This window comes from Aquarana catesbeiana, linkage group LG13 (genome assembly GCF_042186555.1).
Source record: "Aquarana catesbeiana isolate 2022-GZ linkage group LG13, ASM4218655v1, whole genome shotgun sequence".
Lineage (NCBI taxonomy): Eukaryota > Metazoa > Chordata > Amphibia > Anura > Ranidae > Aquarana > Aquarana catesbeiana.
This window is the reverse complement of record NC_133336.1, coordinates 116,117,881-116,189,969: the sequence shown is the minus strand read 5'-3', so window position 1 is coordinate 116,189,969 and position 72,089 is coordinate 116,117,881.

Genomic DNA, 72,089 nt, shown 5'->3' with positions numbered 1-72,089 from the left:
TGCTCTTAAAAAAGTCCTGAAAGCAGCATCTTTTGGAGTGCTTTAGGAGTGGCATATAGACCACTCCTAAAGCGCCCCTGCCCATTGAAATCAATAGGCAACGCCGCCGAATTGCCTGCAAAGTGCTTCGACAGTGGCGCTACATGGGCGCTATTAACCTCTTAATTGGCAGCTAGCGGGGGTTAACAGCGCTCTGCTAGCGGCCCAAAAGAGCCGCTAAAATGACGGTAAAGCGCTGGTAAAAATAGTGTCGCTTTACCGCCAACGCCCCCACCGCCTCAGTGTGAAAAGTGCACACTGAATGCCAGCAAAATTGCAATGCTTTTTTATTTTAATAAAATACTTTTTTGACATTTTGGTGACAAAACATGCCTACACACTGAGCATTGGCAGTGTCACTTAGACCCCTTTCACACTGGGGCTGCCCGTGCATTCGTGGTTAAGGGCTGCTCGTTTTAGTGGTGCTTTACCACAGTTTAAGCAGCGCTTTTTGGACGCTAGCGGGGGACTTTTAACCCCAATAAAGGGGTTAAAAACTCCCAAGTTGCGGCGCTTCTGAAGTGCTGCCCATTCATTGCAATGGGCAGGGGCGTTTTAGTAGCACTGTATACAGCGCTCCCAAACCGCCCCAAAGATGCTGCTTGCCTTTTTCTAACGTCCCACAAGTGCCCCGCCCCCAGTGCGAAAGCACCCATTGCAATGAATGGGAGGCAGTTTTCAGGCGCTTTACAGGCGCTACTTCTAGCGCTAAAACCCCTGAAAACTGCCTCAGTGTGAAAGGGGTCTTACTTTATGGTTTCTGCTGGAAGTGCATGGACAGAGTGACAGTGTAGAAGAACAATTAGGAGGCAGGGACAGAGGGTTGTTGTCCTTTAACGGAAGTAGCTGAACAAGGACTTTCATGGCAGGATCACTAGTTATTAATTTAATAAAAGCCTTGGCTAAAAATAGATTGCAAATGATGTTTGGAATTATATTAACAAAGTAAAGATTATATCAGATTTAAATGATTGGGTTACATACACTTTCCAGTGTGTAATTTAGCTCTGGTTTGGGCTGCAGCGTGGGCATGCTGAAACATTGAATATTTGACAGAAGATGATGTGGGATCATAGCTAAGCAAAGCATGCTTTTGTAAATCAGGACGAGGACCTGAAGGAAGGCCGAGGGTGTGAATCACCTGCACACTGTGAAAGGTAAGCAGCTGATGACAGATTGTTACAGAGATGCTAGTATGGTATTGCCTCTGTATAAGTTGACTTGTAAGGCTTCATCTAAACATGGTATACAGTTTTATATCACATTGTATATCACATTGTAAAAGAATACATGGAGAGGTATCAAAGGCAAGCAACATAATAAAAGCGATCAGAGATCTCACTACTAACTGTTATGGATATGTTGAGTTTATGGCAACCTAAAGTATATATAAAACCAGTCAATAAAATCTCACATACGTTAACATGTAATATCATTTAAAAAATAATTTTTTTGTCTTTTAAAATCTGAAGCTTTAATTAAATAATTTTTTTGTCTTTTAAAATCTGAAGCTTTAATTAAAATAATATTTGATCTTCCCATGAAGGTTGTTAGACAGTCATTTACTGTTGTTATCCAGTGACAATGATCTATTCCTGTCTCCCAGCTCTGCTCTTACATTGTCTCCACATCCCATGCTTTCCCAATAAATACAAAACTTTCATTTTGTGAGAGTTTTTCTTTATTTATTATAAATATTATAAATGAATGTATAAATATAATTAAAGTCATAATATATGAGGAAAAACATAACTTAGAGAATGTAGGTCTGTAGCCTGAAGAATGGTAGGCCTTCTGGGCCTAAGCCCAGGACAACATTCCTTGTGAGAACCTACTGCTGGGGGACCCATGAAGAGTGTTTGGGAAGATGGCTGGGTTTGTGTTTTGGGCACTAAGGTGCTCTGCACTATAATTAAGAGAGAGTAAAGATGTGGAACTTTTGTGCCATTTATTTTCCAATAAAGCATTGAGAATGCATTTTGAGTGGACATTATTTACTCTGGTTGGGAATATCATAGTGCTTTAACCCTCTTGGGCATGGAGATCACCAGAGCTTCACAAGTTGCCACTGGAGTCCTCTTCCACTCCTCCATGACAACATCACGGAGCTGGTGGATGTTAGACACCTTTTGTGCTCCTCCACCTTCTGGGGAGGATACCCCACAGATGCTCAATAGGGTGTAGGTCTGGAGACATGCTTGGCCAGTTCATTACCTTTACCCTCAGCTTCTTAAGCAAGGCAGTGGTCATGTTGGAGGTGTGTTTGAGGTCGTTATCATGTTGGAATACTGCCCTGCAGCCCAGTCTCCGAAGGGAGGGGATCATGCTCTGCTTCAGTATGTCACAGTACATGTTGGCATTCATGGTTCCCTCAATGAACTGTAGCTCCCCAGTGCTGGCAGCACTCATGCAGCCCCAGACCATGACACTCCCACCACCATGCTTGACTATAGGAAAGACACACTTTGTACTCCTCACCTGGTTACTGCCACACACACTTGACAGTATCTGAACCAAATAAGTTTATCTTGGTCTCATCAGACCACAGGACATGGTTCCAGTAATCCATGTCCTTAGTCTGCTTGTCTTCAGCAAACTGTTTGCGGGCTCTCTTGTGCATCGTCTTTAGAAGAGGCTTCCTTTTGGGACCGACGTCAGCCATGCAGACCAATTTGATGCAGCGTGCGGCATATGGTCTGAGCACTGACAGACTGACCCCCCACCCCTTTAACCTCTGCAGCAATGCTGGCAGCACTCATACATCTATTTCCCAAAGACAACCTCTGGATATGACTCTGAGCACATGCACCTAACGTCTTGGTCGACCATGGTGAGGCTTGTGCTGAGTGGAACCTGCCCTGTTAAACCACTGTACGGTCTTGGCCACTGTGCTGCAGCTCAGTTTCAGGGTCTTGGCAAACTTCTTACAGCCTATGCCATCTTTATGTAGAGCAACATTTCTTTTTTTCAAATCTTTAGAGAGTTCTTTGCCATGAGGTGCCATGTTGAACTTCCAGTGACCAGTATGAGAGAGTGAGAGCGATAACACCAAATTTAACACACCTGCTCCCTATTCACACCTGAGACCTTGTAACACTAACAAGTCACATGAAACCCGGGTGGGAAAAGGGATAATTGGTCCCAATATGGACATTTTCACTTAGGGATGTACTCACTTTTGTTGCCAGCGGTTTAGACATTAATGGCTGTGTGTTGAGTTATTTTGAGGGGACAGCAAATTTACACTGTTATACAAGCTGTACACTCACTACTTTACATTGTAGCAAAGTGTAATTTCTTCAGTGTGGTTACATGAAAAGATATAATAAAATATTTCAAAAAATGTGAGGGGTGTACTCGCTTTTGTGAGATGATACTGTGTATATATATATATATATATATATATATATATATATATATAATATATATAATATATATAATATATATATATATATATATATATATATATATATTTTTTATATATAAAAAAATCCCAGTGCTGATCAAATACCACAAACAAAGCTCTATTTGTGTGAAAAAAAAAAAAATTCATTTGGGTATAGTGTTTCATGCAGTGGCGGCTGGTGAAGTTTTAGGATAGGGGGGGGCATTTTCCCACTTGGTGAAAATGGGCGTGGTTTCAGCGAAATAGTGGGCGTGGCTCTAAGGTGGTGTGGTTAGCGTCTGAGATGAACGAGGGATGGAGGGAGAGGGAGAGAGGGACAGCAGGCCCAGATCCTACACAACAATAGAAATATGTGTATTCTAGAAAGTTTAACAATCAGCAGATAAAGATACTCCAAACACCTGGCGTTAGCACTTCAATCATCCCGGCACCATGGTTGTTATGGTGTCAGGATGATTGAAGCGCATTATTTCTATTATTACATTGTAATATAAAATTAAATCATTCAACTCACCATAATGCAGAATCAGTGGGAGCCCCGAGTGTGTCACTAGCCACGTCGCCTACAACCAGATGCCATCAGGCGTCCCCAGCAGTCCGTCCTTACATCAGGTTTCCCCAGCGGAGTCCCTCCTTACATGCAGCCTGTGTCACATCAAATGCAGCCTCTGTCACATAAAATGCAGCCTCTGTCTCCCCCTAAATGCAGCCTCTGTCCCCCCCCAAATGCAGCCTCTGTCCCCCCCCCAAATGCAGCATTCCTGTGTCCCATTAAATGCAGCCTCTGTCCCCCCCCCAAATGCAGCCTCTTTCCCCCCCAAATGCAGCCTCTGTCCCCCCCCAAATGAAGCATGCCTGTGTTCCTCCCCAGATGAATCCTCTGTCCCCCCCATGCAGCCTCTATCCCCCCCATGCAGCCTCTACCCCCCCAAAATGCAGCCTCTGCCCCCCCCAAATGCAGCCTCTGTCCCCCCCAAAATGCAGCCTCTATCCCCTCCCAAAATGCAGCCTCTGTCCCCCCCCAATGCAGCCTCTGCCCCCCCCCAAAATGCAGCCTCTGTCCCCCCCTTAATGCAGTCTCTGTCTCCCCCCCCAAATACAGCCTCTATCCCCCCCAAAATGCTGCCTGTCCCCCCCAATACAGCCTCTGTCCCCCCCCCAAATGTAGCCTCTGTCCCCCCCATTCTCCACACAGCAGTACTTACCTTGGGTCTCCTGCGGTGTCCTCCTCCTCACACTGGCACCAGCATTCTTCCTGTTTCCTCTCTCGGGCGCAATGAGAGAGAGAATCAGGAAGTGACATCTGACTCAGGGCAGATGTCAATCAAATCTGAAGCGCCGAGTAGCTTCCGCCCGGCACCTGTAGTATCTATTACTATGGCCGGGCCGAAGCTACTCGGCGCTTCAGAAAACGCCACAAGGCAGGCTAAACGCCCACAAATGCAGCGCCACGTCTGCAATCTCGTGATTGCATAGACGTGGCGCTTCCCATAAGTGCACTGTGTCCGGCGTCGCACTGTGTCCGGCGTCCGAATACAGTGAACTTAAGGACCTTTTTTTTCCTTTTTTTTTTAAAAGGGGCAGTAATAAAAAATTTTTTTTTCTGCCTGGAGAGGGGGGGGGGGGGGGGGGCAGTGCCCGGGCTCTATCTGCTTTCTGAATGGTTCTACCTATCTGGATAGAAATTGCTCTGACTGATGCCTGCTGCTCCTTCCCTATACCATGAGGGATAATACACATGAAAGACATGCTGTAATTTTGATTTTTTTTAAAGTCTAATGATCAAGACCAGCAGAACAGGGGGCCTTCGCGAAAGGCTCACTTAGAGACTTATGGAAAGGCTACATCACAGTTGAACCTGGATGGAACAAATTTGTGGTAAGGGTCAATGACATGCAATTCACAGGTAAGGGCAGAAAAAAGAATGGAGAACTTTGAGTGAGCAGCAAAATGTATACAAATTCAGCCTTGTGGAGCTGAGGGGGCAGAGCTACAACCCATTTTATGCTGCCATGATGCTCCTGAACAAATAACTTGTCAATTCCCTAGTACAGCCTCCTCCCTGCTTGTATTTCATGGTCCTCTCCTCTTCTGGGAGTGTCTAATTACCCCTAATGCTGGCCTAGATTACATAACCTCTTATTTAGCTGCTAGGTCTGGAGCAAAGTGAAATGTTATAGAGCAGAGGTCTCCAAACTTAGTTTACTGTCCTTCAGATTTTAATGGGGGGGGGGGGGGGGTTACTGTGGTCATTGGAATTAGGAAATGTCCCAGTATCAGTGGGAGTAAAAACTTACTTAGGCTCAGTGGTCAGTGGGAGTAAAAAAAAATACATAGCGCCTGGGAGTCAGTAGGAGGAGAAAAGTGGCCTAGCGTTGGTGTCAGTGGGAGGAATATGGCCCCATTGTTGGTGCCAGTGATAGGAAGATTGCCCCATTATTGGTGGTGTTGGGAGGAATAGTGCTGCATCTTTGGTGTTAATGTGAGTAGTAGCGTTTTGTTGTTTATATTAGTGGGAGGAATAAATGCATCATTGCTGGTGTCAGTAGGAAGTATAGTACCTCTTATCAGTAGGAGAAATATTGCCCTAAGAGCTGGATAAAAACAAAAAGTAAAGAGCCACATTTGGACAGCGGGCCAGTCATATGACGTCCTCCCATGATTGCGCTCTGTGATCGGCATTCCTTAGAACATAGCTACTCACAGATTGGGGTAAAGAGCCAATCACAGTGGCTCTTTACCACGTAATCAGCTGTGTCCAATCACAGCTGATCACGGTGTAACCACAAGCTGGTTATCCGCATTCCTTTCCTTACACTGAGAGTGTGAGGAGAGCCGGTAACCAGATTGTGTGAAAGGGACATGTACACTGATAATCAGGGCACTGTCCTGATTATCAGTGCAGTCCCAACAGTGCCCACTAGTGCTGCCTATCAGTGCCCACCAGTACTGCCAATCAGTGCTCACCAGTGCTGCAAATCAGTGCCCACCAGTGCTGCAAATCAGTGCCCACCAGTGCTGCCTATCGGTGCCCACCAGTGCTGCCAATCAGTGCCCAGGAGTGCCGCCTATCAGTGCCCTTCAGTGCTGCCAATGAGTGTCCATCAGTGCCACCTATCAGTGCCCACCAGTGCTGCCAATCAGTGCCCACCAGTGCCGCCAATCAGTGCCCATCAGTGCGGCCTATCAGCGCCCTTCAGTGCTGCCAATGAGTGTCCATCAGTGCCACCTATCAGTGCCCACCAGTGCTGCTAATTTGTGCCCACTAGTGCCGCCTATCAATGCCGTTCAATCCTGCCAATCAGTGCCCATCAGGGCCCCTTATCAGTGGCACCTATCAGTGCAGCCTCACCAGTGCCCACCAGTGCCGCCTCAACAGTGCCACCTCATCAGTGCCCATCAGTGCAGCCTTTCAATGCCCATTAGTGCAGTCTCATCAGTGCACATCAGTGAAGGACAAAAATTACCAGTTTGAAAAACAAAGTATGAAAAACTTTTTTCAAAATTTTCATTTTTTTGTTTATTTAGCAAAAAATAAAAAACCCAGTGGCGATTAAATACCACCAAGAAAAAAAGAAATCTCTACTTGTGTGAGAAAAAATGATAAAAGTTTCATATGGGTACAGTGTTGCATGACCGTGCAATTGTCATTCAAAGTGTGACAGCGCTGAAAGCTGAAAATGGGCCTGTGCAGGAAAGGGGTAAAAGTGCCCAGTGGCACATTTTTTAAGAACATTTTTTACATATTATAAGAGGATTTACAATAAATGTACAAAGTTAAAACTATACCCGAGACAAAATAATAAAACAGTAGTGGGTATTTAATAAATCATTCTTCTTTTAAAATACTACATAATAATACCTGGGTTGAGAAATACAGCGATATAATGGTTCTGTAAATATGCAAATCATAATAAGAACCAGAGAGTTAATAATGACAGCAGATGCTATTGGCTATAAATGACTAATGCAGAAAATGCTTTATACAGAATGTTAGTAGATATATAGGTAAGAGGATTCAAAGACTCAGGAAAATAAACAGATGGCGAAGAGAGTAAACAGAAGGACACATTCTAAGCTGGGCGCTTGCTGTCTGTTGGTTTGGCGTTTGTTTTTGGGTGTGCAGATTTTGAAGACTGCACACAGGTAAATGGTGCCAGATCCAGAACACATAGCCACACATAAACAGCTGTGCGGTGTTGTCCTGTCCTACTGCTCCCACACTGAACACTTCACACAGTCTGTTATTCAGCAGATGTTCAGTGCTGGATGAAAAGAAGACCACTTGGGATTTCTATCACTCTGCAGGTATGGGAATGGAAGCAGCTGCAGGATATCGCGAATAATAATAAAATAATAACAATAGTAATATCTGTCTAGAAGAAGATCAAATTCATGGCTTCAGTGCTTTTTCTTTTAAAGGACACCTGCCATCCTGTAACTTGTAGAAATATGCTATCACAATATTTGCTATGTATCAGATCATATATAGAAGGGCATATAATGATATGTCTGCTTGCTAAAATGAGACTGACAAAGGATTGAACTATTACTACGCTTAACAGTATAATGTTTTTAGTATTTGCAATTTTTCTCTTATTTGTCTGCATAGCTGTACAGCCTTTTATAGTGTTTTAAATGTTATGCAGAGTCATTTCAATGTTTTAGATAAACAACTAAAGGCTCCTCTTTGACAGTTTATACAAGTCCCAAATCCAGATACTAGTTGATGCACAAATCTTATAAATAACATAGAAAAAAAATCCTTTACCTACTCTGAGCGAAATCCTGTGTCATTTGTGTCTCACTAGGTTGCCCTCGCAGACACTGCAGCTCAAAGTGGGAGGCAGTGCTGTCAATTCAGAAAAACTTGGGCAGGACTAAGTGTGGTCAGGTGCTGATTGGCAAGGTAAAGGCTTGTAAATCATGCTGATAGCCAAGCTCCCTGCAACAATTTTTCATTCTATAGTAGTGAAATCGGGCACAGCCTACAGTACATTAGAGTGGTCACTCTGCTCTGAACTCAGGAGCAGTGCAGCATTGCTGCCACAATATCACAGGAAGAAAAGGTGGACACCACTAATTGGCTCAACAGGTTTTTATGGGACTTTGCAGAAGGACAAAGAGAAACTCTAAGCATGTAAGGGGTTTTACTTTAATGTGCAGTCCCTATCTGTTTGGGCATGTATTTTTCTTTGACTTGCCCCTTTGTTATATAAAGTTGGGAAGTACAGTGCCTTGAAAAAGTATTCATACCCCTTGAAATTTTCCACATTTTGTCATATTACAACCAAAAACGTAAATGTATTTTATTAGGATTTTATTGTGATAGACCAACACAAAGTGGCACCCAATTGTGAAGTGGAAAGAAAATGATAAATGGTTTTCAAAATCTTTTACAAATAAATATGTGAAAAGTGTGGCGTGCATTTGTATTCAGCCCCCCTGAGTCGATACTTTGTAGAACCACCTTTTGCTACAATTACAGCTGCAATTCTTTTTTGGCGATGTCTCTACCAGCTTTGCACATTTAGAGAGTGACATTTTTGCCCATTCTTCTTTGCAAAATAGCTCAAGCTCTGTCAGATTGGATAGAGCATCTGTGAACAGCAATTTTCAAGTTTTGTCACAGATTCTCAATTGAATTTAGGTCTGGACTTTGACTGAGCCATTTTAAGACATGAATACGCTTTGATCTAAGCCATTCCATTGTAGCTCTGGCTGTATGTTTAGGGTCGTTGTCCTGCTGGAAGGTGAACCTCCCCTCCAGTCTCAAGTCTTTTGTAGACTCTAATGCCGCGTACACACAAGCGGACTTTACTGCAGACCTTGCCCGGCGGATGGGATTTCGTCGGACAATTCGATCGCGTGTGGGCTCCAGCGGACTTTGTTTTCTCCAAAGTTGGACGGACTTAGATTTGAAACATGTTTTAAATCAATCCGTCGAAATCGAGTGCGGTTGAAAAGTCCGCTCGTCTGTATGCTAGTTCGACGGACAAAAAGCCACGCTAGGGCAGCTATTGGCTACTGGCTATGAACTTCCTTGTTTTAGTCCGGTCGTACGTCATCACGTACGAATTCGACGGACTTTGGTGGATTGTGTGTAGGCAAGTCCGTTCATTCGGAAAGTCAGTCGAAAAGTCCGCCGGGCAAAGTCTGCCATAAAGTCCGACCGTGTGTACGCAGCATAACAGGTTTTCTTCTAAGATTGTCCTGTATTTGGCTCCATCCATCTTCCCATCAACTCTGACCAGCTTCTCTGTCCCTGCTGAAGAAAAGCATCCCCATAACATGATGCTGACACCACCATATTTCACAGTGGCGATGGTGTGTTCAGGATGATGTGCAGTGTTAGTTCTCCATCACACATAGCGTTTTGCTTTTAGGCCAAAAAGTTCAATTTTGGTCTCATCTGACCAGAGCACCTTCTTCCACATGTTTGCTGTGTCCTCCACATGGCTTCTCGCAAACTGCAAACGGGACTTCTTATGGCTTTCTTTCAACAATGGCTTTCTTCTTGCCACTCTTTCGTAAAGGCCAGATTTGTGGAGAGCACGACTAATAGTTGTCCTGTGGAGAGATTCTCCTACCTGAGCTGTGGATCTCTGCAGCTCCTCCAGAGTTGCCATGGGCCTCTTGGCTGCTTCTCTGATTAATGCTCACTTTGCCAGGCCTGTCAGTTTAGGTGGACGGCCATGTCTTGGTAGGTTTGCAGTTGTGCCATGCGCTTTCTATTTTTGGATGCTGGATTTAATAGTCCTCTGTGAGATGTTCAAAGCTTGGGATATATTTTTATAACTTAACCCTGCCTTAAACTTCTCCATAACTTTATCCCTGACCTGTCTGTTGTGTTCCTTGGCCGTCATGATGCTGTTCACTAAGGCTCTCTAACAAACCTCTGAGGGCCTCACAGAACAGCTGTATTTGTACTGAGATTAAATTTCAAACAGGTGGACTCTATTTACTAATTAGGTGACTTCTGAAGGAAATTGGTTCCACTAGATTTTAGTTAGGGGTATCAGAGTAAAGATGGTTGGTTACAAATGCTCGCCACACTTTTCATTTTTATTTGTAAAAAATGTTGGTCTATCACATAAAATTCCAATAAAATTAATTTACGTTTATGGTTGTAACATGACAAAATGTGGAAAATTTCAAGGGGTATGAATACTTTTTCAAGGCACTGTAGTTGGTGAAAGGTTCCATGTCTGAAATGAGAGCAACTATATAGAAGATGTAGAAGGGAAGCTCACCCCTTTTGAGGAGACATCAAGAGGCCTAAGGGCTGAAGATTCTGCATTTTGTTTGAGTTGTATGTAACCAGGTGAGCAACAGTAATAGCTAATATGTATTCAGCAGGATTATTGGTATGCTATATAATGTATAAAGAAACTGCCATATGTTTTGAACAAATAAACTGCCATATGTTTGGGAATTTTATGTATATTATGCCATGGAATGTTTTGTAAAATAAAGTTTAGCGCAATGTCTTGTTAAAGTTTCCGGAAGTCAAGTATGTTATGATAAGTGACATTACTGTGGGAGTACATCCTTTAGAGGCAAGAAGTACAGCCAAAACTTGAGGAGAGAGTAACTGGCAGCTGGTTTAGGTCAGGAGTGGGTGGTGGTCTGGAGACAACAGACGTGATAGCAGAGTGGTCAGGAAGTTCATTGGTTGCACGCAATAGAATGTTTGGGCTACTGCAATATGGTCCTCATACATGGTGCTCGGATTGTCTAAGGACCAGGCCTGCAGCAATCAGTGGAATTAAGGCCCTGAGAAAAAAGCATATAGCAGTTTTTCTCCTGAGCAGGCCTTGGGGCGACAAGTTTCTGGAACCTGTTTGATTGTATAGAGATGGTGGGGTGGAGGATGACCTGTCCTTCAAGTGCAGTTCACATAAAATTCAGTGCTGCAGTACATTACAAAAAAAAAAAAAGGAGCCTATAGTTTGACTTTAAAGTTTTACAATCATTGCATATATAATATAATTTAAATTATGTATATATTTTAAATATTATGTGTCATTTATTATGTTTTGGAATGAGATACATGAGGGCTTGCATATTTTCTCATTTATATATGCAGGCTCTGTATTTTTTGCTTGGCAGTGTCTGGAAGGAGAGCGGCCATGTAGAAGGTGCCTTGCTGTTCTTTCTAATAATGAAAGTCTACCCCAGCTGACTCATTGGGGTAGAGTTACTAAAGCATTAAAGGCTTTTCACCTAGCAAAGTGGATATTCAATACATCTCAACCAAAGGGAATGGGACTTTTAAGGTCCCAATAAAAAAAAACATGATTTTTACAGTAACATAAAAGAAATACATTTTATTATAAAAATGATACAAAAACAAATAGTACTGGTTTAAAATAAGTGAAATTAATCACTCAAAGTAGTACATATTTCTTGTACACAGGTTCAAGGTGACTTCCCAATGTGTGTATCCTGAAGAAGCAATAAGTGAAATATGTTGAAACCACCATCCAAATTAACACCCTCTTATTATGTTGAAGTCACCTTGAATCTGTGTACTGTACAAGAAAGGTGTACTACTTTAAGAGATTAATTTCACTTATTTTAAACCAGCAGTTTGTTTATTTTTTTATCGATTTTGTATATTAAAACGTATTTCTTTTATATTACTGTAAAAATCATGTTTATTTACTGGCACCTTAAAATTTCCACAAAAACAAAAATAAACTACGCTTGTGATGACAAATTAAAAAATAGCTGCACCACTCTAGTGAGATATTATCACAAATAAGAGTACATGAAAAAAATGTGTTGCACTAATATAATCAGTATAGCATAAACAGTGAGTCCATAGGTCACCAACATGACATAAAGTGAACAAGTGTCTTGATCGTTGAATCACCAACAAAATCCTCCATCTCGTGATAAACCACCACCAATAAAGGATGTGCTCTTACCAAAAACCATTGACCACCTATTACGGGGGGGGGGGGGGGTCAAAGAAGGCTCTTATATCTCAAATGCTCCATCATCATTCACAAGTCAGCATACAGAAGATGGGGGAAGATCATTCCAGGCAGCCAGTAGGGAAGTCACAAATCCTCTTATTCCAAGTGGATGCACCAAATGGCATAACCCAGCAAGAGATAAAACACCACAATAGTGTAACATCTTAACAACAGGGCTTTTTAAGTATTGCACTTACATGCCAGCAGATAAAAACAGTGTGTGTGTATCTGTGTGCTCCCATCCAAACGTGATGACAGGAAACAACACCTCAGCCCAACCAGTTTTGTCACTACAAGAACTTCTTCCGGGGTGTGTTTTTATCTGCTGGCATGTAAGTGCAAAACTTTAAATAAAAAGCCTTGTTGTTAAGATGTTACACTATTGTGGTGTTTATCTCTTGCTGGGTTATGCCATTTGGTGTGTCCACTTGGAATAAGAGGATTTGTGACTTCCCTACTGGCTGCCTGGAATGATCTTTCCCCATCTTCCATAGGCTGACTTGTGAATGGTGATGGAACATTTGAGATATAAGAGTCTTCTTTGACCCCCCCCCATAATAGGTGCTCTCTGGTAAGAGCACATCCTTTAGTGGTGGTGGTTTATTGGAGGATTTTGTTGGTGATTCAATGACCAAGACACTTGTTCACTTTATTACGTCATGTTGGTGACCTATGGACTCACTGTTTATGTTATAGTGAGTATATTAGCGCAACACATTTTTTTCATACAACCTTAAAATTTCCATTCCCTTTTGTTGAGATTTATTGAATGAGCTCATTTTAGAATGTCAAACTGGATACTCAATATGCAGATGGAATGTTGATAAAAACAATGAAGCTGTCAAACTGGGGTAGCACTAACTCCGTAGGGGACGCTGAAAGCTGGTTCCCCTATCCCTGCACAGCCAGGCAGCAAGCATTTTCCACTTTCATCCGGACACAAGAAGACAGTCTCTGAGCTTGGTTTTGTTGTTTTATTAGGGGTAATAACTTGGATGGGGTAAAGAGGTTATGGAGTGCCCACTTTGACTGGAATAATGAATAGGGACAACTTCCTTCCTAGTGTTCCTGCTAATCAGGAACACGGATCAGAGTGTTCATCCAGTGAGCCCTCCCCCCCACACAGTTAGAAACACACTGGGGGAACACAGTTAACCCTTTGCTCGCCCCCAATGTTAACCCCTTCCCTGCCAGTGTCTATAGTAGAATGTTAGTGCATATTTTTAGCACTGATCACAAGTGCCAAAAGTGTCAGTTAGGTGTCCGATCTGTCTGCCACAATGTCACAGTACCGCTAAAAATCGCTGATTACCGCCATTACAAGTAAAAAATAAATAAGAATCCCATAAATATTTCCCCTATTAGACACTATAACTTTTGTGCAAACCAATTAATATACGCTTATTGGGATTTTTTTAACCAAAAATATGTAGCAGAATACATATTGGCCTAAATTGATGGAGAAATTTGATTTTTTACAATTTTTTATTGGATATGTTTTATAGCAGAAAGTAAAAAATAATGTTTTTTTTTCAAAATTGTCGCTCTTTTTTTGTTTATAGCGCAAATATCAAATACCACCAAAAGAAAGCTCTATTTGTGGAAAAAAAGGACATCATTTTTATTTGGGTACAGTGTCGCACGACCACACAATTGTCAGTCAAAATAACGCAGTGCCGTATTGCAAAAAATGGCCTGGTCATGAAGGGGGTAAAACCTTCCAGGGCTGAAGTGGTTTTATCATACAATGCACCTTGTACAACTAGGACCATGATATAAAATGTATGCTGTGTATGCATAATGGAGCACAAGACTAGCTTTGCTCGAAATTGCGTTCATCGTAACCTGGTGCCTCCAGGTCTTACAGACCACAAATAGGCACTGACACTAAGGAATACACTTTAGATCTGAAGTATTTCAGAATGCTTGAGACTCTCACAATTATGATAATTATCAAGTTATTTGTTAAAGGTTTGACATGCTGCTTTGGCTTTTAGTAGTTTTTATATTTGTGAAATCCTGGTGAATACAAATACATTTGTACAATGATAATTAACATGCTGTTCCAATTCTTGGAAAAACCATCTGCAGTGAAAGTATTATGTTTTCCTTTACAGGAACCAGAGTTTCAGAATCTACTGCAGTAACCCTCTTTGCTCTAACAATAATGCACCCGCTGTTTAATTTTATGTTCAGAAGTTAAAGAATAAGTTCACTTTCAGAAAAAGTTCTCTTATTTTTTTGTGCCCCTTTGCCATGATCTACAACATAATCCCATCTTCCTCTTCCACAGATATGTATGTAGCACCCCCTTGTGTGCTAGAAGTGTAAATAGTTTTTTTTTTGTACAGAGTAGGTAAATTGTCAGGCTGGCAACCAAGCCTGTGTTGTTTTCTCTGGGTCAGGGAAGTGACTCAATGAGGCTGGTATGACTCAATGGCAGCGTCTCTAACCCCCCCCCCCCCCTACTTCTAGAAATGAATAGAAGATTCTAGAAGAATGAGAGTGGAGGAGAGGAGGAGATGCCTGAAGTATTCATGAGGGCCCTGACGAATCACCAACAAATGGATTGGCAGGAGGCAGGCCCCCTCAAATACTCAGGGTCAGCCCAGCTGGGGCAGTGGAGTTCGGGCGGAAGATGGAGATGAAGTGTTGTGTGGAGTGGGCTGTCGGTGGCCCTTGAGGGAGCCCCTAGTCTGGAAGGGGGGGTGGTTACCTTAGGCCTGGGCTCGGGTGAGGAAGGGATCCTCTTCATGACGCACAGAGGTGTCCTGACCAGGAGGCACAGGAGCAAGGTTGAGGACAGCAGAAGAACACTGCCGGGAAAATCTCCAGGAAGGAAGACAGCAAGGAGGGCTGCTGAGAGTACAGTGAGGGGACTGAGAGGCATACCTGAGAGGACTGGTTGCAAGCAGTCTGGGAGGACTACAGAGTCTTAACCAGGAGGGCTAGTAAAAAGGGCAGCTGCAGCCGGGTGGGCTGGCAGTGCCTGAAGAGGTGGTGCTGGGATCAGTAGCCACAGGAGTAGGACAGCCGAGCACTGGGACTTCTTTTTGCTACACTACCAAGGGGGCCCGTGGTCCCTACCTGTAAAGGGCAGTTGCTTTGGTCTGATTGTGCTCTTGTCAGACTGTCCTTACAGTGCCAGCTGGTCCTGGGAGTTGTTGTTCTACAAGCAATATTGTGCTGGAGGTAGAAGGAGAAGTGTATATACAGGCTGTATATAGTTTGTGTCCCTAAAGAGTTCTGAGTTTGAACAAGTAGGCATCCTATAATACCTTTTATCCTATCCAAGTTCAATACCCCTAATAAAACACAAAAACAAAGCTGCAAGGACTGATTCTTGTCTCCAACGTGTGGTGATAAATTCTGTGTGCCTGGCTGTACAGGGTGGGAGATACCAACATTCCCCAGTGGCTCCTGCGGGGGTAGCGCTATATATGGTTACAAAGATCCAATGGCTGCAGACTCCATTTGTTTACATCCAGCTGTGAAAAGGCCCCTCTCTTGGATGCACCTGTGCAGTACAGTCCTATGGACTTCTAAGGGACTTCTCTACTTCCTTCCCTGGCCGGGACATGGCCCCAGAGTAGTCTATGGTGCTGTGATGTACAGGAGTGGCCAGAAGAGGGAGCCCTTCACTGTGGCATGTAGACAGACAACGGAAGCAGTTGCTGTTAGATTTTAGTAAGTAAACATTTGAAGAAGGGGAGGGCTGGATTGTTTAGTTTAGTGCAAAGAAGCAAAAAGAATATGTGCACTTTGTCTGAAGTGCACTTATTTAATAAAAAGAAACAACTGAAAAGTATATGTATTAACATGTCTCTCTATAGATTATATTCCATTGTTGATTGTGGGTTCCGCATGTTCTTGAAGTTCTAATACGTACTCCAATTTTCTCTAATTACTCTCTGTTATTTCTTCAGCACCCTGACTCTCTTCTATGTCCTTTCAGTGCATTCTGTCACAGTGCACAGCATTTTTTCCTCTTTATGGCCATTCCTTCAGCAACTTCTGTTATGTTATTTCAACTAGTTAAAGAGCTGGTAATAACCTTTTTCTCAGGAAATCTTTTGGAAAACAGCTAGATCTACAAAAGCAACCTTACACACTCATATTTTGTAGTTCATAAAACACCTTGCTAGTTCCTTCTCTCACTCTACCATTGCCCTGTTAAGCAAAAAATGTAAAGGGGCAAGCAATCCTATTCTGGCAGTGGTACAATAAAATCTAACAAACCCCAGCTCGTATTCTGCAGGAGAATACTAAACCCAATCACTGAAATCTCATGACTTTATGTAATTGAAATTTCAAAAATAAGTTGTAATATGTTTAAATCTGCAGCTTTCAATAAAGGGTTAGATCACCTTTACAACAAAACTGCCTTAGAAGGTAAGGGGTGCCTGTAGATAAAAACGAGCTGTGCAGCTTTGACAAAGTTGAATAATGCCCATGCTATATCTATAAGCCATTTACAAAGCTTCTGAAGCCCAACTAAAAAACACATCCAATGGATGGTGCTCCCTTGTCCTGCCTTGTTTGCTAAGGCACTTCCAGCCATTATTTTTCACCAACACCATCACAGGAATGAGCTCTCAAACCCTCACACATGTGCAGTTCTCTATCTCCTCCATTGCAGCTTTGCTGATCTCAAAACTACTGCAGTGGGGGGCGATAGAGTGCATGCAAGGGGTCTGAATCAGGGAGAGGACTCATGTCTGTTATGGTGGGGGTGAACAGTAATGGCATTATTTAACTTTAGTCAAAACGGCCTCTTTTTGTTTTTATCTACACACGCACCTTATCTGCATAGGCAGTTGTTTTGTAAAGGTGAACTAACCCTTTAATATAATAGCTGTTGATCTCGCCATGTGGGTATCTTGCCCTTTGCCGAGTGTCTCAGGGCGTCTTTGAGTGTCTCCGAGTGTTTCTGAGTGTCTTCAGCGCCCTCCCACCTCTGGCCACATGTAGTACTGCATACACTAGCAGTGACACTGGAGCAAATTATCTGAGTTTTCATTGATTCCTATGGGGAAACTCGCTTAGATATACGACTGCTTTGGATTACAAGCATGCTTCTGGAAAGAATTATGCCCGTAATACAAGGTACTGCTGTATTTAAAAAAATGTTTTTTTTAAATATTTATGATACACAGTGCTTTAGCAAGCGGAATGTCTTTCTTTTAGGGTTTACAATACATCTACTTTAAATGATTCAACAATAAACCTTTAAAAAGAAAAATATTTCTTGCTGTTTCCTTGTTTTTTGGAAAATTTTATAAAACTCAGATTAAATAAAACTAAAAATAAATATACTTTTAAAAAAAAAAACTGTTATAACTTGAAATTCAGACTCCCCACACACTATTTTAACTGTCTGAAAATATATAATAACTTTAAGGACTCTAAAAGTTTTTATTACCTTTGTTATAATTCAATATATATTAATACTTCTTTTTTAATATTGCCAAGGCTGGATATACTTAATAGACCTCTCTGCCTGCAATTACCATTTCCAGATTGCATGCATTGTTCACTGTCACCCTCTCTGATATTATGTGAACTCCTCTGACTATCTTCATCATTTGGAATCAGCTTTACAGAATATCTTCAATTATCTTTTGGGTTTTGTCAAATCACTGAAATTGAAATCTAGTATAAGTACACATGCAAAAACACAAAGTGAGATTTCCGGCCTAGAGTTTATTTATAATAGGAATGCATCAAGGATTCATTCAATGTAATAATGGAGAACTGGACTCATGAACTATGCTCTAGTATTTAAAATAGTTATAGTGGTGTACATGCGGTACCTCTGCCTTTTTACTTCTCTTTAGAAGACTAAAGGGTCTGCCCCTTTCTCAGGCAGATTTACCAACAAGAGAATCCTCCAGTACAATAACAAGAGCCTTCTACTACACTAGGGATTCATTTTTACCCTCTTGTAGTTCACCAATTGTCCAGTCATCACATATGATACTCAAAATTGGAAGCATTGCTTGCTTTTAGCATGCTATCTATGGCTGACCTTGCTCTACAATTTAGCTGCTGGAATAATAATTTGATACAATTACATTATTACGTATCCAAAAGAAAATCTGCTTTGCGGAAAAGAAGTTAATGAAGTAAAAAGATTCAGATTAAAAACAAAACCTAAAAAGTGAGAAATCTTAAAGCTGAACTTCACCTACCCTCACAGTGGGACTTTTCCAGCCCTGCAATAGGTAAATGCTTGTTTTCTAGCTATGGGCACCATTAAAAAGCCCTTTTGGAAGGTATTTGAGCCCCAAAAATGGAAAAATGGTGTCAGCAGAGGTGCTGAATGTAAAGCGGAATCTGGGAAGTGGATTCTTCATAAAGTCAGTATTTATTGCTCACAGAACAGTATAAAAATAGTGTCAACACATTTCATCGCACTACACTAGCCACTTCTTCAGGATGGTGCATAAAACACTAATAAACAAAAAAAATACATACAAAATCTCTCTCTCTCTCTCTCTCTCTCTCTCTCTCTCTCTCTCTCTCTCTCTCTCTCTCTCTCTCTCTCTCTCTCTCTCTCTCTATATATATATATATATATATATATATACACAGTTGTGCTAATCAGTTTACATACCCTGGCAGAATTTGTGATTTCTTGGCCATTTTTCATAAAATATTAATGATAACACAAAAACTTTTCTTTCACTTATGGTTAGTGTTTGGCTGAAGCCAATTATTCTCAATCAACTGTGTTTACTCTTTTTAAATCATAATGGCAACAGAAACTACCCAAATGTACCTGATCAAAAGTTTACATACCCTGGTGATTTTGGCCTGATAACATGCACACAAGTTGACACAAATGGGTTTGAATGGCTATTAAAGGTAACCATCCTCACCTGTGATCTGTTTGCTTATAATTAGTGTGTGTGTATATAAAAGGTCAATGAGTTTCTGCACTCCTGACAGACCCTTGCACCTTTCATCCAGTGCTGCACTGACATTTCTGGATTCTGAGTCATGGGGAAAGCAAAAGGATTGTCAAAGGATCTGTGGGAAAAGATAGTTGAACTGTATAAAACAGGAAAGGGATATAAAAAGATATCCAAGGAACTGAGAATGCCAATCAGCAGTGTTCAAACTTTAATCAAGAAGCGGAAAATGAGGGGTTCTGTTGAAAGCAAACCACGGTCAGGTAGACCAACTAAAATTTCAGCCACAACTGCCAGGAAAATTGTTCGGGATGCAAAGAAAAACCCACAAATAACTTCAGGTGAAATACAGGACTCTCTGAAAAAATGTGGTGTGGCTGTTTCAAGATGCACAATAAGGAGGCACTTGAAGAAAGATGGGCTGCATGGTCGAGTCGCCAGAAGAAAGCCATTACTATGCAAATGCCACAAAGTATCCCGCTTTCAATACGCCAAACAGCACAGAGACAAGGATCAAACCTTCTGGCACAAAGTCATTTGGAGTGATGAGACCAAAATTGAGCTTTTTGGTCACAACCATAAACACTACATTTGGAGAGGAGTCAACAAGGCCTATGATGAAAAGTACACCATTCCTACTGTGAAACACAGAGGTGGTTCGCTGATGTTTTGGGGATGTGTGAGCTACAAAGGCACAGGAAATTTGGTCAAAATTGATGGCAAGATGAATGCAGTATGTTATCAAAAAATGTTGGAGGAACATTTGCATTCATCAGCCAGGAAGCTGCGCATGGGACGTACTTGGACATTCCAAAATGACAATGATCCATAACACTAGGCCAAGTCGACCAGTCGCTGGCTACAGCAGAATAAATTGAAGGTTCTGGAGTGGCCATCTCAGTCTCCTGACCTCAATATCATTGAGCCACTCTAGGGAGATTTCAAACGTGCAGTTCATGCAAGACAGCCCAAGAATTTCCAGGAACTGGAGGCTTTTTGCCAAGAGGAATGGGCAGCTTTACTATCTGAGAAGATAAAGAGCCTCATCCACAAATACCACAAAAGACTTCAAGCTGTCATTGATGTTAAAGGGGGCATTACACGGTATTAAGAACCGGGATATGTAAACTTTTGACCAGGGTTATTTGGGTAGTTTCTGTTGCCATTATGATTTAAAAAGAGTAAACAAAGTTGAGTGATAATAAATGGCTTCAGACAAACACTAACCATGAGTGAAAGAAAAGTTTTTGTGTTATCTCTGAAAAATGGCCAAGAAATCATACATTCTGCCAGGGTATGCAAACCTATGAGCACAACTGTATATGTGTGTATATATATATATATATATATATCCCTTTCATGCCTAATCCTATTTCTGACATTTGTTGCTTACAAGTTAAAATCTGTATTTTTTGCTAGAAAATTACTTAGAACCCCCAAACATTATATATACATATATTTTTAGCAGAGACCCTACAGAATAAAATGGCGATTGTTGCAATACTTTATGTCACACGGTATTTATGCAGCGGTCTTTCAAACGCAATTTTTTGAGAAAAAAAATACACTTTCAGGAATAAAAAAAAACTAAACAGTAAAGTTAGCCCAATTTTTTTTTGTATAATGTGAAAGAAGATGTTACGCCGAGTAGATACTGAACATGTCATGCTTTGAAATTGGGCACACTCGTGGAATGTCGACAAATTTTGGTACCTAAAAATCTCCATAGGTGACGTTTTAAAAAAATGTAACGGTTACCAGGTAATGCCGCGTACACACGAGCGGACTTTATGGCAGACTTTGCCCGGCGGACGGGATTTCGTCGGACAATTCGATCGTGTGCGGGCTCCAGCGGACTTTGTTTTCTCAAAAGTTGGACGGACTTAGATTTGAAACATGTTTCAAATCTATCCGACGGACTTGAGTCCGGTCGAAAAGTCCGCTCGTCTGTATGCTAGTTCGACGGACAAAAAGCCACGCTAGGGCAGCTATTGGATACTGGCTATGAACTTCCTTATTTTAGTCTGGTCGTACGTCATCACGTACGAATTCGACGGACTTTGGTTGATTGTGTGTAGGCAAGTCCGTTCATTCAGAAAGTCCATCGAAAAGTCCGCCCGGCAAAGTCTGCCGTAAAGTCTGCTCGTGTGTACGCAGCATTAGAGTTACAGAGGAGGTCTTTTGCTAGAATTATTGCTCTCACTCTGACGATCATGGCGATATCTCACATGTGTGATTTGAACACCGTTTACATATGCGGGCGCGACTTATGCGACGTATGCATTTTCTTTGCTGCACGAGCACGTGGGGATGGGGGGGGGCGTTTTAACATTTTTACATTTTTTTTCCTTATTTATTTTTATTTTTTTACATTGTTCCTTTAAAAAATAAAATGTAAAAACTTAAAAAGTTCACAATGGTCAGAAGAAATAAACCGCTTTTACTTACTATCCATCGCTCACTGACAGCCAGTGCTCTCCTCTTCTCTCCAATTTTTTGTTATGTAGGAGCTCTCAGCATCCTGCATTGCATGTGATGACTTCAAAGTGTGATCAACAGACGGAGCGCTAAAGAGAAGCAGCTTTGGGGGACCGGTTGCATGAAATGGAGGAACCTGCAGCAATGAATAAGAAGGTAAGTAAAGGTGCTTTTTAATGGTACCCTAGGCAAGAATGAGCATTTAACTCTTGCAGTGTTGGAGGAGCCCCAGAGCAAGGGTAGTATTTTAAATTTCCCAGGGTTCAGCTTTAGGGGAACAAAAAGCATTACAACTTTTATTTTTCTGTCTATTATTGAATGTCTGCAAACTGAAAAACACTTACATTACTCCTAATGAAACAATGTATTTTTTATTTTTTTTGGTTCATTGTATTTTATTATTTAAAGTCTTCAAAACCGATTGTTAATATTTTTCTACTATTTGTATACAATTTAGTGTAAAAAAATAAACACTGAATGCACGACTAAGGCCCCTTTCACACATGCAGAACATTTGTCTGTTTTTCATCTATCTGTTGATGGATAAAAAACGGACTTTAGTACATCTCTATGGAAAAACAGATCTAAATGGATGATCATCCATTTACATCAGCTTCTGTCAACATCTGTTTTTTGGAATGGATCAAAGCCCTATTTTTCTGGACGAACGGTCCCTTTTTGCATGAAAAAATGGCTCCAGGACTCAAGTGGTTAAGGACACTTGCTAATGGATGTAAAAAAATGATGTATAAACGGATTAAAAATGGATGAAAAAACTGATGTAAACTTCATCCATTTTTTTGTTTGAATTTTTTTTGAATTTTTGACTGAACGAACGGTCCGCATGTGTGAACAGGACCTAAGGATTCCCAAGGCACTATGAGTTATCTAAATGAACAACAAAGCAGAAGCAGTCTTTCTAGATCATAACTATAGTCAGAGCATGCCAGGCGAGTGCTATGGGGCCCAGAAGCACATGTGGACAAATAGGGAGGCTAATTCTACCCCAGCAGGCACAGTGGTAGGAGTAAAATAAAACATGGGTCCTAATCCTTTCCTACTCTATTCAAAGCCCCCAAAAAAGTTTTGGTTAAACTAGAAGCTTACTTAAATAAAAAACTTTTTTTGTATTTTATTATATTTTTTTTTTTCCTGACCATAATGAATAAAGAAAAAAATACATGAACAATCACAATACATTCTCTTTAATCCTCATGTATAAATTCAGGTCCTACATATTGAATCCCCCCCCCCCCACTCACTACAGATTATAAAGAATTTCTCTCATTGTTTCACAAAGTGCTTTCGTACAACATGGAAGTTTCCCAATAGGTGTAACCTAGACTGATGCCTGTGTGACAGACAGCTATCACATTAGAGCTAAATGATAACAGATTTAGCAGACTGGAAGGTAGTCTCCTCTTGACTGTGACCGACCTCTGACCTGACTCCTGCAAGCTTGACTAGCACAGGCTAATTGTCCCAAGTGCCAGGAAACAACTCATCTTCCAAGCCTACTTACAAAAGCAAGTAGAACAAGAGGCTTAGAGTGGGTCTTTCCCTCTGTAAGCTCTTCAAGGACACTTGGTTTAAATAGTGGTAAGACAGAATGGAAGGAAATATGTGGACAGACAAACAAAATTAAATTGGGCCCAATCAACTACCAAAGAATTATTGCATTAAAAATTAAAAAAAATACATAAATGATATACTGTAGTCTGTCAATAGCATTAGCACATCACTTCTTGTTTTCTTGATTCCCCGTTGTCCCACCATTTTATTACTTGTTGACCCTGCCAGCTTCTCTTTTTTTTTTCTACTTCTTGTACATGCCAAGCTGTTTTGCAAAAGGGGGTTGCTAAAAACCATATTACAATGGTGGATTTGCTGACAATGGTCAGCTTTTATTTCCTTGGCCTAATTTTTTTTTTCTCCAAGAAAAAAAAAAAAAACTTGAAAAACTCTTGTTGCACCTGCGTAAAAATGTTTGCTGGTGTTCGTTGTTATATTTACTGAAAATCTATTTAAAACTATGCGTCCACTTATGTCAACCCTGTCCACACAATGATAACCCTTCTGCGTGATTTCACTGTAGATTGAGCAGAATTGTCACCCTATTTCAGGACGTGGGAAAATTAGCACATTTACTGGTAGGAGCATGCAATCAAATGACGTTCATACATAGAGTAAAAGAATCTAATATGTTAATGCTAGTGGCAGACTGCATCCTAGAGGTATGTAATTTTTTATTTTGGCTGTAGTTCAACCTTTCAGCTGGCAATGGAGTATTAGTAAATATAAGTAACCCGAACGTTGCTAGCCATGTTTACTGTAGAGTGTAGGCATTAACAACTGTGTATTCATGAGTAATGAAAGTCTTTGGTGTCAGTACACTGTAGTATGTTTTCATAATCAATTCTTTAAGCAACAATTAAATGGAAAATCTCTTGAATCAACACAAACTTGTGAGAAGAGGGACCATTTGAGATCATTGGTCACATCTCAGGAAAGATGTACCCATTTATTGCTATTTTCAGAACATTGATTATAAAGCAAGATCAATTAACTTGGATATTGTTGCATTTTTTTATGAGTAATTTCTTTCTGTAAGCAATAAATATATTTAAAACAAGTTGTAACAAAGCCTGAGCCTTGATTGTTGAAATTGAAGTGATCTTTAGGAATACACTGACAGAATGCAACTATATGAGCCTGATCATCATCTAATCTGGCACAGTTTTGGACAGTTCATGTGACAATGGCTTTGATTGTGGCCATTCAAAGCAAAATTGAACTGTATCTGAGCACCACAAACTGAAAACTCTATTTGATTGTTTTTTAATCTTCAAAGCAAACTCACCCATCCATCCATGTCTCTGATCATTATTTGGCACTTTGGCAAACACCCCCTAGCATTTCAAGCAGTGGCCATCTAGAAAATGGGGAGATGATTTATGTAGATCTTACTTCTTGGACTCCATCTGCCCTTAGCTCTGACATGCAGGCAGAAGAGTGTTTTTAGCACCTCCTTCTCTCCTCCAAATGAAAGAAGAGAAAATGCCCATGAGGACTCCTGGCATGTATGGCTGTCAGGGAAGGTTCCATTCGCTGATGACACTGCCTGATATTTGGCGTGCAGTACTGTGGTCCACCAGCAGGTGTCTCCTGACAGTCTGGAACTGCCAGGGGAGCTTTCCTCTGTTGGTAGTATTATGTGATCTTGGGCTGCAGTACTGGCGACCACCAGCGGGTGGTTCCTGGCAGTGTGGGGCCGACATCATCTCCTGCAATCAGGCATCACCTGAGTCTGATTGAGATGAGTATAAATACCCGGCAAGTGCACACACACCTTGCCCTGGTATTGTCCTTGTGCCCTGACCTGCAGCCTGTTTATCTGTTATCCTGATCCTGAATCTGAACCCTGATTCCTGTATCCTGAATCTGTTTGTATCTGTCCCTGTATCCCTGGATCCTTGCCCTGCAGCCTGATCCCTTCCATCCTGTTCCCTGTCTGTTTACTCCTGGCCCCCCATCTGCTGATCTACTGTTTATGACCCTGGCCTGGCTTGACTACGATTCTGGTACTCCCTTTTGCTATATGTGCTGGTTGATTTATTATCACTGTTTGGTTGTTTGGTTTGTTCACTCTGTTTGTATTGGTGGTGTGTTCACATTTATATGCCATTACTTTAATAAACTTACTTACTTTCACCTATTTATGTCTGGTTCACTCTGTCGCAGTCACATAGTTCTGGTCACATCTGGTTTATGACAATGGCATCATTTTGCCCAAGCCAGAAACCAGAAAGCAACTGAAGAAAGTTAAAAAAAAGGTTTAAAACAAAAAATATGGTATACCTTTGTAGGCAGGGTTAAAGTTTTCTGCTGTGCTGACTCTGTAGCTGTAGATGTTCTGTAGCTATCTGTCCCAATCTGTGCAGTTTCTTCTGTTTCTGCTCATGTCTTTAAATTGACTAAGCCAACCAGGTACACATTGTTACAATGTAAATGTGTGGTGGATCTGAGAAATTGATTGGCTAGATTTTCCTGCAAATTTTACAGAGATCCACATAAAAACGGATTATTTACCTTAGTGGACACTTGCCTCTAAAGTGCTCTCTGCTGTTATTTAGGTATGATAACCTTGTGGGCACTAGAACACCTCTGTACATGAATGTGTGTAAGAAGCTTCTTTACAAGAACTGTTCCTGTATGTTCACCTTTCTTCCGTAAAGTAACCGCCTCTCAAAGGGGTGCATGCACAGTGTATCACAGAACAGTGCTTAAAATACAACAAGGGACTGAAGTAGAGGAACATACAATACATGGTTCTAACACACAGAGTACCGTCTAGTGGAAGTTATTATGTTCTTGCGAAGGACTTCAGTGTTTGTGTCATTGCTTAAGGCAGCCAATCAGCCAGGAGATGGCTGACTGGCAGGGGAGACAGTTCCTCTGAAAGTGGAGAGCACCTCCACCAGAGACAGAGAGAGAGCTTTTCTTGGGATGTGTCACTGGGAGGTGACTAGGACCGCTGCATTGGTGAAGCTCAGTACAGGCTCAGCAGCCTAAAAATGCTGCACACCTTGGAGTGGTGTCCTCTCTGCCTGTGAATGTCTGAAGTATACAAGCCATCGTCAGTGTAAAAGAGGCAGCACAGAGAGCAAGGAGTTAATGGTGTCATTGCAGCTCGCTTCCAAGTCTGGGAGACCTGCCTTAATATTAAGTGTCACATAACTGCAGCTCCCAGCCTGAAGTTCAAGCATTAGTAAGTGCTGTTCCACTTGTCCCCAACATAGGTGCATAAGTCCCGCTCACACCTTCCTATCTATTTACTAAGTCTAGCAGCATAGGGATTAAAAATAGTTAATGCTGTTTCAGATAGTTTAGTTCTGCTTTAAGACACCCCTGGCCTGTTGTTCTTATGGGAATAATTGACAAGCCTAGCTGGATTTTTGAAGCTTCTTGCTATTTTCCCCCTGGTTAAGGCCAGTGTCAGAGGTACCTACTTCATCTCCTCCATTGCCATATTATGCACACTGAGGAGATAGAGGTAAGCAAGCCTTTGCAGCAACAATTTGAAACAAACTGAAAAAAGGACTTGGACTGACATTGTTGACCACGCCGTTTGAATATGCTAGTTGCCTGCCTGTCAAAATATTATAGCTGTGATTATTTCTAAGGAATGCAAATCAGGAGTTCAGACTTCGCTCTGGCTTCACTTAGTACATACGTGTTCTGAGTCAATTATCAAAGCTGGAGACAGACAAGTAATTGAAAATTTTAACAGAAGGTCTTCAATTTCAGCATATCTCTCTCAGTATAGACTCTCATAAAACAATGACTAAACTTGAGGTCCCTTGGGTCTGTACTATGATACTTTGTAAAAGTTTAATACTGGGAACAAAATGTTAGGAGTTTGGTGAGCAAAAACACTTCTCTTACCCATTGTAGCAGTGTGAAGAAGAATGATGGACATAAGTGGTTTTACCAAATATACTGAATTGTTGGTACTGAGAATTGTAATAGCATCCACATTTTCAGAGACTAGTTTCAAACAAGCCCCCCCCCCCCCAAAAAAAAGGGACGTATGAGAGTACCACATGTTTATAAATGTGTCCAGTAATAAATTATTAAAGTAGAAGCGCAGCCAAAGCTTGTTCGTTCTGCATGCCTGTGACCCGGTTTCAGTAGAGAGCAAGCTGATGTCACAGAGTCGGTCCAGGTTCTGCGTCATCACGACCATACAGTTTTGCTGATATGCTACATTCTTCCACAGCAAAGTGAATTGGCACTGAGGTTCTGTGCGGAGATCTGAATGGAGTGTACACGTTCAATAAAGGTAAAAACAAACAAAAAAGGTAAATAGTAAAAACACAAGGCACCACTCTTCACCACTGCTCTGTATTAGTCACATGCTAATACCACCCATTCTAACATGTGGCTAGTGTGAACATACCCTAAGGCCCCTTTCACACTGGGGCGGTTTGCAGGCGGTATTGCGCTAAAAATACCGCCTGCAAACCGCCCCTAAACAGCCTCCGCTGTTTGTTCAGTGTGAAAGCCCGAGGGCTTTCACACTGAAGCGGTGCGCTGGCAGGACGGTGAAAAAAGTCCTGCAAACCGCTTCTTTGGAGCGGTGAAGGAGCGGTGTATTCACCGCTCCTAAACCGCTCCTGCCCATTGAAATCAATGGGACAGCGCGGCTATACCGCGGCAATACCGTGGCTATAGCCGCGCTGTACGAGGGATTTTAACCCTTTTTCGGCCGCCAGCGGGGGTTAAAACCGCACCGCTAGCGGCCGAATACAGCTGCAAGAACGACAGTACAGCAGCGCTAAAAATAGCGCTGTTGTACCGCCGACGTCCCCACCGCCCCAGTGTGAAAGGGGCCTAAGAGATGGACCTCATGTAAAGACAAGGTCATGAAAGGCTTTTTCAGGGATTGAACAGCAGCAGTAGTAGGGATCCAGCTCAACATACCAAGCAGAGGCGGCTCTAGGCTTTGTGAGGCCTTAGGCAAAACTTACACATGAGGCCCCACGGACTGGGACGCTCCGTGATGAGGCCGCTATTCCTCAGGCTACGGGCATTATCTGATTTGTCCGTCAGCTCCTAAGCCACAGAGTCCCAGTGGGGGTAGGCAGAGCCGCCGGAGTCAACTTCAGTGATTGAGAACAGGCAAATTAGGCGGCCGCGAGGCCCCTGTGAGGGCGAGGCCTTAGGCGACCGCCTAATTTGCCTAATTAGAGAGCCGCCTCTGATACCAAGCTTCTAGGTTCTAGCAACCCGACATTTTCCATAGTGCTTTCAAGTCAGCCTCAGTGCTTGTCACCACCCCACACCTCTTCACCACATATTTAACTCCATAAATGCTGCCCCAATGCAATGCACTTGGTTGCAGTGTGTTTGCGATGCATCTCCATTCACTTACTGCCCTCCAAACAGGACAAGAACAATAGATGTTTTGCCATGAGTGCAAAGCAAAGCGATGCTATCGAGGCATGTAAACACCCTCGTGCACCGCCTTTGCAGCTTAAGGTGGGGGGTGGTTGAGGGCACTAAATATACAGTTCAACTCTGTGTTTTTAACACCCCCCCCCCCAATTGCAAGTCTAAATGAGCCCTTTACTTTAGTACATGACCTTGTCTTTATACAAGGTCTTTCTTTTAGGGAGAGAATGTGTTCACAGAGGGTGGATTGGAGACAAGCATTAAAACTGACCATACACTAGTAGAATTTCCTTCAAAATGTTTAATTTCAATAAGAACATTAGTTCAATTTTCTAATTGTTAATGGGAAACAAAATTATGTTTGCTTTCAACTGCAGTGACAAGCAAAGTTGAAGGAGCTGGGTGTACATTCTTTCTTGAAGTAACACATTTTTAATGATGTATGTGAATTTTAATCGATAAAGTCATTAATTCCAAAATCAAATGTTAAAAGCAAAGTCATTTTAAAGTACTTTCAAATGACATTTGTCAAGTTGTTCAATGTACTGAGAATTTTCGTACAAATATTAGTGTGAATGTTCGATAGAAAATCTATTAGTGTATAGCCACCTTAAGGGTGTATGTCACCATAAAAAGACAATACATATTCATCATAAGGAAAACACTCCTCTCTGATTTAGACACTTGTATTCAGAATAATTACAAAGATTGATCATTTGGATTGCTCATGTAGTTTTCCAACTGTTATATACTTTTTCAAGTTTCACACGACAAGCAATACAATATTCAAGTGTGAATGGGTCCTTTGAAAATAATGGGGATCTTCATCTTGAACATTGTCACGCTTTGAGAATCATGCAGCAAAACATTCAGGTGTAAATGTGGGCTCAGGAATTATTGCCTAAGTGAGAGGGTATATTAAGCAATGTCTCAGTCATGTCTATTGTTCTCAGTTATGTACTAATCCTACCTGTTTTATGGGGTACTCCTCTCTATAGTTTCCCTTTGTGTTGAAGCTTCAATAGCCTGAGTTTAAATCTAAATTACCAGGGATGGATGTATCATTAACCACAGTAGGTGTCAGGGCTGGTGAAAGGATTTTTGACACCCTAGGTGAAACCTCATTTTGCCCCCCCCAAGCTCTGCCCCATGACTCCACCCCCTTTGCCGTGCCCATGTGACAGGAGCCGGTGCTATACAGGAAACATTGGCTCTGCTTCCTCTAGTGCTGACTCCATTCTTCACACTGATGCTCAGGGTTGGCGAGTCAGAAACCCGCGATCTGGGCTTGCCGACCCAATATCCCAGAGCAGGAGGTGGCGGGCCACATCAGAGGACTCCAGCGGTTTTGCACCACAGCTGCAAGGCATACATTGTGTGTTTCTGTGTGGAGGCCTCCACTCCTCAGCAGCTGGGCATAGATGACAGCTGGGAAGGTTGTCCTGTTTGTGAGGACAGATCAGTCTATACAACACTATACAGTATATATATAATGTCAGTGTTCTTCATTTACCGGCCAGGGTTCTGCATCCGACAACCCTGCCAAGAACAATCCCTGCCTCCAGGCTCCAACTGTCACCAGGCACCGACCCAGGAACACACGCTGCAGCTGTACAGGACAGGCCAAGAGGGAGATCGGCCTCTACGAATGGCAATGACATGGGGGTGGGGTCAGGGGTCACATGACTCCCCAGAAACACACAGGTCACTGATCAAAGAGACATGCAGGGGATGCTTGCTTCCATTCCGCTGGAACATGTCAGTGCTGCACCTCTATAAATGACTGAGGCACCTCCTGCATCCCCCTAGATCTGCGCGTTTCTTCCCAGCCAGCAGCACCAGTGCCCACTAGAGGTTTTAGCATTGTTATAGAGGTATTTATAATACAGCTCAGAAAGCTTACATAGCGCGGCTGTGGAGACAGAGAGTAGGGAAACCTGCGGCCGGGCGCCTTAGGCAGTAGTGCACCCTAGGTGGATGCCTAGTTTACCTAGTGGTAGCACCGACCCTGGTAGGTGTGTACCTGTAAGTGACAGAGGGAAAAAGGTAGCCTTTGCCTATACAGTTATTGACCACTTGTTATATTGAATAATCAGTAGAACTCTCCTAAAAATGTATGTACACATTTTCATAATATACTAAGGCTTAGGACCAGTAAAACACGAGAATGTTCTATTTGAGTGATGATGATATAGTTACCAAAGTATTGGAAAGCCATCACTTTGCATACCAATTCTTAAGACACTCTCTTTACTCAAAGTGAAGCAAAATAGGTGTTTTGCTGCCAATTTGCTACACGAGCTTTCAACTTGTGGGTCAGATAATAGCCAACAATACCAGAAAAGTCTATAGCTGGATGACAGTTTGTCTTTGAATTAAAGTAGTAGCTACTTTAAATTGTGTTCAGCTACTATGGATTACTTCTCTTTACACAATCGTGCTTTCCTTGTAATTCAGCTTTAAATATCTCCAGCAGCACACACCCTCTGACGTACTCTGAGCAAAATCTATGGTGCGATTCCAAAGTCATTGATGGCCTTCACGGAATACAATAGCCCTAATATGCAACCACCCAAATATTTGGCCACAGTGTATGAAAAGGAGCACAACAAAAATGTCAGTGGTATCAGGTTCATTGGTTTGGGACAGTGATGCTCTTCAGGACAGAAAGACAAAATTATTGTCAGGTTCCTTCTGAAGGTCGGAGGTCGTGCCCTAAAGTTATTAGTTAGTCATAAAATGCTTTGATGAGTAACCTGATCACAGCTCAGTGTATACAAAGCCTAAGGATAATTGTCTGTGGAAAATGGAGAGATTGTGTTACTCTTAATAGACTGCCAGGCTTCCATATAGCTAGATAAATGCTGAGTCTGTGGTGAATGGGGTGATGGGAAACCCCATCTGTTTGGTTCCTGTTGGCTCTGCGTAATTATATAAACACAATAAATAGACTAGATTGTATTACGTGATCAGCCACTATTTTAAAGAAAACCTCTGTCACTGTGGTTTCCCTGAGAGTAAGCTTAACTCCTTTTGCTTGGATTCAGCATCAGAAATGTTTTTTTCGTGTTGACGAATGTCAGAAGTCACCTATCAGTGATGTGGAAATCGGCAATGAATGTTCAAGAATGCACACCCTGATTTTAAATAAACACAATCATTTATGTGGTTTGTGTGTCACGTTATAGGTTATGTTTATTCTTTACTGTACATTTCCATAATGGTTATAAGATGGTAGTTTTTTTTTTCAACTTGATGATGTAAACAATGTGGACAGGTGATATACTTTTAGTAATCGGTGGCAGCTCATCTGGCGTTCAGGGGTTCTGGAGTGTGACGTTTCATGATATCATTTCAAGAAATGATGGCAGAAGCTCACAGCCTTTCTCAGAGCAGAGACAGATTAAAGTGGTAGTAAACCCAGGATTTAGATTTTTACCTACAGGTAAGCTAATAATAAAGCTTACCTGAAGGTTAAATGAATATCTCCTAAATGTGCACCATTTAGGAGATATTCGTCTAGTTGGCAGCTGGTGACGTCACCGGCACATGCGATCTGCAGGAATGGCATTCAGAGCTCTGTGACGTGGCTGCTGCGTGCATGCCGGGGAGTGACATCATCGTGGCTTGGCCATTAAAGCAGCTGCTGCCCGCAAACCTGGTGAAGATGGAAGCCTCTGCAGCAGTGACAGCTTACCGCTGGAGGGCTTAGTTTCAAGGTAAGTCCCATAATGTGCTAGTATGCGATGCGGAATTTTTTTTTTTTCCTTTTCTAAAAGTTTATTACCGCTGTAAGACTGGTTTCCTAACTGGTTTTCCAAACCCACATCCTTTCAATTGATATTAAAGTCAGTCTAGGTGATCTAAAGCCCGAAATACGTTCCCTGGGTCCTGGGCAGGGATGGGCCGAATGGACCCCTGTTCGGTTTGCACCAGAACCTTTGAACACAGCGAAAGTTTGGACCTGAATAACGAACCCCATTAAAGTCAATGGGACCCAAACGTCAAAAATAAAAAATGCCCATTTTGAAGGCTTATATGCAAGTAATTGGGGATACAATGGTTATAGGGGTCTGGGTCCTGCCCTGGGGGACAAAAAAAATGTTTGTGAAAAACGTCATTTTTAAATGAGCAGTGATTTTTTTATTTTTAAAGTGAAAGCCTAAAAATGAAAAATTCCTTCCAATATAGTGCCTGGTGGGGTCCCCTTAGTCTACCTGTAAAGTGGCAGATTGGTACCATGTCTAGAATCTGCTGCAGCAATAATTGTATTTATAAAGCCAAAAAAAAGAAATTTTTCCTGCAAGCTGCCTTTATTTTGCTCAGCAATGATGAGGCCACAATGTAGTGCACAAGATTATGTAGTGCACAAGTGGGAACAAGATTAGCGATTTTTTGGATACATTCTGGCGTCACTTTGACTTTGTATAGAAGTAACGGGTGTGTAAAAATTGGTCTTTTATGTGTCTTGGCGCCTTACCACCGTAACCCTATAGAGGTAATCTTGATGAAGGCAAGAATTGGCCTTGATGTAAAAAAATGCATTGATGTGCACCTGTCAAACAGGTGCAGAAAAATTGGTCTTTGGGTGTCGGTGGCACCTTCCCACCGTAACCCTATAGAGGTACTCATGATCAAAACCAGAATTGGCCTTGTTGTAAAAAATTGCATTGATGTGCACCTGTCAAACAGATGCAGAAAAATTGGTCTTTGGGTATCGGTGGCGCCTTCCCACCATAACCCTATAGAGGTACTCATGATCAAAACCAGAATTGGCCTTGTTGTAAAAAATTGCATTGATGTGCACCTGTCAAACAGGTGCAGAAAAATTGGTCTTTGGGTGTCGGTGGCGCCTTCCCACCGTAACCCTATAGAGGTACTCTTGATGAAAGCAAGAATTGGCCTTGCTGTAAAAAATTATAGTGCCTGGTGGGGTCCCCTTAGTCTACCTGTAAAGTGGCAGATTGGTACCATGTCTAGAATCTGCTGCAGCAATAATTGTATTTATAAAGCCAAAAAAAAGAAATTTTCCCGGCAAGCTGCCTTTATTTTGCTCAGCCATGATGAGGCCACAATGTAGTGCACAAGATTATGTAGTGCACAAGTGGGAACAAGATTAGCGTTCTTTTGGATACATTCTGGCGTTACTTTAACTTTGTATAGAAGTAACCCTATATTGGTACTCATGATGAAAACCAAAATTGGCCTTGCTGTAAAAAATTGCATTGATGTGCACCTGTCAAACAGGTGCAGAAAAATTGGTCTTTGGGTGTCGGTGGCACCTTCCCACCGTAACCCTATAGAGGTACTCTTGATGAAAGCAAGAATTGGCCTTGCTGTAAAAAATTATAGTGCCTGGTGGGGTCCCCTTAGTCTACCTGTAAAGTGGCAGATTGGTACCATGTTTTCCCTGCAAGCTGCCTTTATTATGCTCAGCAATGATGAGGTCACAATGTAGTGCACAAGATTATGTAGTGCACAAGTGGGAACAAGGTTAGCGATTTTTTGGATACATTCTGGCGTCACTTTGACTTTATAGAAGTAACGGGTGCGTAAAAATTGATCTTTTATGTGTCTTGGCGCCTTACCACTGTAACCCTATAGAGGTAATCTTGATGAAGGCAAGAATTGGCCTTGATGTAAAAAAATGCAATGATATGTACTTGTCAAACAGATGCAGAAAAATTGGTCTTTGGGTATTGGTGGCGCCTTCCCACCATAACCCTATAGAGGTACTCATGATGAAAACCAGAATTGGCCTTGCTGTAAAAAATTGCATTGATGTGCACCTGTCAAACAGGTGCAGAAATATTGGTCTTTGGGTGTCGGTGGCGCCTTCCCACCGTAACCCTATAGAGGTACTCTTGATGAAAGCAAGAATTGGCCTTGCTGTAAAAAATTGCATTGATATGCACCTGTCAAACAGGTGCAGAAAAATTACTCTTTGAGTGCCGGTGGCACCTTCCCACCATAACCCTATAGAGGTGCTCTTGATGAAGGCAAAAAAAAATTGCAATGATTTGAATATGGTTGGTGTTTTTGCCACATTTGATGTGGCTGAGACACAGTTTGCAGATAGCAACAGTTGGATCTGCTGCAGATGTGCTGAAAAAGGCTCAGACAGCTGAGCTTTGGGGAGTAGGCCAGGAGATAACAGCTGCAGAATGTGATAGAATAGGGTGGCTTCTCTCTACTCTTTCTTGATGTCGGCCTCCTTGGGGTTGTGCCACCTCACCTTCAGTTTCCACCTCTGCTCTATCTGGCACCCAAGTCGCATCAGTGACCTCATCATCATCATTATCATCTCCTCCATCTTCATCATTACCACTGGAGACAACTTGGCAATACACTGCAGCTTGGGGAACATGAATGCCAATTTGTTTACCAGTGTTCCTCCCTCTCTCTAGGCTCATGTTCCTGTCATCCTCAACCTCAGAACCAACATCTAAATTCAGTAATGGCTGGGCATCATCAAGGAGCAAGTGGCTGACGCTGTGGTCAAATAACTCAGCTGACTCCTCAATGGCTGATGTTGGGGCTATGACAAGAATAGATGTGGACAAGGAGGCAGGTTTATCCACTCTGGCAACCGCAGGGAACTGCACACTTGTCTCTGCTTGCGTGGCAGAGGATGAGGAGGATGAGGAAGACTTAGTAAGCCAGTCTACCACCTCCCCTGCATGCTGTGGCTGGATAGCACGGGCAACCTCACTAAACAGAGGAAATGATGCCCTGCCTGAGGACTGATCACCATGTCCACCTTTGCCTTTGTACGTAGATGCACTTTAATCAATGTAAAGAGGTGTTTGGTGCACTTTAATTTGAGTGCTCACACTACACAGACACACTATAATATACTGCAATATAATGGGCCAAATGTACAGTGACGCACAGAACTATATGGCGTTAAACTGGCAGTAACGCACAAAACTATATAGAGTTAAACTGGCAGTAACGCACACAGAACTATATGGCATTAAACTGGCAGTAACGCACACAGAACTATATGGCATTAAACTGGCAGTAACACACACAGAAATAAATGGCATTAAACTGGCAGTAATGCACAAAACTATATGGCGTTCAACTGGCAGTAACTCACACAGAACTATATGGCATTAAACTGGCAGTAATGCACACAGAAGTAAATGGCATTAAACTGGCAGTAATGCACAAAACGATATGATGTTAAACTGGCAATAACGCACACAAAACTATATGGCGTTAAACTGGCAGCAACACACACAGATGTCATGGTTATGCAATAGAGTTTTCTCTGTCAGCTTACCTGTCTCCATGTGTTCATCTCTAAAGACCAGCTGCCTCTCACCTGACTGGTTTTATGACCTCTCCTCTAAGCATGGCCCCACCCCAGGCCCTATCAGGGAACCCTATATTAACCTGTGCACTGCAAGCCAGCAGTGCTGATCAACCATTGTGTGTTAGCCTCCGTGTGTACTTGCTGTGTTTCCTACGTCTGATTCCTGTTACCGACTTTGGCCTGTTCTTGACTCTCCCTGTCTGCTTGTTACCCTGACCTTTGGCGTGTTATGTTTATCCTTGTCTGCTAGTCGCCCTGACCTTTGGCTTACCCCTTACTTCCCTGTCATTCCAGCCTGCTGCCCCCTTCCTCTTCTCCTGTAGTCTACGGTGAGCGTGAGCTGTGAGACCCTGGGGGCCGTGACCTGGAGCCAGACCGCAGCGCAGTCCATCCTCACCACTAGAGGCTCTGGTGAACACCCGCTGGCTCTTAGACTCCGCGCCCTGAGGAATCTATGCTCTAGCTCCCACTGGGATCCATGTAGACCTGCTTCCTGAACCTACCAGGGTTCAATCCGCAGCAGTCAGTCCTAGGGTCCACTACCTTAGTGGTGCACTTCCGACTCCTATAGAGTACATCTGTCACCAGGTCCCAGGTGACCTGACAACAGAACTATATGGCGTTAAACTGGCAGTAACGCACGCAAAACTATATGGTGTTAAACTGGCAGTAACACACACAGAAGTAAATGGCGTTAAACTGGCAGTAGCGCACACAGAAGTAAATGACATTAAACTGGCAGTAACGCACAAAACTATGTGGCGTTAAACTGGCAGTAACACACACAGAAGTAAATGGCGTTAAACTGGCAGTAACGCAATCAAATAGATGGTGTTCAACCATCACTACACTAACGCTATCTGAACTATCCCCACTCTATTTATACACTAATGTAAAGATTACTAACACGGTCTCACTACACTACACTGAAACTATATGAGCTGTCCCTACTCTACACTAATGTATGTACAGTATGAATGACACGGTCTCACTAAACTACAGTGAAACTATCTGAGCTGTCCCTACTCTAGCTGCACACTATGCAAACTTGAATGATGGTCCTCTTCACTACACTCACACTATCCCTGGACTGACACTAAACTAATATTCTACACTGACAATTGAAGTAAAATAGCACAGTATAACACACTAGCTAATAGCACTGAACAGAGCCCAGTTCTACCTTTCTCCACGCCAAAATCACACTGAAAATGGCTGTGATTGAAAGAATACTTTTATACTGTGGGGCAGGAATGAGCCATGATTGGATAAAAGTCATGATGACAGTGTCCAATCATGACTCTGACAATGCTCTGTGCCCTGATTAGCTGAAGCTTTCACTGCTTCAGCCAATCAGGGCTTGCAATGCACTGTTCAGCGCCAAAATGCATTGTGGTCGGTCCAGGGGGGCGAACAAACGGTCAAACGACTTGTTTGTTCAGCTGTTTGCCGAACAACGAAAGTTCGGCCCAAACTTATGCTCGGGCCGAACCGTTTGCCCATCCCTAATCCTGGGTCCCCTGCAACTCACTAATTACTTCTGTTGATCTCCATGTCACTACTAACTTCTAAAATGACAATTTTTGGACATTTTTACAATCTTCTTTAGATCTACTAACAAGTATATCGTGTACGGGGCTTCCAAATTGGGAACAAATTGATGGCTTAGTACATTGTCTTGGGAGATCTAAAGTTGATTTTACAGAGATTATATGGTCAGATTGTAATGTATATGTTGACACCTACCCCTGATGAAGAAGATACATTTACAGGGCACCTTTGCTGTGCCAGTATTTTGGATAGTCTGTAAGAGGTTGCACCTTACCACCACGTATGTAAGCAGATGTAGGCAGGTGTAGTCTATACTCCCCACTGCAGGAAGTGCTCACCGAAGAGACAATGCAGAAGGGGTAGGAAGTTATGAGGAATATGGTTCCTCTATGACTTCCTGGGGTCACAAGGAGGCAGCCGTCCATTTGGACGCTGGCGTCCCATGTGACTTCAGCAGCCATCTTAGGTCAGGCAAAGTCTATTTAGGATTCCAGCTCCTGGGTTTTGGCATGCTTTTGTGAGTGGATAGTGTAGGGACAGGTTCCCCATTTGGCAGGGACAGTTTTTAGCAGTAGGGAAAGGTTCATGAAGAGTAGGGACAGTACAGGGACTACATCTACCTCTCTTCACCCTTTGGGTGTGGACTCGCCAGGCCGCATTCTGCTCCTCGCTGCAGGCGCTGTTTGCATCTTTCTTCAGACTGCTGTTACGGTTTTTAAGTGGCCCTGGTCATGCCTACCCACCGGACCTAGCTCTACTGTGTTGGACCTTTCTACAATATATTTCTAATAGCTAACTTGGACTTTGAGTGTTTATTGCCCACCAAACCATGGTGTACCCTACCCACACATCTGTTTCCAAGATTATGTGTTGATCTGTTTTAAAAGGAACATTTATTCTTCCACGCAACCCAATCACGTGGACATCCAATTATTCCGTAGGCATGATGAAAGGTCTTGTTTGGATGTAGTGGCATTGTGCTTGAGGAATACCTAGCAGAACTAGCTAATTTAAAGTGGTTGTAAAGGCTCAAGGAGTTTTAACTTCATGCATTCTATGCATGAAGGTAAAAAAACATTCTCTGTGCAGCAGCCCCCCCTAACACTTACCTGAGCCCCATCTCAATCTTGGCTGAGACAACAACGGATGCCATTGGGGTCAATCACAGGCACTGAGCCAATCAGGAGAGAAAGGATGCGAGGCCAGGTCACAGCTCTGTTTGTGAATGGGCATGCAGAGCCGCAGCATGGAAGCGAACCTGCTCGGGTGCCCACATTGTATGCTGCTTGCTGTGGGGGCACTCAGCAGGAAGGACGGACCAGGAGCACCGGCATGGGACCCAAGAAGAAGAGGATTCAGGCTGCTCTTTGCAAAACCACTGAACAGAGCAGGTAACTATGTTTGGTTTTTATTTTTGTTTTCTGTTTTAAAAAGGAGACTTTAATATAACTTTAAGTTACTAGATAATTTCCTCAACCATAGAAAATGTTTTTGCCCCTGGAGGTCCTCTGGTAACAGAGTGAATTGGAAGCAGGTGCCCAGCCTGATATCCTGATAATGATATTACATAGGTACAGTATATCTGGCCACTGTCTCAAAAGTTAGGACCTGGAATCGAGTCCTTGAGTAAACATGACGCTTTACTCTGTTGAACATTTACTTTTCATGTGATGACTCAGACAATATTGTTATTAATTGTTATCAATTAGCCCTGTCTGGTTTATTTCCAGGGGTGTACAACACTATTACATACCGTAGTTATGTGCTTTATTTTAAACTTTGGATCAGGGACAGGGTCACGTATAAAGAGGTTGCAAAAGACACAGAGAAACCACCCCATTTGCATTGTCTTTACTGGCATATTCAGTATTAGCCCATCAGAAACCAACTGCCAATAAGTGCATCCTCCCTGGTCAAGTCGCAGGCGGGTGCACAGTTTTGACCCATTGTACTTTGCTCCTGGTTTATAACAGGAGAGTGAGCACAAAGATTGTAACTTGGCTCTTGCTTAAGTTGCCTTGTGGGCTATCTGGTTCCAGCTGAAATTGCATTCAGGATCTATTTACAACAGATGCGTTGTGTTTTTTTTCAACACATGCCAATGCACGGATCTGTAATCTCTGTTCATATGTACTGGTTTGAGGTGGAAAAAAGTTGAGCAAGCCCTACTTTTTTCATGCAGCTTTTAAATAATCCACAACAAGGAAGGGAGAGCCAACTTCAAATTTATTAAAGCCAAATGATGCACAGACAATTCACCTGGTGCAATGACAGCCCCAACATGTTTCACTGCTCACAGGAGCTAAGCCATAGGTGACTAAGTCCCTCCTATGAAACATTTGAAACATGTTGGTGCTTTCATGGTACCAGGTGAACAGCAGGCCAGCACAAGTCTGGCTCCTCTGCTGTGCCCTAGACCTTTTGCATGTTCCAGGAAGTGAGGAGAAAAGCGCAACGCAGCACACCACTGCACATTAGAGCACACGTGTTTACCTGTGCTCAATACACACTTTGCATTGTGAATGGATCCTTTTATTGCAGATCAAGCTTTTCAAAAAAGTGAGCTCTTTATTGGGTTCTAGCCTTACAGACAGAATAAATGGCTTAATAAATGTATGGCTGTGATGTGCAACAAAGTTTTCTACGTGATGGGTACACTTTAACTAGAGCTTTTTTGCAGTGTTTTGCAATTTCCCATGGTCGGCGGTCAAAGTGTTCCTATCCTGAACCCGATTCCTCCTCGTTCAGGAGAGGGAGGTTGAAGCTCACCTAAACGCGGCAGCTCCTAAACTCTGCTAAAAGCCACTGTGTACAACTAGACATAGGCTTTTATCAGTGGAGGCTGGTGTTTTTTTTTGTGGGGGGGGCAAACAACAGACCCCCCCTAAGCGGCCGGTGGCACCCCCTCGCTGTTTACCAGTCTGGCACTTACCCCATCTAGGCGGGTAGCGGTAGCATGCAGCGGCTCCTCCCCTCCTACTAGGCGTCCAATAGGATCGCCTGTCCTTTCAGCCAATTGGGTGACAGGTGTCAAAACCCGCTTTCTAATTAGCCAGGAGGAGGATCAGTGTTACAATAGATAATATTAATTCCCTGTTGTAACACACCTGGCTGGGCTGTGATCGCATTCTCTGCGCCTCGAGCCCACCCTATTTTGAAGCCTATTAGAGCCTCTGGCTCTAATCAGTGCTTCAAAAAAACACCCAGCCCACATTTGAATCCATGCATCTGGCGTTCCGAAAGGGGTCGGATGCATGGATAGGGGGAGGCGGCGATGGATAGGAGGGGTGGCGCCTGTGCCCCCTTAATGGATGGGCCGTCCCTGGCTTTTATGGAGTTGAGTTGAACTTGAGTTTAGGAGCTTTGGCTAAAAAACACCAAAAGCTCCTAAACTCAAGTTTAGGAGCTGCCAGTGTAGGCTAGTGTACATGAAGCCTTAGCCTGACACCCAGGCAACTAAGTGTAGCGGTACCCCATTAAGGGCCGCTGGATTTTTGGGTTCCCCTTTCATGCACTGCCTGGCAACAGTAATTTTCAGGCATTCACACAGACAGGCAGTAGGCAAGAACCAGTCCAGGGTGCTTTTTTTTTTTTTAGTTTATTAGGGGAATAAATTTGGGCAGGGATGGGAAACTATGGGAACTGTAGGACCTGAGGACCTGAGGACTTGAAACTGTCTCCCAAAAATCACATGGCTGTCCTCCTGTAGGATAAACAGATCAGCTCCACTGGTTAAAGAAAGGATTTCAAATACTGAATGGAAGCACCTGCCTTCTTTTCAGGATCCCCAAGCAAGAGGTGTAGGGTAGCTGCGCTGGCTTTAAATGGCTCTAAGATGTCCCTCTGTAGAATGCTAGTTGGGTATTGCACCTGGCTGCTTCTCCTCTATAGGCTCTGGGGTGTAGTGATTGAAGCTACTCATTCAGTCCCTTTACACCTTTAGTGGTGACTTCTGAACAGGCCTCCTGCTGGACAGGTCCCTATGGCTTCCAGGTTGTTTTAGCTAAGCCTAGCTAAAGCTGAAAGTGTGTGAGGCCTCCTCTGCTGTTCTCTCTCTGTCTACAAAAGAGCCATAAATAAATGTACCTACTCTACACAGGGGGTGCTACATAGGATTTTAAGAAAGCAGTCAGCAATTGTGGCTTCTATTATAAATTCTAAATGTATAGTCATACCTTGGCAAATGTAATGCTTGGGAACCACACAAGGACTGTATGCCAAGTGTAGTAAAGGCAAAATGTATTGTTGTCCATAGCAATAAATCAGCTTTCTCTATTTAGTCTCAAACCTGGCCTATAATAGTATACATACGATTATAATTTCTCTTTCAAACTCCATTGGTGGCTGGAAATGGCTTTGAGCATTTTTTTGAACTTGCACAGGATGACCTTTACTTTTTATCTGTTTGTGCAAGGTGCACATAAATAAGCATATGTCGACACATGAAAATATGACGTGACACAAGAAAGAAACAAATGACATTTTTAGAGATATTTTTATTTCCAACACCATGGGATCTAAATTTATATTTGTTCTGCCATCTACAGCAAAAGCCAGCATTCAAACATAAAACAAGCCTCATTTTTAGCAGGCAAAAACATACACATAAAAGCGTTGATGCTTATTATTTGTAAGAGTCCAGCAGGAAAGGAGTGCATTGTCTACCTGGGTGTTTCAGGAAGAATCGGCGTGCATAGCACTTTAGAGGGCTCTTGCATTCATACTGCTTGGGTATAGATGAGGACTGAGTGCCATTCTGTCTCTCTGCCCATGACAGGTATTTGAAGAGAAAAAGAGGGCAGCAACAGGGGGCATGAAATCCTATAGAGAGGGGAAGTGCTGTCAGCCAGAGGGGATTTTATCTGCTTTGTGTTTTTTTTTCTTTTGACACCTCAGGTTGAGGGCTTAGTTGTTAGTCTTTCCAGCAGTAGCAATGCTTTTAACCACTTGCTTGCCAATGTAATGTATATGTTGTTACTAATGTTGGAAAGGACATTAGTTATTAGAAGGTGTAATACAATATAGACATTACAGTGCAAACACACACTTCTCTGTGATTTAACTGATCTCCTTCAATAAACTAGATTTAGATAATACGATGTTTGAGATATACTATATATCAGACCAAAATGTCTAGATTTTCCTTTAGTAGAACATTGTAAGGATATTAATTTGATTTCCATTGTTGTATTTTATTCAGTTTCTGCCATGAAGTGTTATGTTTGGATTATAGTGTTGGTTGTAAAGGACAAATAGCAAATAATGAATGAGATAAAAAAAATCCAACCAGACATTAACAATATCTATAGTGAATTTCATCTTCATATACAGGCAATCCAATGAGAGCAACGAACAAAAAGCCCTCTGCCCCGGTGAAGGGGATGGGGGCACAGTCTGTTTGGGGCCAAAAATGTGTTGTCTTATTTTCTGCTATGAACCAATTTTATCATTAAAAACATTGACTCTTGGATGTTTGTTTGGTGCTCTCATTGGATTGTATGCATGGAAATTCTCAACTCTGGGTTCTTTCCCCATTCCTAAGGGCTTTCGTTGTTTTGTGGAGTGCTGCCAAACTAAAGACCATATGCCCAGTGAGAATTTCAGTGACCCGTTAAAAATCTGTATCCAGCGCCGTGTTTGTACATGTGTTTTGTTATCATCAAATGACTCCTTCTGTTATTGATTTAACTGGGTTATCTGTGTATCGGTAGTAAACTCTTAACAAGGACACTCCCAATGTACAAGTGTCACAAGGCCCTTGTTTCTAATATAGAGATAGCTGCACATGCACTGAAAGCCCAGAAAACCATGTGGCCATGGAAGTGGGGAAGCCAGTAGAACAATGGCCGGTGGTGGTGGGAGGGGGGGGGGGTTGGTTGTTGGGGGGGATAAATGTGTGATTATCTCTGGGTCTGCATATTCATACAGTTTTGTCAAAATAGGCTCTTTCAAGCATACATATATTTTAAGTATTTTCTGGTATTTTAAAATTTAAAAAAATGTCTAACTATTAAACGTGTTTGCCTAATTGTAGTCCCCCTTCTCACTGCATAAATAGGGCTGCGTGCTGTGGTGTATCCTAAAATAATGGAATGGAATCGTTTTGACATACTTTCTACTGGCTAGCATTTCAAATATTGTGATCAGCCTAAAAGCGGGCCCTGAATTACACTAGTTTCAGCTGATTCTAAAGATTCTCATGCATGTTTTATTATTTGGCAAATAGGTAAGTTAAAACGACATTCAAGGTGTACAATAACTATAGTCTGTGCACTACTTGTAGGGTATAGAACAAGAGCTGCAACAGATATATATGTGACCAAATGCATACAGTATCTCCACTTAAAGTAATACTAATGTCTCATTTTTTTTTCGTTAAAAATAACAAACATATCATACTTACCTGCCCTGTGCAGTGATTTTGCACACAGCAGCGCAGATCATCCTCTTCTCGGGTCCCTCTTTGGTGCTCCTGGCTCCTTTCTCCTGTTGAGTGCCCCCACAGCAAGCAGCTTGCTATGGGGGCACCGAGCTGAGCTGCAGCTCCCTGTGTCCATTCAGACATGGAGCCTGCCCCCTTTCTCTCCTCATTGGCTCACTGACTTTGATTGACAGCAGCGGGAGCCAATGAGGAGGAGAGATCCGGACAGCCGAGTCTCTCATGCAACATCGCTGTATCTAGATGGACCTCAGGTAAGAATTAGGGGGACTGATGGGGGGCTGCTGCATACAGAAGGAATTTTATCTTAATGCATAGAATGCATAGAATGCATTAAGATTCAAAAACTTCTGCCTTTACAACCACTTTAAGGTGGACAGACAATTATCACGTATCCCTCAGTATGGATTTTAGATGCTATTATGGGTTAGGATTATTATATATTTATAAAAAAAAGGTATTTCATACCTTAGATATCATGTTGTGCGGTATGTGATTAATGTTTTTTTTAATATGGGTCAAGATAAATATTCTATTGTCCTATGCACAAGGAGATGAAGCTCAATTCCATATTACAATGCTCCCTCACATGGCCAGTATTAAATCAACCCCAATTCCCCACCATCCCCCTTTCCCTCATCTCCAACTTATTTTTTTACTTCAATATACATACCCTTTTTCAATGGGTCTTTAGTTTGATTGTGTGATATCACAGGTCAAGTGACATCTGCGTCCCCTTCTGTCCTTGGTGGTGGGTGGGTCCTGCCATGAAGAACAGTCTCAATGTGACTTGAACTGTGTTCTCTACAGTATTCTCCAATGAACCCAGAGCAGCCTGTGACATACCCCTAATGGGTGGGTCCTTGACACCCTTTGCTCACAGAAAGCATTTTGAATGACGCTTAGTGCCATTCAGCTCGCATGAGGATTGGCGCTATATTACAAAGCTGTGAGTTTGCAGGGGACAGAGCTAGAGATAGGGTGAGTTTTGCAGTGAGAGCTACATTTTGTAGTTAAAAATGCTGACCAAAGAATTAAAAAAAAATAAAAATGTGAATCTGAAATTGGGCTTTAAATTTATGCAAAATGTATGTACTTGTCAGGTATGACTCTTGTTTTTTTTCAGTCAAATCTGTATAAAACATGGTAGTCCTCTCTTGAGACTAAATATATTTCTGACTTTCCAAAACTAACACTCTTGAAAAGAATTAGGACTTTAGTTATCTTTGCATATCTAAATGTGTAATTGGGCCATCTTTGTTTTACATCTTTGTACACTGCGTGTATTCTTTGTATGCTTCTTCGGCATGTGTAGTGTTAATAAGAAGTTGCTGTAAAAGTCAGAAGCATAACATTTTAAGACCTCTTACTTATATGCAGCCAAAGAATGGAAATTATTCATGCCCACCAGCATGTGTTTGACACTTCCTTTTTAATAAACACACACAAGCATTGCTTGAGGGCTTACCTTGTTTTTTTTCGCGTTCTTAAACCTAGCTTAATCACACATAAACATAAGCAATAGTCCTCTAGAATAAAATTCCTCAATATTACATGCCTAAAAGAAAACCTTCTCTCACGGATCATCAAGGATTTCTTTTTTGGGGTAAAAGCAGGGCTTGAATGTAACAGTGGGGAGGAGGGGGATTCAACAAAAGGGGTAGATGTTTGGGGGGGTTGGTGGTGGTCACAAATATAGAAAGCCACTTTAGGTCTGAATTACCCTCCACTCCAATCAGTTTTGCTGGATGCTTTTAATGACGACCCATCCTGCTTTTCTTATCCTCCCCCCCACTCAGAAGCCCTATCTCTACAATGAGTACGGTATTCAGGGCTGACAGCAGCACAATCAGACCTTCATTCACTGGCGGCCTGTGTTAACCCCTCTGAAAAGAACTCTAATGCATGTGGCAGTAATGGCAATTAGGTGAAAAAAGGAATATTAGAAGGAAAAAGCTGTGGATTTTAGGCATTACGGGTGTGGTTTTACATATATATTTATGCGTGTATCATGTAAATAAATATATATGTATTTATTCTATTTAATTAGCAGAATGTATTACTATGTTAGCCATGAATAAAAGCAGAATGTTTGGAGTTGAAGTGTATCTAAAGACCAAACTTTTATTAGCTCTGAATGCAGTGTGGATGGGTTAGAATTCCTATTATTATTATTTCTGCTGTCTCTATCCCTTTAGGAGATTTTCCTTTGCTTTGCTCCGTCCTGAATATGTTTTAAACTGATGCCATTGGACCCCAGAGTTAAATTGTAAACCTTGAAATATGTCCGGTTTACTTATATGCATTCTCAGTCCATTGTGTTAGGTGGGCAAGATTTGCTTGCAGCAGTTGGACTGTTTCTGACCTCCTGGAGGGTGGGGGCAATAACAGCCCCACTAATAGAAAGAACCTGCTAAAAAATAAAAAAAAATCTATGTGCATGGCTGATCCTTCCCTCCTCCTCTATGGACAAAAGGAAATGACCAAATACAGCATGTGGGTTACATAGTTTATGATGACAGATCCAAGACTCCAAATTCCAAGACTATCAATCTTGGAGAATGATTTTACTCATCTTTAAGCAGCCTGGGTGGATACATAAAATTACTAATGCCAAACTTTCTGTTTTATTTAATGCAAAGTCAAAATTAGGTTTGTTGACCTACCTAGATTATATATCTATATATACTAGTTCACATACTTATGCTGTCTCTCCCTTGGGACACTAAAAGAGGAAGACATAAAGACATAAAGGAACAAGTCATCACGTTCAGTTCCCATTCTTAATTTCTGAAGTGCCAGGCTTTAAAGCTTCAATTAATTAGAGACTAAGTCACAAAAGAAGACGTGGCTCTACTTCATTCCTCATTCTGATAAACATAGTAATTGCTTCTAAGGTGCCTTAGTCACTAGTTAACATCAATTTCATGCAAATTGCTAAGACCTCTCATCTTAGCTTCAATATCTACAGATTATATCCTTAGTGAGTAAAAGAGTTAATTCACAGATGATTGTTGAATTCACTTTATTTTGCTCCCCTTTAAGTTCATTACACACAAATATTGAACAACATATTTGTTCAACAGTATTATGAACACACAAATGCAATATAAAATATCATTTGATTTTTTTCCCGGTGTCCTATCAAAAGTTTGACTATATACTGTTCAAATCTTATAGTACCATACAAGTTAGATTTCCTCCTACAGAAACATGTAGCTTTTATTAATACACAGCTGTAAGTATTAAACTTCAACTCCATTTTCACCTTATTGTTCACAAACTTAAGATTTCAAGGACAGGTAGGGGTGGTGGATCAATAGATGCTGACTTGATGAAATTTTCATGGCCCATGGAAAGTGTTCACGCTAGCCAAGTTGTCTACCTTTATTGTGCAAAAAGGGTATATCTTTTAATCAGAGGATTTTTTTCTCAGAGAATAGGTGCTGGTACTCCTCCCTTCTGAGTCACCCCTTGTCTCCGCCCCCTACCCACCCTACGCACCGTTCCTTGGTTCCACCCCCTACCCAGCTCCCAGTTCCTCCCCTTTCAGAGAATACAGAACCAAGTATCACTTTGTGGTGCTAAGCAATTTGTATGGACTTTGTTAATTATAACAAGAAAAGCAATAAAATAGATTCCCTCCATATACAAAATACCCCTTAGTAACAATAGATCCTCCCAGCAACAATAGATCCCCCCAGCAACAATAGAACCCCTGCAACAAAATACCCCCAACAACAAGAGATCCCCGCCAGCAACAATAAAGTAGATCTCCCAGCAGCCAGCATTAATAGACCCTCCAGTAGCCAGCAACAATAGACCCCTCTTTCAACAGTAGATCTCTACCAGTAACAATCGACCCCCTAGCCACATAAGTCCCCTCCAGCAACAATGGATCCCCCAGCAGCCAGCAACAGTATACCCTCCACACACCCCAGCACACCATTCAGTGCTGAAGGTGCCGGAACTCTGTTCCCCCACGTTCCCGCTGAAAAAAATCCCTGCTTTTAGTAGACTATTTATTGTGAGAGTCATACAAATTCAACAGCTAACAAGTTTATTGTCTATTGTCATGAATGATTTCATAATAAGGCAGCCTTCTTTTTTTAAGTGCTCAATGCCCAGCACTTCTGACAATCCAGTTAGACCAGGATCATTGCCTTCTAATCTTCCAAATCTTCTGGTTCCATCACAGTTTGTTGGCCGGCAGCTCATGCATAGACGGAGGGTTCTGGATAAGCAAACTAAAAAAATAACACAAAGTGTAATGTCTTTGTGAAGTATGCAAATTGTTTAATAATAAAAACAACAATATAGTATGTACTGACAAACAGGTGTGAAATATTAGGCATTAATACAGTGACACCACCAACTCTTCACCCCTGGGGCTCTGAGGAAAAGGCCTCAGGACAACTGAAACATGTCAGTCATTACTGTGCTGTGTCTTGGTGGCAGGGGGATCATTAGGTTTCACATGCTGTCCAGTGGTGATGAGTTGGTGGTGTCACTATATACAGTATATATTATGCTTAATTTTGCTTGTTTTTATTACTAACAGTTTGCATAGTTCACAAGGCCAGTATGTTCTGTTTTATTTTTTCCTGTTCTCAGTGTAACCTGAAAAAGAACAGGGTATAATTAAAACAGAGATAACATTAATGTAAAAGAATGTAAAGACAACTTAAAGGAGAAGTATGGCCTAAGCTTTTTTGGTCGTACTTCTCCTGGGGATCACAGGAGTGCACTTAGTTCTGTACTCTTGCTTCCTAGTTTCAGCTGACAGTGGGCTAAAGCCCGTTGTTGGCTGACCTCAAAGAGTCAGCCCAGGTTCTGCAGGAATCCCAATAATAATGTCAGGATTTGCCCAGATGCCTGACAGCCTGAGCCAGCCTCTCCTGTGCTCTCTATAGCCCAGCACTCCAGTGAGCACTGGAGGGGCAGAGCAGAGATCTGGTGACTGCTCACTGAAGACAGAGAACTGAGCAAGCAGCGGTCCTTGATCGCTCAGTTCTCTTGGTAGAGCTGGAGTGGGACAACTGCAGCATCAGGTTGATGCTGCAGCCATCTAGGTGGGTGTGTATGTTTGTTTTTTGTAAACCTGCACTTCTCTTTTTTAAACGATTAACTTTTCTTATATGTTCTCTGACAAATTGTGGAATTTGTAGCTCATTGGTAGTGCCAAACAGTGAGTTTACTCCACACCAGAAGTGCTTTTTTTGTCCACTTTTATTTAAAAGTAACACAAAAGTTCACGTAGAAGTCTTCCCACGCAGTGGGTTCTCACCATCAATACAGTAAGGAAAAGTAACATTCAGTCTTGTGGCTCTTTATGCAGCTTTACTGCTCAGTTTTGACATTTTGGTCCTCTTAACCATCAAACACACAGTTCCAGTGATTGTGCACAAAACGCTGTACCTTTGTCAGCTTGACTGTTTCTCCTGCAGCTCCAAGCTGCTACCTCCTCACAGGCTAGGGCCTTTGTCTGTCCTGACCTGGATAGTATGGTGCAACAAGCACCTCAGAGCTCCCTTCACACATTGACCCCTTCGGTAGGGTGGCACCACTTACCTGTAACTCTGGCTCTAAAATGAATGCAACACACACCTGAATCATTAGTGTGCTTGCATTTTAGAAAACCTGGCCCAGACCTCTATTTTAAACAGTGGCATGGGCTCGACCTGCCACAGTCTGCTTTTGGTCTGTTAAAAGCATGCTGTGGTCTTTTCAGTTAGCAATGCTCCCAACTGTCTTTGTGGACTACAGAACAACCCTATGTTATGAAGAAGAGGGGAGAGATTTTGTCTTGAAACACTTCTTGTCCTAGGGTGATGATATTGCTCATCCATAGTACAGTGGTTGAGTTTTGTACAGGTGGTAACATCAGGTGAAAATCAAGGAAAAAAAGTTGTGCACTGCTAGTCGGTGGTTGTATTATAATATATCAGGCGTAAATTAAACATCAAATTAAGGCAAACTAAATTGCAGATGCCTCAGTTTTGGCAATGGTCAACCAATGATTATAGCATGGTTTGCCACCCACAAACCATTTAACATGCGTTTCCATAAGTTTAAGGAGTTAAGTGAGGTTTGGATAAACAGTAAGTGCGAACCATGTATATCCACACCTGAAATGTCATGCAGTAGCATTTCAGTTGCAGCCATGAATTTTGCTTTTAGGGTTGTTACATGTGTAGCTCTACCCCCGTAAGAGCCATTGGTGAATAGGGATCCCCCACCCCGCACTGCCGAATTTTCACAATACACTTGAGTCAGGAAACAGTCTGGCAACTTTGTTTTATTTATTAGTTGTATTAAACTTGGATAGGGTTAGGGATATTATGGGATGCCCACTTGACTCATCAGCAAAAGGAACTCTTCAGGGACACAACTATATACAGTCCATATATACGCTCCTCTTTTGCCTCCTGCACAAATCTTGCTTTCAAAAACACTCAGACCCAGCTGGAATAGTAATTTACAGGCAGGGACCGAGGGACACTTTGGTGTGTAGAAAAGTGCCCAGCTGCCTTTTGTGGCTACTGATCCCAGCACCACCTTTTTAGGCACTGTCAGTCTACCTGGCTGCAGCTACCCCTTTCACTAGTCCTCCTGGCTAATCTTCCACAGTCCTCCCAGATTGACTCTACAGGCATCTCAGACTGCCACTCCTCAGTCCTCTCAGGCTGTCTCTCAGTCCTCCCCGACTGTCTCACTCACCAGTCACCCAGCTTGATGTGCTCGCTGGCTTCTGCTGTCCTCGCACCTACCCCTGCGCCATTGGTCAGGACTCCTCCTTGTGTTGTGAGAAGATGCCTCTTGCACCTGAGCTCCAGGCCTGAAGTCCCCCCCAGACTAGGGGGCTACCCTCAAGGGCCTCCGACAGCCTCCTCTGCCCTCCATCTCCAGCTTCCACCTGTACTCCACTGCCCCTGCTGGCCTGACCCAGAGTATTTAAGAGGTCCCTCACACTACCAGCTCATTTGGCCGGGGATTGGTTGGGATCTCATCAATACTCCAGGCACTTCCCCCCCTAACCTTCCTCCCATTCTTCTGGAAGTATCTGCAAAGTTCCAGCAAGTAGGGGGAGGTATCAGAGATGCTGCCTGATGAGTCATTCCAGCCTCCCTGGATCACTAACTCTAACCCAGATTCAAACGCACAGACTTGGCTGCCAGCCAAGCCAAACAATTTACCTATACTACAGAGTAAAAAAAAAAACTATCACACTAAGCTAGAGGGTGTTACACATACATACTTAAATGTCTCTTACATTAAGCACCACTGGAAACATTGTCGTGGCATAATGGGATTCTCTGCTGCATTAATACACTCAAAAAAGATTGGTTCCTGGACTGTTATCTCTGTGAAGAGTTTGAGAAGAAAATGCTGACATGTAGTTGGGCGCTTATTTGATTTTCATTGTCTTCTTCCCAGGCAATGATAATGAATATGAGTTGCGCCTCTATAAAACCCATGGATTAACTGCATGTAAATCTGAGGGATTCATTTATTTTTCTCGGGTTATTTGTACATACTGTGTATTCTCTAACTGTTCGGGGGGGGGGGGAGCAATAGGTATATTGTGTGAGAATAAACTGGGAAAAAGTTATTTTACTTGTAATGCCAGTAAGAATCAGATTCTGCTATGTTAAACTATACAGCCAGAAAGTACATGGACACCCTTCAACTCGTTGAGTTCAGGTGTTTCCAGTGGAGGGTACATGCTACAGCATACAAAATGATTATAGGCAATTGTGTCCTTACGACCTTGTGGCATCAATTTGGTGATGGACAGTTTCTGTTCCAGCATGACTGTGCCCCTGGTCATTTAGCCAGGCTTATTAAGACATTGTACTTTGAAATATCTGGTACAGAGGAACTCAAGTGGCCTGACCTCAACACATTTGGGATGTACTATAATACTGATTGTGAGACAGGACTTGTCCACCACCAGTACCTCTACTTACAAATGCTCTTTTGACTGAATGGGTACAAATTACCACAGATCCACTCCAAAATCCTGTGCAAAGCCCCCCACGGGTGGTGGTGGGGGATTGGAGGCTTTATAACCTATGTAAGTTTTTTTTTTAATTGCTGTCTGTGTCTCTCACTCCTCTAATTATTCTGCTATTATCGCTGTGCCAGAAAGTGATGCAGGAGTGCTGAGCTCAGAGCTACTATATCAGGGGAGAGAAAGAGCATTTGAGGGTGTTCGATGGTGGAGGTGAGCAGTAATGACTAGGCCTCACTTACCAATGTCCTAGCAATGTCCTGGGAGGATTGAAGTAAGGCTTCAGTATGTAAATGGCCTACACCAACAACTAATCAGAGCTGCATAGTTTGTTTTTATCTATGTCCCTTATCTGCATATGATGTTTTTTATGTAAAGGTGAACTAAAGCCTGGTACACACAGGCAGTTTTTTCATTCAAACTAGCTGGGTGATGAACCTTTCCTCCATGCATTCCATTAACCCATTGGGTGCCAGGTTCTGGGTCACATGAGAGGGCTACCCCTGGGGGGTTCTTTGGGCTAAACCAGGCGGTGTGCAGGGTCACTCATGTTAACACAAAGGCATGCTCACCATTGCCCAGAACCAGGCAGTCATGTGAAGAGTCAAACATCAAGGCAGTCTTCCAACTTAGAAAAAAGCCACTTGTGTATAGTGTTGTATGTGGAGTCCCTCCAGAAGATGTTGTTCCTTGTCCTACACATTTGTATAGGCGTATGTGTTGCATTAGGAGGGGCATGCAGAGCCTATGCCCATTCCATCAGGCAGTGTACCTCTGTTACCTCACTCCCAGTAACAGAATGGGGTCTGCTGAGCACTTAATTTAGACCTCATATGTACTATCACTCAACTCTAGCCTTACATACCTAATGACCAGGCCATAGATCTCCGTAATGCTGTTCTGCTCCTTGGGACCAGAGACAGAAAGATAGGGAGGGAGTCGGAACACCACAACACACCAGGGAAAAAACAGCAAAATATTAACCCTTTCCCCCTGACCTGGGCAGCCGTGTGTTAACTGCACACACACAGTAGACAACCTGCCTACACATCCCCCTTCTCTATTGCAACCCATTACGGCTGCAAACATAACATACAAAAATGTCAAATGTTTAAAATGCACTAAATAGGCATGTAACATAGGCAATTTCCAGTGCAGTCAGTTTTTACAATAACAAAATAACAGACAGGCATAGTTTCAATAGAAAACAATTGAACAAAATGCAAACTGCAGTTCACACATAAAAGTAAAGATCACACAGATGGATGGGTTGCCTGGTGGGGGGGGTGTCTTCTGATGACACAATGGATGGTGGGGTAGAGATGACTGGTCTTGATGACCTCCGCTCTGTTCATATGAATGTGCCGGTGTTCTATCGATATGTGCCCTCCATCGAAAAGTGCCTGCGTTTGCGCAGGATGGAGCCACACTCCAGCATATTTGGCGAACAGCTGGAGTGACGTGACCATGGTGCATGCGCACATCAGAGGATACATTTTTTGATGGGAGAGAGAATGTCACAGACACTATTAAAAGCTATTCACAGAGCTGAGGGACACTGTAGTTTTCATATCATGCCTCACTGTTGCGGGGTGGGGTTTGAGTCTGCTCAAGGTCGCCTTTTGTCAGTGTTGCACGACGGCTTTAGTGTCTTGATCAGCGCCTGTTGCTTGTGTCTAAGGGCGGGTTGCAACACAGACAAAACCTGCCCTTCCACACAGCCACAAGCCGCCCTGCAACAGGGAGGAATAATGTAACAACTACGGTGTCCCCCTCCGCTCTGTGAATAGCTTTGAATAGTGTCCGTGACATTCTCCCTCCCGTCGAAAAATGCCTCCTGTGATGTTCACATGCGCCATGGTCACGTCACTCCAGCTGATCGCCAAATCAGCTGGACCTGCGCATGCGCGTGCACTTTTTGACGCAGGGCACATATCGATAGAACACCGGCCGATGCTAAATTCCTTGTACAGGTGATGGAATTCTGCTTCAATGTGCGCATTCTGATGCCTGAACTGTGGAAATGCTCAGGTATGTATAGTCACTCCCAGATAGAGTCACTAAAGATTTTGGGCCACTCTTCCTCTAATTGGGGGAACAAAGTTTCTGCCACATAAGGAAAACACGGCAGTGCTTTTCTCACACATGGGTTTAAAAGTAACATTGCAAGCATTACAACCTGGTAATCCTTGCCTGAAAATAGACATTGTCTTGTGGCAGGAAAGCGTCTGCAAGGAATGGCTAGATAGGGCATGCTGGGTTCTGGTGACGGTGGGGACTACTTGTCACTGTTGAACGTCCCATGAGATCCCCCTAGGTGGCTCCGAGTGGTCTAGTTGTAGCACAAATGGACCAAGCTCATCAGTAGTAGACACTTCCATCGGTGTAATAGTATCCAGGAGGGTTGGCTGCGGAAGAGCCTGTATTGGAGAATCCAAGATAGGCAGGTCGGTGCTGTCCAGGGGAATCACACTCGACAAATTCAGAATTGGTGGTGACGAAACTTTGTCCTCTATGGTGTTCAGGAGAAGAGCGTGTGAAGACCCGGCTTTGGGTGAATAGGGCGGCAGCTTGATCCCCGGGTTCCATGGGGAGGCCATTCCAGGAGAGGCTATCATGGTTGGTCGAAGAAACTTGGCTGGTGATTCCGTGGAGTTGCTGCCTCCTGGGAAGTTACATGCAATACATCTGCATTGAGGTCTACCAGGGACAGACATCTCCAGCAGATGGGACAGCTGACTCAAAGCTCTATGTGCATGCTCGTGCAGTACTGGGTGAACCCCACTGTAGGAATAATTCCAACTCTGGCATCGTGGCTGGTCGGATTTTTCTAAGGTAACTGCTGTCTGGGCATGATAACTCGTAGCGTGCACGTTGAGGATCCGAGTTTCTTTGCGGGTTTCATTGCTATAAACTCCCCTTATCCACTTCTCTGTCAATCCGGGAAGAGTGTCTTGAGCAGGAGCCAATCAGGAGGTAGACACGGTATGTAAACAGTAAACAGTAAAAAAGGGAGGACAGACCATATTGGCCCCATAAAGCATGAGGAAGGAGATCTGGTTACAAAGGATGGGGAGATGGCGAAGGTATTGAATTTATTCTTCTCCTCAGTCTTCACGAGGGAATCGGGGGCTTCAGTAACCAAAACTGCAATGTTTATCCTTATGACACATCACAGGAAGCACCTCCATGGTTAACAGAGGACAGAATTAAAATTAGACTTGGGAAACTTAACATTAATAAATCACGGGGACCAGAGGGCTTGCATCCAAGGGTACTTAGGGAATTCAGTCAAGTAATTGCCAGACCATTGTTCCTAATTTTTACTGACAGTCTACTGACTGGAATGGTACCAGGTGATTGGAGAAAAGCCAATGTAGCACCAATATTTAAAAAAGGCCCAAAATACATCCCTGGTAATTACAGACCAGTTAGCCAAACAGCACTAGTATGCAAGCTCTTTGAGGGGATGATAATGGACTATATACAAGATTTTAGCAATGAGAATGGTATCATTAGCACTAATCAGCATGGATTCATGAAGAATCGTTCTTGCCAAACCAATCTATTAACCTTCTATGAGGAGGTGAGTTGTCATCTAGATAAAGGAAGGCCCGTAGACGTGGTGTATCTGGATTTTGCAAAAGCATTTGACACAGTTCCCCATAAATGTTTACTGTACAAAATAAGGTCTGTTGGCATGGACCATAGTGTGAGTACATGGATTGAAAACAAGGGGGGGTTCAGAGAGTGGTGATAAATGGGGAGTACTCGGAATGGTCAGAGGTGGGTAGTGGAGTGGGGTCCCCCAGGGTTCTGTGCTGGGACCAATCCTATTTATTTTGTTCATAAACGACCTGGAGGATGGGGTAAACAGTTCAGTCTCTGTATTTGCGGACGATACTAAGCTAAGCAGGGCAATAACTTCTCTGCAGGATGTGGAAACCTTGCAAAATGATCTGAACAAATTAATGGGGTGGGCAACTACATGGCAAATGAGGTTTAATGTAGAAAAATGTAAAATAATGCATTTGGGTGGCAAAAATATGAATGCAATCTATACACTGGGGGGGAGAACCTTTGGGGGAATCTAGGATGGAGAAGGACTTGGAGGTCCTAGTAGAGGATTGGCTCAGCAATGGCATGCAATGCCAAGCTGCTGCTAACAAAGCAAACAGAATATTGGCATACATTAAAAAGAGGATCAACTCCAGAGATAAAACGATAATTCTCCCACTCTACAAGACTCTGGTCCGGCCGCACCTAGAGTATGCTGTCCAGTATTGGGCATCAGTCCTCAGGAAGGATGTACTGGAATTGGAGTGAGTAAAAAGAAGGGCAACTAAGCTAATAAAGGGTCTGGAGGATATTAGTTATGAGGAAAGGTTGCGAGTACTGAACTTATTCTCTCTGGAGAAGAGACGCTTGAGAGGGGATATAATTTCAATTTATAAATACCGTTCTGGTGACCCCACAATAGGGATAAAACTTTTTCGCCGAAGGGAGTTTAACAAGACATGTGGTCTCTTATTAAAATTTGAAGAAAAGAGGTTTAACCTTAAACTACGTAGAGGGTTCTTTACTGTAAGAGCAGCAAGGATGTGGAATGCCCTTCCACAGGCAGTGGTCTCAGCGGGGAACATCGATAGTTTAAAAAAACTATTAGATAAGCACCTGAACAACCGCAACATACAGGGATACACAATGTAATACTGACATATAATCACAAACATAGGTTGGACTTGATGGACTTGTGTCTTTTTTCAAGCTCACCTAGTATGCAACTATGTAACAGTTCACATGGAGTATTGCTGGGTAAGCCTAGGAAAGTTCTAGAAATTGAACTATGGCCATAGTCTTTTTAGGGGTGGTCTTCAGGTGCATGCGGTGGGTGTAGCCCTATGTTGGGCACGAAAATGTAAGGGGGGGTGGCTGTTGGGTAGGTGGGTGATGATGGACCTTTCCTCCCTGCTCCTCGTTTACTCATTGGGTGCCAAGTTCTGGGACACAGGAAAGGACTACCCCTCTGCGGTGGGTTATTTGGGCTACGCCAAGCGGTGTACAGGGTCACTCATGCTAGCACAGGGGTAACACCTGGGACCAGGCAGGGGCCATGGTCATGTGAAGAATTAAACAATAAGGCAGTCCCCCCTGCTTAGAGATGAGCCACGTGTGTGTAGTGTTATATGCGAAGTTCCTCCAGAAAATACTGTCTCTTGTATTACACAGTTGTACAGGTGTATGTGTTGCAGTAGGAGGGGCATATGGAGCCTTTGCCCACTCCACCAGTCAGCGCACCTCTGTTACCTCACTCCTAGTAACAGAATAGGGTCCCGCTGAGCACTTAGCATGGACCTAATACATGCTCTCACTTAACTCTAGCCCTACATACCTAGTGACTAGACCATAGATCTCCGTAACACTGTTCTGTTCCTGGGAACCAGCGGAGACAAACAGCTAGGGAGGGAGTCAACACCATACCCCCTCACTACAGGAAGACCCTTCATATAACCAGGAACCACATGAACAACTGGTTGCTGTTTCCTCATGTGCTTACCCATGGCAACTTTTCCTCTTAGAAACACAGGCTAACCTTGCATTGCAGTGATATCCATTAACCCCAATAGACTATTTCAGACCCTGGTTCCTTAGAGAGATGGCAGGACTCCTTGAGTAACTTTGGACCAGGCCTTGAGCAGTGGAAACAACTTTACTGAACTTTTGGCAGAACATGTATAATATACAGTAACATCTTCTTCCTAACTGAACATATCTGTGGCTGCCAGTTTACCTGCACAGGCTAAGTCTCATAGAGAAAAGTCCAAGATTGACGGTGCTCTAACATTGAAGTCAATGTTCCAGGTTACTTCCGGCAAATCAGTGTTCTATAGTGCACCATACAGTGGCGGCTGGTGAAGTTTTAGGATGGGGGGGGCCAGACCCCTCCCACTTGGTGAAAGTGGGCGTGGTTTCAGCAAAATAGTGGGCGTGGGTCTAAGGTGGTGTGGTTAGCGTCTGAGATGAACGAGGGATGGAGGGAAAGGGAGAAAGGGATGGAGGTACAGCAGGCCCAGATCCTACACAACAATAGAAATATGTGTGTTGTAGAAAGTTTAACAATCAGCAGATATAGATACTCCAAACACCTGGTGTTAGCACTTCAATCATCCCGGCACCATGATTGTTATGGTGTCAGGATGATTGAAGCGCATTATTTCTTCTATTACATTGTAATATAAAATTAAATCATTCAACTCACCATAATGCAGAATCAGTGGGAGCCCTGAGCGTGTCACTAGCCACGTTGCCTGCCACCAGATGCCATCAGGTGTCCCCAGCAGAGTCCGTCCTTACATCAGTTGTCCCCAGTGGGGTCCCTCCTTACAAGCAGTCTGTGTCCCATCAAATGCAGCCTGTGTCCCATCAAATGCAGCCCGTGTCACATGAAATGCATCTTGTGTCCCATCAAATGCAGCCTGTGTCACATAAAATGCAGCCTGTGCCACATAAAATATAGCCTGTGTCCCATTAAATACAGCCTGTGTCCCATTAAATGCAGCCTGTGTCGCATAAAATGCAGCCTGTGTCCCATTAAATGCAGCCTGTGTCACATGAAGTGCAGCCTGTGTCCCACTAAATGCAGCCTGTGTCCCATCAAACCCCCCTCCCCCCCTCTTCTCCGCGGGAGCACAGCAGTACTTACCTTGCTGTGTTGTCCTCTCCTGCGGTGTCTCCTTCCACTGGCAGGAGCACTATTAACCAAAACACTTATTCAAATAACATTCTTTACATCAACATCTGAAACCAAAATAAAGTCGTCAGGCCTGTTGGTCTGTGAGGGCAACCCCAACATTCCAAAACATGTTCCACTCTTATGCCCCGTACACACGATCGGACATTGATCGGACATTCCGACAACAAAATCCTAGGATTTTTTCCGACGGATGTTGGCTCAAACTTGTTTTGCGTACACACGGTCGCACAAAGTTGTCGGAATTTCCGGTCGCCAACCACGCGGTCACACCACGTACGACGAGACTAGAAAAGGCCAGTTCAGAACCAAGCGCGGCACCCTTTGGGCTCCTTTTGCTAATCTCGTATTAGTAAAAATTTGGTGAGAGACGATTCGCGCTTTTCCAGACTCGTGGCTTTCAGATCGTTTTCTGCGGTTCAGTTTGTGCTTGTGGGTTTGTATCTGCTCTTCAGTGCGTGCAGTAAGTTCGTATCGGAGTTTTCTGTGTGACCTTGCCCGCTCGTTGCTGTTTTTCAGGTCGCTCTTCACAGGCCTTGCTATTCTTTAGTGCGTTCTGTTACTTCGTTCTGAGCAGCCGACCGTTTTCTAGCCATGTTGCGTATACGTACTCCTCATAGAGTTCGTGTTGTGCGGGGGCTTGGTGTTGGGGTCCTGACCTTGACACAAGTCCAATCAATGAACAGGGTGGGGAGGAGTTCATGGACCAAGAATGGGTTGCTTCAGCGTGACCAGTTCTCTCATATGCCTTTGCTCCGTGAGATCCGTGAGAATAATCCTGATGATTTCAGGAACTTTCTCCGGATGACGGACTATATCAGCAGGCAGGATACCTGCATGAGGCAAGCCATTACTCCGGAGCAGAGATTGGTCGCTACCCTGCGGTACTCGGCGACAGGGAGAAGCCTGCAGGACCTCAAGTTCTCAACAGGCATCTCCCCCCAGGCTCTGGGGATCATTATCCCAGAGACCTGTTCTGCCATCATTCAGGTCCTGCAGAAGGAGTATATTAAGGTAAGATTTTTATCCTTTAATATCACATTTTATTGTATTGAATGTTTGCTAATATATTGTATTTATTTCCTCATTCCCTAATTACCATGATTGTAATATGCTGTGAATGTCCCCTTTGTTCTCATGCATGCTGGATTTTTAGGTAATCTTTTTTTTGTCCTTCATACCTATTTGCCTTCACTAACCTTCCCAGCATGTTCTTCTGGCCCTATATTCACCTCATGTAGTCACTTAACAATGTATTTTGTCAGCTCCATAGTAGTGCTTTACCCCAAACAACCCCTAAAATGTTTAGAAATGTGATTTGTGCTTTAAATTCAGGCAGAGTGCCAGAGGCTTTTTTTTGTAGTGTCCCCAAATAATTTTTATTAACCCTCCCTCCCCCAACTGCTAAGTCAGCTGATACCAATTATCTATCTATCCCCAATCATCTATCTGCTGACTTTGCCAAACCCTTACACACTATACCCATCTCTTTTGTGGTCAGATGTATGGATGAATTCCCCAAAGCATGAAGTGCAAGGGCCTGCCTGTATACTTTCAAATGGTACTGTTTCAAGTTTTTGTATCCTATTATTATCTTGATAGGTAATAGCAGAATGTTAAAATGTGCTCTAATGTGTACAATGTGTATTTATATCTTTGTATTATGACACTTCTTACCTGTCCAGTGGGCTGCCAATAGTGTAACTTAGGAGGGGCTGTTCCAAGTAATACCCTGTATTTAGGCATTCATCTCTCAATGAAGTGAAGAGCGTTACCTGTCCAAGATCACCCCCCCTATAATGTTAGAAATGGCCCATGAGAGGGGGTGGGAGGGGGAATATGATAGGTGTACCTTATACTTTGGTGTTGTAAAATTCCCCTTAATAAATGTGATCTGGATGTTGGCCAAGAATGTTTTGTGTCTATAATCTGCTTTCCATGGTTATGTGCAATAATAATAATGTTTTTTTTTTTCCTCAACAGTTTCCTTCCACGCCACAGGAATGGCAGACTGTGGCCTCCCACTTTGCCTAGCGGTGGGACTTTCCTAACTGCGGAGGGGCAATTGATGGGAAACACGTCCACATTGTCCCACCACCCAACTCGGGGTCGTACTATTACAACTACAAGGGGTTCAATAGTATTGTGATGTTGGCGGTGGTGTCGGCTACTTATGAGTTCCTGTATGTGGACGTGGGGAAGAATGGCCGGATGTCCGATGGTGGAGTCATTGCCCAGACGGAGTTTTATAGGCGTCTCCAGAATGGCAGCTTGGACTTGCCACCTCCTGAAGACAATGTGGAAGGACTCCCATTCGTCTTCGTTGCGGATGAAGCCTTTGCACTGGGGGACCATCTTATGCAGCCATTCCCGATGAGGACCCTCACCCCGGAACAGAGGGTTTTTAATTACCGACTGGCCAGAGCCAGAAGAGTGGTGGAGAACACATTTGGAATCATGGCCAGCCGGTTCCGCCTATTTCTGACACCCATCCATATGGCGGAGTATAAACTTAATCATCTAATCCTGGCGTGCTGTGTTCTACATAACTTTTTACGCAAACATTCTGCCAACTATGCTGGCTCAGTTGAGCCTGAGGCCGGAATGATCAATGAACCAACCCTGACGGCGCTTGAAAGTGGCCGTCCTGGCTTGCCCTCCCTGAGTGCCCGTGATGTCCGGTTAAGATACCTTGAGTTCTTTGCGGGTAGGGGGGCCATCAATATGCCAGACAATTTGCGAAGCCTTTATCAAATAAAAAAAAAAAAACAAATCTTTGGTGACATTTCCTGCTTGTGTTTGTTTTACCTGACCCTGTCAGAAATGTGGGGAGTCCTGAAAATGGCGTGATTGTGTAACCTTATACAAAGCACTGTTGGGTGTTATTTACTAAAGGCACTTTGCACTACAAGTGCACTTGCAACTGCACTGAAACTGCACTTGTAGTGCAAAGAGGATTTGCCCTTAGGAAATAACCCCCATTTTCACAGAAAACACCAATTACATCACCACCAAAGTGTTTTAGCGTTGACACAATAATCCACACATTCTTCATTAACAATCATTTTAATACCTGCACAATCACATGTGCATTTAGAAAAGGTTTTTAAAACAAACCAACATGTTTGTTGTATAACAATTTTTGGGGTTGCATTATCACAAATAGAAATGTCCATTTAAGATAAAACGGGCATGTGTAAAACCAACAAGAAAGACACAAATCTTGGAACTTACAAAGTTCACATTTGGTAGAACTTGAAGGCAATATCAGACATAAGTATTTAGGAACTGTGTTTGATATTGCGTTCAGATGGGGTGAAGTCACCCCAGGAAAAGCGAAATTTGGAAGATGCACACCAATTTACGAATGTCAACATGTGCTAGCTGCCATCACGGGGGATCAAGGGACATGTTTTGGGGGAGAAACCCCTTCCTCTCAGCTACTTTATTATTGAGGAAGGGGTTGCACCCCCAAAACGCGTCCATTGATCTCCCGTGATGGCAGATAGCACATGTTGGCACACTGTGTGCATCCTCCAAATTTAGCTTTTAGAAAAATCGCTAAAACATTTTAAAATTTGTAGAACACAAAAGAAGAAAGTGATTTTGAGGGGTTTTAAACTCGCCCCAAAACATCAATGATGTTCTTATTTTTTTGGATAACATCATTGATGTTTTTCTTGAGGTTTTCCAATTGTAAATTACACCCCATGATCTCCCCGATCAGGATCTGGGCACTTTCTGATGTGAAAGGATCTGGATCCACAACATCACGATCACCTAAAAAGAGAGAAAACAAACAAAAACAGGTATCAAAAATATGCCGGTATCCATCTCTTACCTGAGCCTGTGGTCGCAGACACTCACCTGTTGTGGTGACAATTTCCACCACGTCTTCCTCCTCCTGCTCTTCTTGGGTTGGGGGTATTTCCCCTTCTTCCAGAGGTGGGGGGTCTGTGGTCTCCTCGGATGAGGGGTGTCCTCCGAGTCTTTTCTCCCCTATGTAAAACAAAAATGCTATACTTAGCACACAGATATTTGATGGCAGAACTATAAATAGGAAACATTGCTTGGAAGTGGGGTACAATTGTCAATTTTAGCAGAGTTCCAAGATGTAGCATTTTCAGTGTCCTTTGTCAAGCTGCAATACTTTACCTGTTTTGTACAAGCTTCACAGATGGAGACCCCCCTATAGTATACACTGGAGCACCTGTGTGGGCCCCCCTAATAAAAAGGGTGTTCTTGTGTCCCACACTAGTGCTCCAGCGTCCAGATGTGAAAACAGCTGCTCAGTGTCCTCTCCTTACACAGAATCTAGTTTGCATTTCATTCTAGTAACAAAGCCATCTACACCACCAAATTAGTTTCATACAAGTAGGGCGTAAAAAATGTGGCCAAATGCATATGGCCAAAACAATGGTGTTTTATAGTCCGAAATAAAAATGTTTGATACGAACGAATAATGTGCCCATGAACATGAAAGCTGACATTTTAAAATGTACACTTTTAAGAAAAGCACATGGAGCAGCACGAACGTAATAAATATAAAGAATAGGAACACAGCACAACTACTTACTTTTTTGCAGCACTCTCCGGATCTTTCTGTACTGCTCATGTTCTCGTAATTTGAGGTCCGACCACTGCTTCCTGAGCTGATCTTTCGATCGTCGTACCCTGAAATGCTGGTGCAGACTCTTGACTACTTTCACCATGATCTTGGCCTTTCGGACATCGGGGTTGGGGTAAGGTCCATACTTTCCATCATAGTCGGCCTTCTTCAGGATGTCGACCATCTCCAACATCTCCCCAAAGGACATATTTGAGGCCTTAAATCTCCTTCTGGATCGGGACGTCTCCGGATCCGGGCATTCCTCCTCCTCGTTCCTGTAATTAGCACGCACCTGCTGTCTATCCGCCATGTGCTCTTCCCCCACTGCACAGAAAGAAAAGGGGCGGGGAATAGACTAGAAAGAACATCAGGGGTGGGCGGAGTTACACGCATGCGCAGTGTGTATAAAGCCTACCACACGTGCGTATTACGTACGATCTGTGAGCGGAGGAAGGAGCATTGGAGGCGCCGATCGTAAGAACGAAGGTAAGAGACATACTTGTGCCTATACTGCTTCTACATTGAGGCCTATATTGTAACAAGATTAGGAGAGTTTGGCCTGACATTAGGGTTTGTCTTGTGTTGCGTCTTGCAGTGAAAATGGATATCTTTCAAGATACTGACTTCATGGCAATATTCATTGACATGTTCAGGGAGCTGCCTTGTCTGTGGGAGATCAACCACCCACATTACAGGAACCAAACAAAGAGGAAGGCAGCGCTGGATCAATTGTTGGAAATTGTGAAGCAGGTGATCCCCACGGTAGACATCACAGATTTGAAGATCCTAATTGGTGGCCTGAGGAGCACATATGTAAGGGAGCGCCAGAAAGTCCAGGATTCGCAGAGATCCGGAGCAGCAGATGACATCTATGTCCCCAGGATGTGGTACTATGACAGGCTGCATTTTCTGGCAGGCCAGACTGAACCCGGGTCATCACTCTCCAGTCTTCCTTCCACGCTTCCTTCCCCTCCAGCTGAGGCTTCTGACGCCCAACCTGGGCCTTCCAGACAGCAACATGTGGAGGAGCCCAGATTGAGCCAGGTATAGCATTCCTCTAAATATTTCTGCTTGTCCAATCAATGATGTTAACTAGATGTTAGTTTGTAGTACTAATTTATGATTGTGATTGATGATGCAAAAACTAAAACCATGTCCCTTTTTCATACACAGGGAAGTCTCAGCCAGGAGGTGGCCGGGCCGAGCAGGCTGCCTGATCTGCAGGTCCCTCCCCTACACCTGAAAAGAGAAAGTGGCAGGAGGAGGAGTGCCCTAGAGGAGGCTGCCATAGGCCTCTTTTGGAAGGCTACAGAGGCACTGGGATCACCACACACCGTGGAGGAGGACTTCGCTGCCATCATTGCCTGTAAAATGCAGAGGATGCAGGAGGGACAACAACTCATGTGTGAGTCCTTAATGTTACAGGCTCTCAAAAAGGGGTTGAGGGCCCAAATAACATCTGATACACACTTTTGTGAACTCACACATGGTCCTCCTCCTCCTCCTTCTCCTCCAGGTCCTACTAGTCCTCGTCCTCCTCCAGGTCCTACTCCTCCTCCTGCCACATCTCCAACAGCAGAGCCACAGCGTGGAAGGAAGCGTGGAAGGAAGACCAGAGAGTGATGACCCTGGATCCAGTCTGGTCTGGCAAAAGATGCAGCCTCTTGTGGTACCACAGCCTGGGGACACAGATGTCATCTGCTGCTTTCCAGGTCTCTGGGACTTCTGGACCAGACTGCACTCCCTTACATATGGACTCCTCAGGCCACCAATTTTGATGTTGAAGAATTGATGTCTGCCCTGGGGGTCAAAGGCTTCGCTAATTTCTGCTGTTTATCCAGCGTTGCCTCCCTCTTTGTTTGGTTCTGAGCCCTTAATAAAGGATTTTTGGTTTGAATTTTACTTGCCTATGTGTGTTTTACTTCAAAAAGGACAGTTTGTTTGTGAGGATTCAGGTACATTTCAAATATACAATGTGAAATTAACAAGGGACACCAACACCAAACAATCTCCTTGAGCTTCAATAATAAAAGATATCAATGGTGTTGTGGTAACTTGACACACAGAACACACACAAAAATATTCTGGAGTAAAACTAAAAATAACATTAAACAAAGATCAGCCTTTGAAAAAATACAAACATAAAATCTAAAATAAAAATGGCTTTAAAAAAAAAAAAAAAAAAAAAATTATTTATGTCAGATGTGACAAATAAAAATATATTCAGGTAATCCCAATAAAAAAGAAAGAAAGAAGTTTGTGAGAAGTGTGTGTGAATATGAGCAGCAAAACTACTTCATTCTTCTCACATTATAAAGAAGAAGAGAGTGCGCTGTATTAAACCATTTTTAACATTGCAGCGTGACGAAAGTGCTGTATCCATTGCGAACGCTAATTTTACCAGACCGAGCTGTTCCGTGTCGGAATTTCTTCTGAGCATGTGTGGCACTTTGTGCGTCGGAACAGGCCACACACGGTCGGAATTGACGCGATCGGATTTTGTTGTCGGAAAATTTTATAGCCTGCTCTCAAACTTTGTGTGTTGGAAAATCCGATGGAAAATGTCCGATGGAGCCCACACACGGTCAGAATTTCCGACAACACGCTCCGAACGGACATTTTCCATCGGAAAATCCGACCGTGTGTATGGGGCATTATACTGCGGGACCTTTACCATGATAAGGCCTCCAGCCGTGAGCTCGGAGACAACCCCACTACCAGCAGTGGAACCATTACCCTATTCCAGCTAAACCATGTTAACAGGAATCCACCAGAGGGGCACATACCACCGATGAGTCCCCCACACTTCCATCTGGTAAGTAATTTCTTACACCGTCAAAGACCAATCTACCGCCAGCCTACCGCCAATGCCCGTAAGGGTGACATCTTACCCTTAAGGGCCCCTCCACACCCTCAAGGCACGTTGAATCCCATCCTGCAACCCCAGGGACTGCAAATCTATCCCCACCACCGATAGATGGACTCCATCCCCCCTTAGGTACATCCTGGTATCAGATTTCCTATGGCGAATGACCATGCCCCCATTTCTCATAAAAAATCGACCCACCACTTTATTGACTTTAATTCGAGTCTTGTTGAGACTTGTCTCCCCATGCGCCAAGTCGTCCGAGCCACCATGTCGGACCACAAGACCAGCATATCGGGGAAAGCCGCACGGAGCAGCAGGAAATCTAAATTGATGTCCATAATAAGCTCCCTACTCTAACGAATCCCCAGATCATTCCCTCCAACATGGAGCACTATAATGTCGGGTGACCTATCAAGGCGCGCAAAATGATGTACCTCTGGCACCACTCTATTCCACATCATCCCTGGTACGCCTAGCCAGCGAATACATGCCTCCCTCCTGGAAATACCTAGCTGTCTGCCATCCAGCCTTACATCAGCTCACCTGGCCCCCCAAAATACATATGAGTGGCCCAAAATCCAGACGAGGCGTGTCTGCACTTCATCTGAAAGAAAAGAACGAGGACCACAGGATAACACAAAAACAGCATGAATACTCACCCACAAGCAAGAACCACCGCGACCCTTCCTCTATCGGGTACCCCCCCATGATCGGCTAATTAGCTAACAAATGCGGGTGAATGTAGGTACGAAATCTCCTTGAGTCCCACCTACCAATCCTCCTCACAGACACCTCATCCAGCCTGCACCGAGCGGCCTGCGTGACTGCCCCGATATGGAAAGAGTGCGAGGCATACTGTTTGTTTTCCAAACCCACCGCCCGAAGACTCTTTCTGAATATGGCAATGAACTGAAATTTGGATAACAGCGACCCATCCCTGTGTAACAGCAAGGGCCCTGCCACGCCCGGGCGCACATCCAAAAATTCCCGTACAACCCCCACCGAACACACCGTGGAACCCGTCAGTTGAAACAGCTGTACCCATGCACCCTTGCCCATCTGGTCCATCTTTGACCTGCGTAGCAAAACCTGCACCCTGTCCTTCTCCCAAATCACATCCCTCGCCAAGATTCCCCCCGGAACCTTCCTAGAAGGACTGACCAGCTCGCTGATCCGGAATGCCCCAAAAAATGCCAAGGAAAAAGCCGCTTTAAACAAGGATACCTCATATCTGGAAGTACAGATGGTGCCGAATTGCACAAAAATTACCTGCAAGATAGCAAAGGACACGGTCCGCCTAGCATCCTTGCGCGTATGCAACTTCCGATACCCTTTTAAAGCTTGGCGGACGCAAAAATCTTTTGTAAAATCAACCCTACCCCCTAATTTAAAGAAAAAGGCTAAGGCTGCCAGTTTCTGCTCAATGGCAGACACCGACACGCCCCGCTCCAGGTTCCTGGAAACGAAGTAAAGGACCAGCAGCCTTACCTTCGAATCCTCCCGAACCCCTTCTGCATTTCACACCAACTCCAACCATTCCTGCCATACCTTGGTATATGCCACCCACGTGGCCTCACTCACCGACCTTCTGATCCATCCAGCGACGGCTCCAAGGCAATCTCCCACAGCCAACCAGGACAAGGAACCCCCCGTTGTTCTGATGCTGGTGCCAGCTCTTGGAACCTGTCCCACTGAAACTGAAACAATGAGTCAGCCACCATATTGTCAATCCCCGGGAGGTGTACAGAATACAGAAAAATATTCGTCTGCAGGCAGCGGAGCACCATGTGGCGCAGAAGTCGTATCACCAGTTGCGACGACGCTGAGATGCGGTTAATGACTTGCACCACACCCAGGCTGTCACAATTCAACCGAAGTTTCAAATTCCTAAATGATTCACCCCAGATTTCCATCGCCAACACTACTGGAAAAAGCTCCAGGAGCACCAGGTTACAAAGGAACCCCGCGTCTGACCAGGAACTCTGCCAAGGTTCCATGCTCCAGTGACCCTGGTAGAATGCTTCATAACCTGTTAACCCTGCAGCATCCGTAAACAGCTCCAAATCAAAATTACTCACCGGTCCGGACATCCAAACCGATCTATAGCTTTCCAAAAACGTGTGCCACACCCGCAAATCTTCCCGATATTCCCTAATGAGACGAATAAAATGGGTAGGGGACCTAATCCTTGCCATCAACGCCGACAGCCGTTGGCAAAACACCCTGTCCATAGGAATAATGCGACATGCAAAGTTAAACTTACCCAGCAGCGATTGTAGCCTCCGAAGCTGGACCTTGTGTAGCCTCACTATCCCCCGAATCTCTTGAGTACCAACAATTTATCCTTTGGCAATGCGACACTCCTCCATGGCGTCCGAGTCCAGTACTATGCCCAGGAAACTGAGCATGGTCGTCGGACCCTCCGTCTTGTCCTCCGCCAAAGGAATACCAAAACTCCAGCAATGTGCCGCAACATAGATAAAAGGATCGTACACACATTAGAAGTCGGTTGGCCACAAAAAGAAAATCATCCAAATAATAAATAACATAATTCACCCCCGACATATCTCGAACCAACCATTCAACAAAAGAACTGAATGTTTCGAACAGAGCGCAGGAAATGGAACAGCCCATGGGCAAACAGCGATCTACATAAAATTCGTCCTGCCAACAGCACCCCAACAATCAAAAACTGTCAGGATGAACTGGGAGCAGACGAAAAGCAGACTCAATGTCAGAGTGTGCCATTAGAGCCCCTTTGTCGTAGCAGCGAACCCAGCTGATCGCTGTGTCAAAAGAAGTATACGACACTGTACACGTTTCCGGATCGATTGCATCATTAACAGAACCTCCCTTCGGGAAGGATAGATGATGGATCAGTAGGAACTTGTTTGGTTCCTTCTTAGGTACCACCCCAAGTGGCGAGACCACTAGGTTTGACAGCAGCTTCACTGCAAAAGGCCCACCCATACGACCCAGCGCCACCTCTCTAGCCAAATTTTCAGATATCACCCCCGGATGCTGCAACACCGAACGCAGATTCTGCACCATAGGGAACATGAGATGCGAAAACCTTCCATGAATCCCTCCCTCAACAGGCGCGCAGCAGCCTGTTCAGGATATCTACTTAGAAAAGGATCCTCTCCCCCCTCACCGGAGTCATTCCCCTTTAAAAGGTGAACTAACAGTGTACACATCCCTATACCCTCCCCCCAGTCTACGCTGTACTTACCTCCCTGGGTGATAAGCTGTCAGTGCCCATACAGCCAGTGCAGTGGTCCGGGGATTTGAAATCCCTGCTCTTCTCCTTTTTCTTTCTGTGGCACTTCCAGGACATATCAGAACACATCTGGTCAGCGCTGGCACAGAGTATTTCTCTGATTTGCCATTGAAGCACTGCACAGAAAAGAGGGAGAAGAGCAGGGATTTCAAATCTCTGGACCGCTGCCTAATCTATGGACACTGACAGCTCTTCACCCAAGTAGGTAAGTACAGCAGACGCCAGGGGGATGAGGAGCATGTACAGTGTTTAGTTCATCATTTCATTTTTTCTAAAAAGGTGAACTAACCCTTTAACCACTTAAGGACCAAGCCAATTTCTGACACTTGTTACTTATATATATATAGCAAAGACTCTGTAGGATAAAATAGTGGTCGTTGCAATATTTTATGTCACACGGTATTTGCACAGCAGTCTTTCAAACACATTTTTTTGGGAAAAAATACACTTAACTGATTTTAAAAAAAGTGAAACAGTAAAGTTAGCCCAATTTTGTTGTATATTGTGAAAGATAATGTTACGCCGAGTAAATACATACCTAACATGTTACGGTTTAAAATTGCACACACTCGTGGAATGGCGACAAACTATGGTACTTAAAAATCTCCATAGATAACGCTTTAAAAATGTTACCAGTTTAGGGTTATAGAGAAGATCTTTTGCTAGAATTATTGCTCTTGCTCTGACGATCGTGGCAATAACTCACATGTGTGATTTAAACACCGTTTACATTTGCAGGCGCGACTTTCGTATGCGTTTTCTTTGGAGCGTGAGCACGCGGGGATGGGGGCGCTTTAAGAAAAAAAAAATCTTATTTATTTATTCATTTTTTATTTATTTTTTACACTGTCTCTTTGAAAAAAAAATATCTCTCACTTTTATTGCTGTCACAAGGAATGTAAACATCCCTTGTGGCAGTAATAGGCAGTGACAGGTAAAATCTTCCCTCCTTTGCACTTAAAAGTATTCAAAACACCAAAATCAGTGTTTTGGAATACTAGAGATTTTTTAAAATCGGCGCCATTGACAGCCGAGTAAACCGGAGTGACATAGTGACTTCGCTTCCAAGTTACTACATCGGAGACCCGATCGAAGCCAATTCTGGCTTTCTTCGGGACCCTGGCCAGTCAGCGGATGTGTCGGTTGGTCGCTCGGGTCTCCAGGTGGGATGGGAGAACCGGGCGGAGCGGTAGAAGGTGGAGAGATGAGGGGGACGTCCCCTCCCGCTTCCTGTAATAACGGCCGAGCGGCTGCTGAGCATCAGTTGTTATCATCAGGAAGCTGACTGCCAGCTCGAAAAAAAGGTACCGGGGTGAAGCCTGCAGCTGCATACTTCACCCTGGTACAACCACTTCCTCAAAATGATGTACAGGTACGTTTGCGTGAAGTGGTTAAATAATACATAACTGGATTCAATTGTAATGTCTTGTATCTGCCTAGAGTTTATTCTTAAGAGTGAGAGGTGGTAAAGAAACGTTAGAAATTAAAAATGTTATTTCATTTTCAGACTGTTTGTACCACTGGACTCTACTATTTCTGTAATTCTAAAGTCATTTAGATACAGTACTTATTAATTTGGCATATAACAAAGCAAGTTAGAAAAGAAGGAAACAAAGAACTGCTGCCAAGTTGGTTGTGAAAATAAAGACAGCTGGAAGATTATTGTTTGTGAATCATTTTGTGTTTATTACCTTTAGATTTCAGTAAGGAAAATAAACTGAGGAATAGATGTTGGATCATTTATTTTGGTACATTCATTTTGTAAATGGCAGTTGGAGGGTTTAATGCAAAATATTGTGTGTTTTTTACATTTTGTTATACATGTATATAAATAATTCTTACTTTACAACCTAAAATATATCTAGTCATATGAAAAACTAAGTACAACCCATGAAAATGGTTGACTTTTTCAACATGTTTGAATAGGAAACATTACATCTTCATTTGATGACACATAAAAATGATGTGGTATATTCATTCTCGTAATCTAAATGAATGAAAATACAGATCTGTCAGGTAGAAAAACCAAGTACACCTCTATATTTAACCACTTGCCGACCGCTGCACGCTGATATACGTCGGCACAATGGCAGCGGTGGGCAAATGGGCGTACCTGTACGTCCCCTTTAATTGGCAGGGCTAGCGGGTGCGCACGAGCCGCCAGAGGAGTACAAGCGAGCCCGCCATGTACAGCGTGACCGTGCCCGTGGTACATGCGGACTCGATGTCCGCCGGTCTCCCGGCGATCATGTCACGGAGCCGCAGAATGGGGAAGTGCCTATGTAATCAAGGCATTTCCCCGTTCTGCCTTGTGACATGACAGAGATCCCTGCTCCCTGTCATCGGGAGCAGTGATTGCTGTCATGTGAGTTGAAGCCCATCCCATCCACAGTTAGAATCATTCCCTAAGACACACTTAACCCCTTGATCGCCCCCTAGTGGTTAACCCCTTCCCTGCCAGTGTCATTTACACAGTAATC